We start from the raw sequence: 64,510 nt of genomic DNA, 5'->3' as shown, positions 1-64,510 counted from the left end.
CCACCTCATTATAGGTTAAATATATGGCTTATATTATTTATTCTCCATGAATTTTTGTTTTATTTGATTTCATTGATGTCAGTTGCTTTCTGTTAAAAATACATTTATTTTTTTACATCAGGCTTCTTCTTTTGTGAAAAAATTTGAACTGTTTTTCTTTTTACATGTTGTATAAAATGTAAAGGAATACCTGGCCCTTCATTTCACAGATTCAACTAAAAGTATTTGAGGCATCTTACATCAAAATTCATTTGACACATTTTAATGGTTTTTTTTTTTTAGATGACATAGGACACCATTAAAGTTTTGCATTTGCTTTTTTAAAAATTGTCTTAAAAAGTGCCAAGTTTAGAGAGTTATGTTAATATTTTTCTTGCTAATGAGTATAATTGTTTTTAAAATTCCTTCTGTTTAAAGTATTTTAGAGAGATTCTGAGCCAACCATGGGTATATTGTTGTTACAAATGATTTTTCTCAAATGGGCTTGTGGAAAACAAGTAGAACATATAATTTCTCTTTTTTTATTATTTCAAAACCAGAATATCACAAAACTAAGCATTAATATTGCTGATTGTACCTTAAGTAAATACAATCCCTGATGGAGTTTTGTTGATACCTGTTTAAAAATTTATTTGTCTTAATGAAATACATATTGTTTGTAGGACAGCAATGAGCAACTATGACTTGAGTTATTTTTTTTTTTTTTTTTCAATATTTTCTTTTTTCCAAATAATTTTTGTTCTCTGGTGACATTTGTGTTCCTTCCTAAGTGGCTGGTACTCTAGGTTGAGAATCTTTTATCCAAAGGGCACAGGTTTAATTTCTGGCATTAGCAGTTTATTTGGTTTGGGACGAAGGTCAGTGATTTAACTCTGTAAGTTCAGCCAGAATTGGCCCAAACTTAACAGGTTACCTAGAGAAATCTGGAGTCAGTAAGCAGGAAGGACATGCAAAAGCATAGGATGACTGGCCCCTAGCTTCCTATTGCACTTCCTGTCTAAAGGGATTACCTGGTCCTTTACTAGGCTTCTGACTTAGCCATAGGAGCTTTCTTTTAAACCCATTCAATATAAGTACAAAGGAAGAAATGCCAGTAAGGTGGTCCTTCCCTTTCAATGAATTTTTGATGTACAGACAACAGTATAGGTCATAAGAATTGGCTGGTGAATGTTTTGCAAGGTTTAAAAATTTAGGGCAATTGCTCAGGTTGGCAACTGAGCACAAAAGTAAAATTTTGTGAATGGTTTTTCTTTGTGAATGTTATATTTATGTCATGTCCAGAATTTTAAAGTTAATCTTCATTGTTTTTTTTTAATTTCCATGGCCCTAGGACTTTAGTGTATTAAAACCTACCTATGTCCATCCATTTTCTTTTAAACAGAGAGGAGTTCTATGTTTCCTAGCTTCAATAAATTTATATGCAATTTTGAGACCAGGGTTACAAAGTAGGTCAAAACTTGCAAGTGGAACTATGATATGACTAATTAATTTGTAAGAAATGTATATCAATTTAAAGATTAAAAAATTATGTAGAAAACAAACAAGACAAATAAATAAAAGTATCCCTTTACAACCATTTAATTAAGTGTAACAAATGTAGATTATCCCTAAGATTGAAATGAACAAAGCTTCAATTATGAATCTGTTTTCTTTAAACAGACTGAAGGGACAAACCTCCAAGCTATGACAAATTCAATCTCACTTTTGATCTCTTTCCTTTTCAATAGGAACTTTCTTTGGATTTTTTTTCAACCAAGTAAAAACAGTAGGGACATGATCAGGTATAAGTGACCTTCCACTAAGCCTACATACCCAGAGGAAAATTGTGCAGCTATACTAATAATTGGTAAATTTTTTGTTGTTCATATGTTTGATTTACAAATAAAGTGAACATACTCCTTGATGCCCTTTTTTATTTTTTACAAACATAATAAGTGCTTCAAGTACAAGTTTTTGAGCTCTTGAAAATGACCAAAGTATACTCAAATAGTTTTTGGGTATAAGAAAGCTTAAAACATTGGTCTCAAACTTACTGTTTCATTATTAATCCATTTTTTACATGTTGTATAATCTATGAGCACTGATTTTCCACAATTAAGTTGGATTAATAAATTTTACAATATTGTGCTGTATTTCTTCTTCTTTGATGCCAAATTTTCAATTAAGGTACGTGTTTTTGGTCATTTTTGACAAAATAATGTATGTTTTTCACTGCCAAAATTTGTTAGGTTAAGTAAGGTCAAAAAGTGCTTAAACTTGAACTAGCAAAATAAGCAATTATTATATTTGTAAAGAACATACAAAAAGGCATCAAGTGGTATATTCACTTTATTTGTAAATCAAAATATGAACAACAAGAAATTCACCTCTAACATGCCTAATTCAATTCTCAACTATAGATTTGCTTCTAGGTCCTTCTTCATATTATGATTTAGTTCAGATGGTAAAGGTGTCGTCTCTTCAATCTGATCATTGTGCAATCCTTACATCATTTCAAGATTTATTCTACACTCCCAAACCCTACGTCCCTACATTTATCAACTCCAAAGGTAATTGGTCCCTTTTTCGTGAGATATTAAATGAAGTAGATTTTTCCTTTGTTTCTCCTAATTATGATATTAATGCCATTGAGTTTAATTTGAGATCAATCCTGCTGGAGTCAGCAAAATCGGCAATTCCAATGACTAGGGTACGTTTTTACAATGGCTCCAAAAGACCCAAGAATTGGTGGAATGATGAGTGTAGGGTTGCAGTTCTGGCAAAAAGAAAGGCTCGTAAAATGTTTCAAAAGCACCCATCTCAGTCAACAGCAATCTTTTATAAGCAGTCATGTGCTAAGGTGAAAGTAATTTGTAGGAGAGCTAAACAGAGTACATGGCTGAATTTCAGCTCAAGTATCAGTTTTAGAACCCCAATTTCAAAGGTCCATAATTTCATTAGCCAACTAAATAGTGGAAAGCAGCCTAATGATGGCCGTAGATATGATATCATTCAGGATGGATATCCAATTGTATCAGATAAAAAGAAGGCAGATCTGTTTACCAATGTTTTTAAAAACGATTGCTCAGATTTTCATCCCAGCCGACCTCCTTTTTGTAATCTCCCTCTTACCTGTTCTTATAAGGGTACTCTGATGAAACCTTTTTCCCAAGATGAATTTTGTGTAGCACTTAATTCTCTTAACATCAAGTCTTCCCCAGGTTATGATGGTATTTATATGAAGTGGATTCTTGAGTCCCCAAAGGTGTTTCATACAGCCCTCTTAAGTCTTTATAATCTTATTTGGTCAAGTCAAAAGTTCCCAGATGCCTGGAAGATTGCTCAGGTATTCCCAGCTTTAAAACCTTCTTATTCATCTAATGATCTCAAGTCTTACCGTCCTATATCAGTATTACCTTCCTTTAGTAAAGTTCTGGAAAGGCTTGTCTTATCAAGAATTGAGTGGTTTTCTGAAGTCAACAATCTCTTTCCTAGTGAACAAACAGGTTTCAGAAAAGGACACAGCTCTTTAGATAACATTACCCGGCTAGAAATTGATGTTTGTAACTCTCTCAAAAAAAGACATGTCACAATGGCTGTTCTGTTTGACTGGTCGAATGCCTATGGAAATGTAGTCCACAATAAATTATTGGAAATCCTAATAAATCTTGACTTCCCGTATCCTTTTATAAGTTTTATAAAGTCTTTTCTAACTGATAGATATTTTTACGTTCAAGTAAATCAGTCTAGAAGTGAGCAATGCCCCATTACGAGAGGACTTCCTCAAGGTGCAATATTGAGTCCTCTTCTATTCAACTTGTATGTTTCTGAATTTCAAGTATCTCATGCATCATTTGGCCTTTATGCAGATGATTTGATCATTTGGAAGTCAGGAAGGGATATTAGCCTTCTTCAAAGCCTTATTCAACAGGATATAAGTCTAGTCCAGAGATTCTCTTTAGCATTTGGCTTCCCAATATCAATCAGTAAAACTAAAGCCATTATATTTACTAATGGTACTTTAGATCCTCCTAATCCACTGACAATTTTCTCAAGGGAGATCCCATATTGCAATTCAGTGAAGTTACTTGGTTTATTAATGGATTCTAAAATGCAGTGGTATGAACATATTAATTCTTTGAAATCTCTGATTATTCAGAGACTTTGTATTCTAAAAAGACTTGCTGGAAGTAAGTGGGGATGTCACCCAAAAATTATTTTGGGTTTTTACAAATTATATATTCGTTCAAATATAGAATATGGGATTCAAATATTTTCAGCTCGTCCCCCATCCTCATTCAAAATCCTTGAATCTTTACAAAATTCTGCTATTCGAATAGCTTTGGGTGTGCATAAGCATACTCCTCTGTCAAAGTTAAGAACACTGTCGGGATTGGTGTCCCTAAGTGAAAGAGCATCTAGTCTAAGGATAAAGTATTTCTCGTAAATCCAGGCTTATCGAGCCAAGCATGCTGTATATGCACATACCTTTGCTGAGAAGTCAGCCTGTCCCAATGCCCATTCATCATGGAATCAGTTTCAACTGGAGGTCCCAAACTGGAATCAACATTCGCTTTATGCATATCCCTTTACTGAGTCCCCCCCATGGGAAATGAGTCCTCCAAGCTGTCAAGTAGAACTTATCTCTATTAGTAAAGATTTGATTCCGAATTATGAGATCCAGACTATTTTGGCTGAACACGTCTCAAAGGCTTACCCCAACTATAGAAAAATATATACTGATGGATCCGTCCAGAGGGAAAGAGCTGGAGCAGGAGCATGTATCCCATCCCTGAATTTGAATATTTATTCTCCTCTCCCATTGGGATCTTCTATCTTGTCTGCTGAATTATGTGCCATCCGCCTGGCCTTGGATGCTCTTATAAATTATAACATTGAATCTGAAAATATACTCTGTCTCTCCGACACTAAATCAGCATTACTACTGATCCAAAATATTAATAGAATTGCTAATGACAAAGATTTATGTAATATTAGAAGACAGCTTCTTAATCTTAAGATCAAGGAAAATGAAGTTTATTTTCAACATGTTCCTAGTCATAAAGGTATAAAATATAATGATATGGCTGATTCTCTAGCAGCAAAGGCTTCCATGTTATCTCCTAGTCCTTCCTCTGACCTCAATTCACGAGATATTATCAGGCAAAGATCCAAAGTTAATCACAGTACATTAATGTTATCTCCATTTCATACAAGATTAAATACAGTGCTATATTACCGGCTGAAATCAGGTGCCCTACTTCTAAATAACTTGTTATTTAATTGGAAGCTACATCATTCCCCTTTATGCCGAATCTGCTTTTCAACGGAGGAAACAATCCAGCATATTTTATTTGATTGCCAGGCTCAGAGTGAGGAGACTGTTGCTCTTAAGCGTTTCTGCTCCTTGGCTAAGATTCCAAATACTTATACAGCTATCCTGGATTCTAACCTGTCATGGGAAATTGATCGTAAGATATTTAAGGCAGCAATTGATACCTTAAAGAAGAGAAATATTGTTTAATAAGGATTAAAGCTTGAAAGAGTCAATTTTTAAAGGGACGCGATTTATCCATAGTTTTTGATTGTGCAGAAGAGAGCGGGAATGAGTAGGAAGAGCCGTATTGGTACCGGCCAGCCTAGTGCCTTAAACTGCTGGGGACAGGTAGCTCAGGTACTCCCACTTCCTACAATTAATAACAGTGTATTATTGTTCATAATCGTATATATCTATTGTTCGCAGACTGGAGGAGAATAGCGCTTCCAGTAGCTAGTTTTTCTGAAGAAGAAGTCAAAGAGGTGAAAGGACTTGTTGTTAGTCCATATACCTCCCTACAATTTTTGGAACTGGAATACATAAATAAAATTTTGGCACAGGCCAAGGCAACACTTGAGATATCTTGGGAGAGGACGTTGTACAGAGTGTTCTTGCTTAAAACACTGGCACTAGTATGTATATCACACCTCTATTCTGCTAATATTGCTTAAAATATCTGTGAAAAGAAACATACACAGATTTAAATAAATCTAAAATGCAGGAATAAATAAGTAGATAAAAAAGTCAATACAATAAAAATAGAAGTTAATGCAGTTACTACAATTAAAACATCTATAAATGGAAACATTAATACGAAATAGAAAGGTCAATACAATGAATATAAAAGTCAATACATTATAACTTAAAAAAAAATCAGAGAATGTTATGCAGATTACAACTCTTTATATACTGAGTCAACAACAGCATAGTCTTTTTATGGACCCACTTAGAGGACTTAGTCTGACCTAGGATTGCTCTCATTGTAAAAGCACCAAAATACTTTATAATTTTGTTTCTGAACAAATTTCTTTGTGCTTCATATTTTGTGCACTTCATGAGAATATGCCTAACATCATCATACTCATTACAAATATCACAGAAGGGGGAGCTAACTCTCCCCCACTTCTGTAAAACTGAACGGGTTTTGGCATGACCTGTCCTCAATCTAAAAACAGTAACAGCAACATATCTAACATCATGCACAAGTTCATCAGGTGGTGCCTTATAATCATAAAGTTCTAAAATTGGATTTATGCAGCTTCTAATAAAATTATTGGTCTCTCTATCACATAACACCTTATTAATACATGCAAAATATTCATTTTGGGAGGGTTTTACACTTATAATCTGACCCTTTAAAATAACCCACTTTGCCATTATACCAGAAGATTCATTTCCCGCAATTCCCACATGTGCTGGGACACAGACTAGAAATATATTATTTCCCACAAGCTCTAACGGCCTAACTATTTAGTGGATATTACAAACTAATTCACGGCTAGGTTCATGCTCATTCAGAAACGGCTCATGTAATTGGAAACTGAAAGCTGAAGTTCACTTTAAAGAGTCAAAATTGATCGGAAGGGATCTAGCCACCGCCCCAAATTCTTTTTCCCACAAATGCATTAGATACAATTTTGAAATAGTCATTTTGTTAAAAATAGTTCAAAGGTCAGATAACAAAATTTCCAGTCATGACAAAGCCCCCCAGGGCCCAGTGGCAGGGGTTGTAAGTAATGCCTTTGGGGTATATATGGTTCTTGTGGAAGGAATGCTGGCATAAACTTTAGAGAGGGCTCATTTGTTTGTAAAGTGAAAGTTTCTAGTTCACTTTTTAAGAGTCAAAAGAGATCGGAGGGCAAATAGTGCCCCCCTCCACGCCCTTTTCCCCCTAATGCATCAGATAGAAATTTTGTGACAGGCATTTTCTTTAAATATAGTTAAAATGTTAGATAACAAACAATTCTGGCGTCGACAAAACATCCGGGGCCCAGGGACAGGCACTGTAAGTTATCACCTGGGGACATATATGGTTCATATGGAAGGGATGCTCGTAAAAACTTCAGAGAGGGCTCATTTGTTTGGAGAGTGAAAGGTCTTGTTCAATTTTTAGGAGTCAAAGAGGGTTGTCTAATCTTCGATGGTGGCTTATTTAATTGGGAAATGTAAGTTCTAGTTACCTTTCTAGGAATCAAAAGTTGACAGAGGGCATCTACCCCCCCCCCCCTGATACATACACCTTCTCCTAATGCATCAAATGAAAATTTTGAGATAACCGGTTTGTTTGAAATAGTCCAACGATAAGATAACAAAAACTTTGTTGTCAACATACCCCCCCCCACGCCGGAGTCAGGAGAAAGGTTGTAACTTATCCCGCGGGGCATATAAGGTTTTAGTGGAAAAGATGGTAGCATGAACTTTGGAGAGGACTCAAATGATTAGAAATTGAAAGTTCTAATTCACATTTTAAGAGTCAAATGTGATCTGATGGCGACTAGCCTCCCCTCCTCCCGAACTTCTTTTCCCAAATGCGTCCAATCGATTTTTTTTTATAGTCATTATATATAACAAAAGCTAGTATAATATAACAAAAGCTCCAGGGATAAAATAGCGCCAAAGAGCCCGGAGGAAAGTGTTGAAAAATGTCCTAGGGGCGCATAAGGTATTTATGGAATGGATGGTCGTATAAACTTCGAAGGTGGATTATTCGATTGTTAATCAGAATTTCTAGTACCCTTCTCAATAGTCAAAAATGATCGGAGGGAAACTAGCCCCCCCTCCTCCTGAGGCCTTTTTCCCAAAATACATCCAATCGAAAATTTCGAGACAGCTATTTTGTTCACAATAGTTTAAAGATTAAATAGCAGAAACTCAGGGGTTGACTCTTCCCCTAAAAGCCCGAGGGCAAGTGTTGTAAGTTAAGCCCAAGGGAATCTAAGGTTATATGAAAGGCGTGGTCGTATAAACTTCAGAGATGGCTCGTTTGATTGGAAGTTGAAAGTTCTAGTTGCGTTTTTTTAAGTCAAAAAAGGGTTTGGAAGCTATCTATCCCCCCACACCTTTTCTCCAAATACATCCAATAAAACTTTTGAGATTTCCATTTTGTTTAAAATACTCCAAAATTCAAATTACTGTAAAGAAGGGGTTGAAAAATCCTCTATAGTACCCGGACAAGAATTTTAACTTATGAAGATTGCATTTCTTAAGAATCGAAAGTGACCAAAAAGTAACAAGCCCCCCCCCCCCTTGTGCTTTTTTTCTTTAAATGCATCAAATCAATTTTTTAAATTACCATTTTGTTCACAATAGTCTTAAAAAATCAAATTGCTAAAACTTGGGGGTTAAAAAATCTTTCCTAGTCGCTGGGGAAAGGATTGCAACTTGTGGTAGTTGCCCATTAAAAGAATATAAGGTTCTCTGGAAGAGGTTTTCGTATTAGCTTTGGAGGAGGTTCATTTGATCGAAAATCGAAACTTCTAGCTCTTTTTAAGAGTAAAAAGTGATCAATAGCCAACTAGTCCACGTCCCACTTTTTCAAAAGGCATGCGGTCAAAGTTAGGATATAACAATTTTGTTCAAAATAGTTCAAAGACCAAATAAATATGCTTCAGGGGTTAGCCCCCCCCCCTGACCCCTGGGAAATGGCTCTGAGCTATGGAACTTAACTATTGTTGCTAAGAAAAATTGGGTTTACTTTGATACTTTGATCCTTTCTTTACTTTGATACTTGTTACTTACTTTAATGAACGTTTAAAGTTGAAAAAATCTTATTTTGAAATAAGGACTTTTTTAAAAGCTTGAAAATTTTGCTTTCAAAAACGAAAAAAAATTAACTAAAAAAACTTTCCGAAAGTTTTTTTTTCCCAATTCTTTTTGAAAGAATTGGGGTTATGTACTTCTAATGAAAGGTGTCTTCACTACAAAGAAGAGTATGGCTACCGCCCGTTTCCCAGTGGCTACAAAGTTCTGCAAAATTAGTCTACCTTTTTTATTATAATAATTGGGAGAACAAAATTCAGAGACAAGTGAGAATTGGATTAAGGATTGGTTGTTAGGCAACATCATTCTTTACTCAGGCAGCGCTATTGCTCTACCTATGATAGACGAGGGGTATTAACTTATTAAGCCAAGGAAAACCAAAATCTTTAACTATTGTCATTAACATCTGAAAAAAAGACAGGCAAATTTTTTTTTTACCAATTTTAACTTTTAACAATTTTAACCTTTTTTTTTATAACAATAGCGGGGAAGTTGTACATTTACGTCGCCATTTAAACTATTTCTCAAAAACTTTAGTTGCCACTAGCGATGAGGAAGGTGAAGGATATCACCAAGACATAAAGGCTATGGACGATTGCCGCCAAAAAAAGTGAGACCAAGGGGCTCTTTCGATTAGAAATTGGAAGTACAAGTAGTTCCTGTTTAAGGGGCAACAGCAAGGGGGGGGGGCAATCAACCCCGCCCATGGCTGTTTTCCATTAATTATTTCAATCTAAATTTATAGATAAATACTTCATTCAAAGTTAATTAAAAGTAGAATAAATATTTGCGTCCGAGGTTAACAGCTCCCCTTCATACCTCGTGGTAAAGGCTATAAGATATACAATTTAACTATTGCTAATATACAATTTTTATATGGAAGAGGCGTCATTCAGACTTTGGAAAAAACGTATTGAACTGGAAATTGGAAGTTAAAGAGCCCCTTTTAAGAGAAAAAAGCGTTAAGAGGGTAACCAGCTCTTCCTCCTCCCTTGCCACAACCCCTAATAATACATCCGTTCAAAATTTTAAGGCAAACTTTGTTCAGAGTTTTCCAAAGGTCGAATAACTCTAATTCATAAGCTGACAACGTTTCCCATAGCTTTCGGGCAAGGACTGTAATTTATGGAAGTTGCTTTTTATCAACATATAAGTTTTTAGTAAGAAAAGAGGGCATCCTAGGTATTCAACAAACTTAGATCATTAAGATAAAATTTCAAGGAAACGCTGAGGACGATTTTCAGAACAATCAGTTCATACTATGTGTTTGCTGTTTATGATAAGGAAATATTAGCTACGTCTAAGTAACGATTCCGTATATTAGGTTGTAGCTTTCGAGGTATGTTGAAGAGATATTGGAGGGAAAACAGCCACTCCCCTATCCTTTGTAGGTGGTCCTATCCTCTAAAATGGTTGACATTTGTAAGTCAATGTCCAACATCAAGCTTAATTAAAGTGAGTTGTTCCATTTCATTTGAGTTTTTCCATGGTCCACAAAAAGAGTCAGTACCGATGTTTGCCCATGACAATTTGCTTGTTTGTCCTGTAAGAACAGTTAAGGAACTGATTTTGTTACCTGATCAATAGATAAGTAGAGTTTCAACTCGGATGCATATAATCAAACTTTCAGACCACTCTGTTAAGATAATCATATTAATTCTCAAGAACAGCCAAGTTAACCATTTAAACAGCAATTAGAATTATTTTCCAAAATTTAAGGACATTAGTGAAGAGCAGGGTGAACGACTTTGCCAAGACATAAAGGCTATGGGGAATGGTGCCAAGAAAGGTCGAATGCTTATATGATGTCAGTTTACTGTTTGAGTTTTAAAAGAGAATGTTACAGCAAACCACATTTAAGAAAATCGCAACAGCTATCAGGAAAGAGGGGACTTTTTTTTTATCCACAACTCCTCCGAGGGTAATATACCGCTTAGACTCTTTCTGCAATAAAATTGTAAATTGTTTTTTGAGAAATCTAAGAATTTGTTCAAAAATACTCGCAGTACTTCTAGAGTCGGAAGGGTTTAAAGAAGTTCAGTTGCTGTTGGGCAATGTAGCTCTAATCTACATTTAATAATTAACCAGGTCAATAAATGTAGGTCAGCAATTGACCTACATTTAATTGACCAGATCAATCATGACCAGTAAATCAATCGCTCAATGGGCTGTAATCTACATTTAATAAAAGGTTTCTTATGCAACTCTTACAAACATTAAAACGTTAAAAATTAAAGAAACACGTTTCAATAAATTTAAGAAAATATTTTTGTTGCATAAAGTACATATCAATATTTTCTTCCGTCTTATGTTTCAACTTCACTCATCACTTGTATCAGAAAAACCCGACATTAATACATTCTAAGACAAGGCCGGTAATACATGACGAATGACAAAGAAGTAAGAAATAACATAATTAAATTACCGAGAAAAAGAGGGTAATATCTAAAATATTAATTATAGAAATTTCCACTTGTAATGTAACCGATATCTATACCATCAGATGTTACATACAAAAACTTGTTCATACCTTCACTATTGAAAAGAATTTCAAGGGGATAACATCATCATTATTGTAGAACAAAAGAAAAGAGAACTTCAAATTTTAAGACAATGGAGGACTGGCAAGTAACGTTTCATGGTTATGTTTTCGTCATATTTACGATGAGAAGTTGTTATCTTTAGCAATTTGGTAAGCCTATTACTTGCTAAGACTATACAAGTTGTACAAGGCTTGTACAAGGCCAAACGAGTTGTAATGTTAAAAAATTGCAACCCTGTCCCTGTTTTTCATATGTTTAAATTTGATTATGAAAAGCAACAGGATATGTTTAGAGCACCACAAATTACACAGTCTCACAATTGATTTGAAAAAGTAACAACAGTAAAAGAATTCTCGAAGTTAGGCACAGATGCATAGATGATGTAGGAAGTTCAAACCCAAGATACAAACAATTAATAAGGACAATTTTCAAGAGGATACAATTTCATAATATTTTTTACTAAGTCCGTTTTCAATATCTTCGGTACTAACGATTCAGTACCCGTCATATCCGAAATATTCCAACACAAATATTCTGAGAGGGAATCTGAGGGGAGGTATATGGGGGTAAATACCCCCTGAATATCTATAAAATTTTATACTTGAGTAGAACATGCCTTTCTTCTGTATTTTTAAAATCCATTGGGGCTCATAATGTTCTTTTAGATATATATCTAAAACAAATTGTTCAACAGGGCAAATCACTTAAACCCCTTAAATTAACATTTAAAACATATCGTTTACAGCAGTAAACCCCCCTAAAACGGACCTTTTAACTCTTTCCTGAATTATGTAGATGTAACTTCTATTCAAGTTAATTAGAATCCCTCATACACGAAAGTTCCAACGAGATGAACCTGGAAAACATGAGGTGGTATATGCCTCCTGAACACCCCTTTAATAGTATAACAGAGTCAAACTTGAGTTTCTTCGTGATTTGCGGAACCCGTTATATTCTTCCAGCTGTGTATTTAAGACAAATAATTCAACGGATAATCAAAGAAACTTGTAACTTGAAATGAAAATTATGGACTAGGTATTTTCGCTTGAAGGTATTTTTTTTAGTAAATTAATGTTAAACATTGCTTCAAATTCAGCTTGAAATGAAAATAATACACATTTATATCTTAATTTATAAAGAGATATATACAGTATAAAAGTGGATAGTAAAACTATAAGGAGATCTACAGCTTTAGAACTTATTGTGAAGCATTTTGAAAAACAACATTAACAAACTACTTTCAAATGAAAATTTGAAAAAATTCATGTAAGACTAAAAAATGGTTTGGCAAATATCTGCACATTAGAATAAAATAAAACAACTTCCATCTTAAGATCAAGTCCTTTTGTATTATTTTTGTCTATTAAAATATTATCCGATACGTTTAATTCTAACAAAACCAAATGTTTGAGATATACCTTCATTGTCAGGACATGTGGGTTCGGATTCCTGGGTTTCATATTCAAATTTACATGGTCCTGAAATGCTGGGTATAGTGGGACAAGGAATATCTTCATATTTCGGAGACAAAAATTGGTTTGGAATGTGGAAGGGCTTTTCATTTTCACCTGGTAAAGTATTATCAATTTCTGAAACAAAATTTAGATTGAACAGACATAGAAAACATTAAACAATAAAGCTTACTAAATATTCCCAACTGCTTTTTCTTTAGTTATGTTAAAATAAATACACAAAACTTACACCTATATTGAACATACATATATAGATCAAATTGTATACATTTGCAGGTTTTTTTTTTAATCCTTTTTAAAATCTACTTTTTATAAAGCAAACGAAAACTTGAAACGTTCAGCAAAATTCATGGAAATACACTGAATATAAGCTCCTGAATTAGAGTAAATGAACACTAATTAATTAATTAAGAGAAAGATTTGTCGGTCATCTGTCAATCCTAAATCGCAATAGTCTACCTGAGACTAAAAGAGCGCAAACCATTTAGCCTTAGGTTACTTGTTTACCTGTGAGTTCAACAAAAATTTTGCATACAAGTCCAGTTGATATTGTCCGTCATAAGTAACCCAAAAATCACGATCGTCCGTATTGCAATTCCAGTACGCCTTCCCAGTAGGCATAGCTCATATAATGAGAAGAATCTTAGTTGCCCAATTGTCTTCAAAGTCATATTGACATAGTCAGTCATAAATGTTTGAAAGCTTCTTTTTACTTCCCTAGAATACGCTAGATGGACGCATGACAAGACTATCTATCAACAAGCGAAATGACATCGATTTTATACAATTCTGAAAAAGGTGTATGCCAGATTTGCCTCTTGCTCAAACCATCAGACTAACTTTTTCTCCAATTAGCCATCACTCCCTGGAAATTTCAAGATTTTTTTAGGCTTAAAAAGATAATACCCCTCCTCAATTTTAAAAACCAGTAGGTAGAAATTATATTAACATAAATGAATTTAAGACTTAATAAAATACTGTTGAGTTTGGGGAACATTAATTTGATTAATAATCATTTGCTTATTTATAATAAATAGGCGTTGATTTGCTTGGGGTCGGAGGCAGGAGCCAGTTGGGGTCCAATCCCCTAGCTCTTCGAACTTCTTTGAATTTCGGGACACTTTCTAACCAAAATATCTAGCATTTAAAAAAAGTTCAGTAAAAACACCAATTTTGTCTTGGGCCATAACTCTAGAACACACGTAGCTTTTACTGGCAATCCTTTCAGCAGCTCAGTGGGCAAAGGATAGCAGTACAAAACAATGTCCTTTGCACCATGTTTTCAAAGCTAAAAATCATGGACACGGACACCATCTGTCAAATGATAAGTTTTTATATTATCAAAATTAACATTATTTTCAGATAATTATTTCATTGAAAAATTTAGATTAAATTTTGAATTCTTTCATTATTTAATACTTAACTATTATTATTCATATTATTTGATTTTCATGCTGAAGAGAAGAAAACTATTTAGGATTACCTTTTTTCATAATCTCAATGAAATTTGGTGTCGTTTTTTGCAAGTCAGCACCAAAACTAAAAAATTTTCAAGCTCAAATTGGCACCGTGTTCTTTGCAAATCGACACGGATTTACCAAATCAGGGCCGAAAAGAGCTACGTCTGTTTTCGGCTTTAAACTGGGTAATATTAATACACACCCACAGGCAAAATTATATTGCTTTCTGTAAATTTTACAGTGGAAAGATTACTTAGACTGTTCAGTAACAGAGAAAAAGCAAATGTGAATAAGGTGATATGTAGTAAGAGAAGGGCTAGTCAAATATCAATTTATCTCTCAATCATAAACGCTTCACAACAAAATTAATGAACGCAATTAACAATTATGTAACTTTTTATTCGACCTGCTGTGTCTCCAGTAAAACTCACAATAACAATACCATGTATAAACCTGTTTCACCCAGTCTTTGGGTAGTTTTGCATCATGATCACAACTAGGCGTCATAAAATATATAAAAAAGGGTAAATATTGGTAAAATACATAAAATACCGGTAAAACTGTTAAATAGGTAAAACAAACAAAATAACGATTTTACAAGGGTCCGTAAAATTACGGTAAACCTTTTTTTAACCAAATAATTACCTGTAATATATTTTATGAATCATGGTTGGGTCTAGTAGAGGAGGAGGAATTGTTGAGTAATTTTTTACCTACAGACCGTAACCCTGGTTCAAGCTTTTAACCTGATACTGATAATTATTCGCGAAATTTATTTTGTAAGTGGGTAGTATTAATGTTGGTAGCTAAACCACTATATTAAGGTCTTGATATACGCTTCCGGTAGTTAGAAAGGTCTTATTGTTGGCGGATATGGGCTTGATTTTCGAATATGCGATGGATATGGTTTTGTATGTCGTTATGGTGCTATTTTTTGATGTTTTAATGAATAAAAAGGATAATAGTAATATTCAAAGTTGTCCACCGGATATTGGTAAATGTACCTGTCGTTGTTTTCTTTGCCGAGATTATTTCACACCTCGGACTTTTGTTAAGAGCACTTGATGTTTTAATGAATAAAAAGGATAATAGTAATATTCAAAGTTGTCCACCGGATATTGGTAAATGTACCTGTCGTTGTTTTCTTTGCCGAGATTATTTCACACCTCGGACTTTTGTTAAGAGCACTTTATATAATAAAAAGTTTCAACGTTTACTTCTGCGGAATGTAAATTTTAATACAACTAATATTATTTATCTATTAGAATGTAAAATCATTTGTTTACAGTATCCGGGGGAAGTATTAACAACATGCATATAAAATTTTCGGGACGTAAAAGTACAATTAACAGGAAAAAACAAAAAATTATCAAGTGCAACTCTGTAATAATGGTATTTGCTCTTTAACTAATCTAACTATTACAATTCTAGAATATCTGGATTCAAATAATTTAACTAAGGAATGGAAAAATAATAAATTGCGTAAACGTGAAGATTATTGGACTCATGCTCTCGGTACAGCTTATCCTTTTAGGCTGAATGATCGAGTTGCTAAATATGAAGACAGGTCTAATGTTGTTGTTAATTATAGAAACGGATTAACGGATCACCCCTCTTTTAATCATCCCACGATCAAGGGGCATAGGAAAATAATAAAAAAAATCATATAAATTTAAATAGTTATTTGATGGATTTGTGCCAGCTATTTGAGTCCAATGGTATGGCTAGTATAATAGATGTTCAAATAAGTTATCAAGGAATAATTTAATAAAAAAATTTTTGATTCTGAATAATAAAACAAAATGTAATTCAAATTATAAAAAGTCCGATAAGACTGTTATTTAGGAAAAAAACTATATTTATGTGTAAAATTTAATAGTAAACAATTAGAGGATATAAATTTACCTGGAATTTTAAACCAGAGGGATGTGTAACACGCCCTTCCTAGTAATTCGAATTTTAGAATAACCCAACTATAACATAAAAGTTCTCGAAAACGTTAGGGCAAATGAATTTGAATTATAATTTAATTCTTAAGAAATTTTACAAAGATAGTAAATGGAAACCTGCTTGTAATTACAAGCAATTTTTATCATTTGTAAATCCAACGAAAATATTATAACAGGTGACTCGGCAATAATAAAGCAACTTAATCTTCAGAGAATAGTAAAAAGGGGGCTAAATTCTGTCTTTCTAATGATCTGAAACCCCCAAATTTCCTTAGCGGGTTAAATAATGATTTAGATTTATTTATTGGTAAGTGGTGCAAAAAAAGGAGAAAATTAATAAAGATAGTTTTCAGAACTGGAAAAAATTTGATTATAACTAGAATAAGAAATAAGATATATACTAATGCCAATAATCTTAATAGTGAGGCAATATTTTATAATGCTAAGATAAAACGGTCAATTGCTAATATACAGAATGAATTTGCAATTGTACCTGTTGATAAAGCTAATATTAATTTTGCTATAATTTGTAAGAGACTCTGTTATGATGTTTCATAAAAGAAGCTACGTACAACAAATACATATGAAAAGGTTCAGAAGAGAATAATAGTTTAATGAAAAAATAGAACATATATTTAAAAAAAATTTAATGTTAAGATTAATGATAATGATAAAAATGTCCCTTTCTTTATAAATACATTATAAATAGACGTTATAGCCTATATTTAATTTGTGTGGGTTTCAGAATAATACTCAGGCCATTTAGAATACCTCACTTAACCATATTATCAGAAAATTCATGTTCAACAATTTAAACATGTACTGGAACCGATACCAGCAGTAGCCTATATCATTCCCCATACACTCTAATGACCTAATAATTTGATGAATTGGCCTGCTATAAACTATCTCACAACTAGGGTCATGTTCATTCATCATGTATTTAAGGGACGATGCAGAGGGCTTGATGAGATACACACAAATCAGGCTAATCACAATTTACAGACTTTTGAGATTTGCTTTTTTCTTTACCGTTATTGTAGTTCAGTTGATGAGGCTTATCCACGTTTCACTCTAATTTTGAATTTAGCCCAATCACTGCCAGATTAAAAGGAGAGAAGTATGCTTTTTTGTAGCCCAAAGCTATGCTTTTTGGATTGAATGACGCTACGCCTTTTGTTTCCAAGATCCTCGACGAAGAGCGTGTCCGAAAGCTTATTTCACAAAGAATGCTGCATCCAGATGCAGGGTTAATTCTGAATACTCAGTTTGAAAGCTGTTGTCGTGATTTGTTCTTTGAACCTCAAATTCCTACTCAACAGCAGCTCAGTAGCAGGGGAAGAAACAGAAATCAACCATAAGATGGAAAACAGCTTCCATGTAGCTCCTGATCACTTTGCTACTACTGCAAATTAAAGTACTGGACATTCTTTTGCTTTGTCTGATGGAGGAGCAATTTTTTCTCTTGCAGATAATGCATGCACAATTGTCGAGACTTTGATTTTGGATAGCTTAGAGCAGACACTGGGTATATCTAGCTTTACTTTAGTCTTTGGTAGGCCTATGCCTAACAATAAGGAAGGCCCATGACTTTCTTATGATGACGATCAAGATCAAAGGTCATCACTAGATTCAAGGATCGAATTTTCTTTGGCCCTTGAAATCTAGTGGTCATGCAAATTGGGTGATCATTAGATTTGTAACATAGTGGATATCCACTTATGCACTAAATATATCTCTAGAGAAAATAAAATATAAATGTCTCCAGAACCATCTAGACTATATCTAGTAGGCTAATAGAACTGATATTTTCCATTACCAAGCTGCTGTTGAGAATCAGAAACACAAATAATTGAGATTAGAAGGCAGTTGTGTTTATAGGCCTTGATTATTTAGACCAATTAGATTTGTCAAATATTTTACCACCTTTTAGCTGAATTCTTTTGTTTTGCATTTGCTTTGCTAAAAAGTGGTCTTAAAAAGTGCCAAGTTTAGAGAGTAATGTTAATATTTTTCTTGCTGATCAGAACAATTGTCTTTACAATTCCTTCTGTTTTAAGTATTTTAGAGAGATTATAAGCACACCATGGGCATATTGCAGTCTCAAATGAGCTTGTGGAAAACAAATAGAACATATAATTTTTCCTATTTTGTATTATTTCAAGACTAGAATATCACAAAAATAAGCATTCATATTGCTTATTGTATTTTAAGTAAATACAATTCCTGATGGAGTTTTGTTGATACCTGTCTCAAATTTAATTTGTCTAAATAAAATGCATATTGTTTATGGGCAGCAACTATGACTTGAGTTTTTTTTAATATTTTCTTTTTTCAAACAATTGTTGTTCTGTGGTCACATTTGTGTTCCTTCCTAAGTGGCTGGCTCTCTAGCTTGAGAATCCTTTGTCCAAAGGGCACAGGTTTAATTCCTGGCATTACCAGTTTATTTGGTTTGGGACAGGGATCAGTGATGTGACTGTTAGCTCGGCTAGAATTGGCCAAACTTTAAAAGGTTACCTAAAGAGATGTGGGGACAGTAAGCAGGAAGGGCATGCAAAAGCATAGGGTGGCTGGTCCCTAGCTTCCTATTATACTTCCTGGCTAAAGGAACACCTGGTCCATTACTGGCCTACTGACTTAGCCATATAAGATTTCTTTTAAACTTATTAAACATAAGCACAAATGAAGAAATGCCAGTAGGGTAATAGTTCCTTTTCAATAAATTGTTGATGCATAGACAAGAGTGTGGGTCATGAGAGATGGCTGGTGAATGTTTTGCAAGGTTTAAAAATTTAAGGCAATTGCTCAGGTTGGCAACCGAGCACAGAAGTAAAATTTTGTGAATGGTTTTTCTTTGTGACTGTTATACTTATGTAATGTCAAGTATTTCATAGTTGATCTTTATTGTTTTGTTTTAATTGCTATGGCCCTAGGACTTTAGTGTAATTAAACCAACTTACATCCATCCAGGAGTTCTGACAGGACTCAGACAGGTAGGGAACAGACAGGAGTTCTATGTTCCCTAGCTTCAATAAATTTATATGCAATTTTGAGACCAGGGGTTACAAAGTAGGTCAAAACTTGCAAATGGAACTGTGGTGCAACTAATTAATTTGTAAGGAATGCATATCAATTTAAAGATAAAAAAAAATAATTTAGAATTCAAACAAGCAAACAAAAGCAAAAGCAAACTTTCGCATGCAAACCGATTAGGGTTCGCGTAGCGCAGGTGCCGATCTCCTGATTCTCTGCCCTCGGCCGGGGTGCAATGCGTGGTTGGGGGCAAGCCATCCGGCGCTTTCCCGTGCTTTTCCCTAGATTTCTCTAGGTACCCATTTGAAGCTGGGTGGACTTTTGGCTTGTCTTACGGGGAAACGCCACTAACCCTCGTCCTAAACCCAACGGTCGGCACCACCGAGATTCGAACCAGCGACCCTTCGCTCAAGAGTTCGGCGCGTTAACCACTCGGCCACGGACGGACAATTCAAACAAGACTGATAAATAAATAAAAGTATCCCTTTATAACCATTTAATGAATTGTAACAAATGTAGGTCACTCTTGAGATTGAAATGAACAAAGCTTCAATTATGAATCTGTTTTCTTTAAACAGACTGAAGGGGCAAAGCTCCAAGCTTTGACAAATACAATCTTACTTTTGGGCTCTTTTCAATGGGAACTTTCTTTGGATTTTTTATGACCAACTAAAAACAGTAGGGAAAGCATCAGGTATAAGTGACTTAAGAGACTTGACAACACTTAGAAAAAGCTACATGCAACCTGATCTAAATAAGTATGCTATTGTAGAGCATCAAAGAGAAGTCTATAGGTATATCCCAAATACAGTAAAGGCATATTACAAAGAACAAGAACAAGTTCATAGAATACCATTGAAGTGGTAAAGAAACAAGAAAATTGCAAAAATTGAGATTATAAGATTAACAAGAAACTATGAAAATTGCAAGTACTGTACTGGCCTCCTTCCAACAGGACAAATAAGGGGATTCACACCCCAAAGCTCTGACTATTTTCAATCACACCTTTAGGAGCAAAAAAAACAACATTTTTTCACATATGTCAAATATGACAGTTGACTCAGGAGTTCAGATTCAAGGATTCAATACTCTGTGGTGCCACCAATGGAAGGACCTTTGCTGTCATAAGCATTGTTAATCCTAGCACACACCCACACTCAAATATAACATTCTGTAAAATTATAAACATCTTAAACAGCAAAAATAAAAGACTTTTTTTATTTTTGATAAATATTATTTGAAAAAGGACTGTACAAGACAAATATCAGGTTCATCAGCATGCTAAACCTTTTCTGGGATCAAATGTGTTAGCTATAGATAATACAGACATTGCAATATCTATTTGTCCATCCATCTGTTTGATTGAAATTCTGAGACTATGACCCTAAGTCAAAACGGCTAAGGCTTTTAAATTTTTTTTCATTGACCTTAGGTCAAATAGGGAAAGCGGAGGGGGTTCTATACAAAAAAAGTAGAATTTTTTGTTGATTTGCTGAAGTTAGTGAAAGGAGTATCAAATTTAGATGAAAGTTGGAATAAATGTACATAGCAAAATATCACCAAATTGGATCCTACTAGAATTTATCAGATTTGTTTAGTATAATTTCAAGAATAGGTAAGGTGCTGTCTCTGATATTTGACCAAGTTTAAAAAAATCCTTTAGATCAAAAAGCTTAAAAATAAATTTGTGTCTGATACACAATACAGTTAAAGATATGTAGTTAAAGGAAAAGCTATCATATTTTTTATCCCTGGGAAATTAGTTCAAAGCCCTATCCTGATTAGAAGAGGTAGCTCACATCAGGTTACTCAAACATAATTTGAAAGGAGCTAGTCGATGGTTAAAATGCTAATACTGCACTGATACATATGTGATATATACTTATATGATATACCCAGTGCTTAATTTAGAAATCCGGGTTGATTCTGGATATATGAGGTAGACCAAAAGCTAGGAGTATTATTCAGTATTAAATCAGTCTTTATTCTGTACTCAGTCTTTGATGCGCATTTATACTGCTATCTCTCGTTGAAGTCATTTTACCTGAAGTTGTATATGAAGTAAGAAAATAAAATTATTGTCAATAATTGTGTTTGTCTTTGAGTCAAGGTACCAGGTACAATTCCTATTGTCTACTGGATCGTTCCCAAGGGAATCTGCCCAACTCAGGAGACCTGAACGTCATGATAATGATTTTGTCTCCATAGTTATAGAGACTTGTCAATAGAACCCTCTCAGTCTATGTCCCGTAACTATAAAGCTCCCAAGTTATAAATCAACTTAACTTTATAAGAAACCCTACAATTAAAATAACTTTAACCCCCCCCCCCCCGTAACAGTGGCGCGGTCATCAATAAAGACATTAAAGGAACTGTATATGCCTGGCAACATGACTACCTGCTACCCTAGACAAATATGATTATTTACAAATTATTTTTTAATTTTTAAGTGCATTTAATTTTACATTATTTAAGTGCAGTATAATTTTATTTCTACTTATGTGTTTTTTTGTGTTTACCCCATCTAAAAATACTTAGAATCTTCAGTAGTTAAAATGAAATACCAATAAATTTTTAATCAAAACTAAATTTTTATATACCGCATAGCTTCAATAATTCTTAAAAAAAACTGAACTAAAATAACGAATATGGCTCAGGAGCAAGATGAATTATTAAAAGCGCAACAAATTGTTGCAACTTCGGTAGAAATTGCCAAATCATTACCTGATTATGAAGGCGATACGGATGTAGATCAATTCAACATCCATTTAGGACAATTTGTGGAAATGACAAAAATTGACTTAAAAGTACTAAAAAACATGCTACTCTTAAGACTAAAAAGACAGGCATTGACGTTTTTAAAACAAATTGAAAATACCGTAGGAACAGAAGCCACCTCGACAATTAACTCAATAGAGTTATTGCAACAGGCTTTTCAAAAGAGATTTATCGATACCAGTTCATTGAACAAACTAAAACATGGATTAGTAACATTTGAACAGACCCAAAACGTCAGGGAATATTTAAATAAGATTAGAATCGCAACAGAAGCGCGATACGGTCCAGGTGAAGGGGAATTGTATGAAAAAATAATACTAAACGCATTTAAACAGGGACTCAACCCAAAACTATGTCGTCTCTTAATTTCCAAAAATATTGACGACTTCGAACTGGCAGTTCAGGAGATAGACAGAGCCGTGGAAATCGATTCCATAGTCCTGCAGCATCAAAAACTGTCAATAAATGCGGTAGAAAGTAAAACAGCTATAAAGTCAAGAGATCCCTCACCGCGATTTTTCTCCAGAGAATCATCGCAAAAACCGTTTCGAAATCAAATTCGAACCACCACACCTCCAAGACAAGTACGCTTTGCCCCCAATAATCAAATGAGGGCACAAACCAATAATGAACCACTAAGGTGCTACGCCTGTACCCAGTCAGGTCATATTGCAAGAAATTGTTTTACAAACAATAATTATCACCCGAATTTTAGGGGATCAAGCAACCGTTTGTCCAGGGGGACAAACTATACTGGGTACGCCTCTAAAGGCAATCGAGGGAACACCTTTTTAACAAGAGGTAATTACCAAACCCAAAATTTCCAACGCAGTATGTATCAGTATCGCGGAGGATATCGCGGGAGGATAAACCAACCTAACAATGGTTGGAATAGAAACACAAGAGGTAACTATATCAGCCGACAGAACCAATATAACAACTCAATTTCAATTAATGATCAAGAAAACCAAAGTAGAACTAATGAAAACTCCACACCCAAAACCTGGGAACCCCAGGGAAACGACTCAAGCCTCCAAAATTCATAGGATCAAAATTTGGTGGCAAAATAATTTATAGGTCCCCACAAGTGATTATACCATTTTTAAGTACAAATAATAATAATATGTTACCAGTATTTGAAAATTTTAATGCAGGACATATTTATTTCTCATCCCTTATAGATTCAGGGGCAACCGTAAATGTGATAAATACATCCGTATTTAACAAATTACCAAATTATATTAAACAACGAATGAGCAATATCTGTCCCAATTTATCAAGCGTAACCGGACATGACCTGGATGTAAAAGGCACTGTGTACCTAACCTTGCGGAAAGATAACAGAAATTTCTATACTCGATTTATAGTTTGTAAGAATTTTCCATACGAGGCGATAATAGGCGCTAATTTTTTAAAAACCAATAAAATATTATTAGATGTAGCAAATTCAAAATTTATCCATCCGACAAGAACCAAATCAGAAATAAATAACATACAAGCAAACAAGGTAAAGGAAAACATAGGCAACATGAAGGAGTATAGAGAGAAACAAATTCAAGAAATTTTATATTTATGGAAAAAACTAGCGAATATAGAAACTCCCAGGAAAAAAATAGAAGATAATATCCTAAACTCAATAAAAGAAAGTCATAACGAAAAATATTATGGATTTGTAGTGCGAAAAATTAAAATTCCCCCTAAATCAATCAAGAGGGTCCAAATATCACAAATATTAGAACCAGTTAATGATAAAAATGAAATTTGGGTAGCATCGCCATCGGAAGATCTCCCGAAAAATTTAGTTTGTGAAGAACAAATTATAAATTACGAAAAGGGTAAAGGTTACATTTGGGTAACGAACACCCACGAAAATGACCTGATTACCCTAAGCAAAGGAACATGCTTAGTAAAAATACAAATAGTATCGGAATTCGATATTGATAATTGGAAAAATTCGGAAAAAAACTTAGTGAATAATATCAATGTTCACGTTGACAAGGAATATCCACTGACAAGATCTCAATTTCTTGAAAAATTCGAACTAAGTCACATAACCGATGTTTCATTAAAACAAAAATTATGCGACTTATTATGGGAATATAGAGATGTCTTTTCGACATCTGAAGACGACATAGGACCTATCCCATTTTATGAACATGCAATACAAACTACAGGGCCGCCAGTTGCAAAACAACCATACCGGATTCCTTATAAACATAAAGAATGGCTAATAAACAAAATGCATGAACTCGAAAAAAATCGAATCATAAAACCGAGCATAAGCCCATACTCTGCCCCAGTTATTTTAGTCCCGAAAAAAAAATAATGACCTTAGATTAGTAGTAGATTATAGAGCCTTAAATAAACAGGTAGTAAGTGACAAATTTCCCCTACCTAGAATAGACGAAATTCTAGATTCCACATCAAATAAAAATAAAATATTTACTTCCCTAGATTTGACACAAGGTTATCATCAAGTAAAAATAGCTGAGGGCGATGTTTTTAAAACAGCTTTTTCAACAGCAGAATGTGGCTCTTATGAATACTTAAGAGTACCGTTTGGACTAAAAGCCAGTTCAAGTGCATTGTGTAGACCCCTCCTTCATTTACTAAGAGGCCTAAATAACATAATTCATTTTGTTGATGACGTCATAGCTATGGACAAAGATACGGAAGACCATTTAGTAACCCTAGCAGAAGTATTTGAGAAATTCAGAGAAGGCAATTTAAAATGTAGACCAGAAAAAGTAAATCTTTTTCAAACCAGACTAAAATTTTTAGGAGTAGTCGTAACACAAGGACAAATTTTCCCAGACCCTGAAAAGATAAAAACTGTTAAAAATATAAAACCTCCACAAACAATTAAACAATTACGAGGAATCTTAGGATTAATGAGTTATTTTCGAAAATTTATAATAAATTACGCACAAGTAGCAAAACCTCTCACGGACCTCACTAGAGGGAACCCCCAAAAAATTACGTGGTCTAAAATAGCTCAAAATTCATTAGATCATTTGAAAAAGGCTTTGACTTCAGAACCTATCTTATCTTTACCCGACTTCCAAACAGGACAATTCGTTGTTACAACGGATGCCTCAACAAAGGGGATTGGGGCGAATCTCTCCCAAATAATAAACGGGGAAGAAAAAGTTATAGCATATGCTTCCCGTACCCTTACACCTGGAGAAAGTAATTACTCTGTGACACAACTTGAAATATTATCGATTATCCACCATTTAGAAAAATTTAAACATTACTTGGTAGGAAGAAAATTTAAACTACGTTCCGATCATAAAAGTCTTCAATACCTACAGACTTTCAAAAAGCCAACGGGAATACTCGCGAGATGGATTCTGAAAATTCAGGATTTAGATTATGAATTTGAACATCTTAAGGGAAAACAAAACGCCCCATGTGATTATCTAAGTAGATTTCCAGATAATACCCCAGTAGAGAATGAAAATGAAGAAGTCAACACAATAAAAGCAAAATATGTTCCAAAAAATAAGGGTTTAAAAATAAAATCGGTTGAGAATAATTCAGTTGAGAAGGAACAGAAAAACAGCCCGCTTTCCTTAAATTCTATAAAAATATATAAAAAAAAGACAATACTTGTGCCGCTCTAATAGAATATTTCTTATATGATAAAGAGATATCTGATGAAATGAAATCTTTTAAAAAAGAAATTGATAATTATTATTATGATATAGATGAAAAAATACTATGTAGAATAATGACAGATAATAACAGAAGTCAAACTTCCATCGTACCAGTTTTAACCCAAATTTTAGAAGAACCCGCTTTTGAATTTATTCATTCTGAAGTAGGAGGTCATCTGCGAATAGATAAGACTTTCCATAGATTAAAACAATATTTTTTCGTTACTTCAGCCTTAACGAAGTTAAAGAATTATGTCAATAATTGTGAAACATGTAATTTAAGAAAAAATCCTCAAGTCTATTCTAATCCAGCGATAGGAAGAACGCCCACGGCCCGGTTTCCATTCGATATAGTTTCTTTTGATTTATTTGGTACTAGCGGAGGATTACCCACGTCTAACGAAGGACACACCTGCGTACTGTCAGTAATCGATCATTTTTCCGGTTTCACGTTTGCTAAACCATTAAAAAATCAAAGCGCGTAGGCGACTTCAAAAGCCCTTGCTAAAATATTTCTTAGTTTTGGTATTCCTAATACAGTATTAAGCGATAATGGCCCTAATTTCGTATCAAAAGTAACGAAGGATTTAATGTCTTTTCTTCAAATAAATAGATTGTTAATCACCACCAGGCCAATGGGAAAATCGAGAACAGACACAAACTATTCTCTAATATTCTAAGCATTTATACGAAAGAAAATCGCAGGGATTGGCACGAAACCTTACCTTATTTAACAAATGTAATTAATACAGCTTATTCCCATGTTATACGGGATAACCCATTGTATATATTATTCGGACAAGACTTTAGAATCCCTTATAATGAAATTATAGAGTCGAGACAATACTATAATGATTCTGAAGATTATAAACAGGAATTTATCAATAGGATGAAGAAAACTTATAAACTTGTAAAACAAGAAATAGAAAAATCAAAAAGACAGCAAGACGCCAAAAATATTCCAAATGTTAAAGGTGAAATCGATTTCAAAGTAGGAGATTGTGTTTACTTAAAAAATGAAAACAAATCGGACGGCAAGAAGCTTTCTGATCGATACCTAGGACCCTTAAGAATAATTAAGAGATATGATAATAATGTTACATTTAAACTATTAAAACCAAAAACGGGAAAAACCTACAAAACGCATGTTAGTCGTATAAAAAGGGCAAAATTCACAGAAACATGGACCCCCCAACCTTAAACATCAAATACCTCAGAGGACGAAAATGAACCACCTCGCTCTAGACTAAGTGAGCTTAAACCTTTTAATTTTAAACAAGGATATTTTGAGAATAGTAGTGACGAGGAAAAATTTTATGAATTTCTAACAATGACAAATATGGTTACCCCCCAAAAAAGTACCCCCGTCACGCGGAGACGGAAAAAAAGCGACTCATCTTCCAGTGAGGAGTCAGAAGCATTGGACTATACGATTTCTCCAAAATCACAATTTTTTCCAGATAAAATTTCAACCCCTTATCCTCCAAAACGTTTCCCCGACAATTTGGTAAACCCTGTTTCACCGATAGACAGACCTTTATCGTTACACGATGAATTAAATAAGGCTATACAAACTCCTGGGGACATAGAGTCACAAAGGGACAGACAGCCCCAAAAACAAACATTACGAAAAGCAATGGATAATTACCCAATTAAGACTAGACAGAGTACATTTAATACTAATCCAGTTATTGATGAACACCAGCATCACGATATAACCGTTTCAAAGGCAAAACCAAAGGACTGGGTATCTTGGAAGGAAACCTTAATGCAATCAGTCCCCCATCCCCCGGAAGATATGGCTTTCAAGCAATGGAGGCACCCCAAGAAGACATTTGAATCCTCCCAAAGCTCCCAAAAATCCTTCAATTCTCCCGAGCCCAGAAATCAACAGGACGAATCAATTAGTAAACCCTCTACTTCGCGAGGAGAAGAAATTTACGAAGTACACAAGTACTAATTCCTCAGATACGGACAGTGAATCAGACGCAGATAAGTTCAAGGACTCGGAAGAAATAAGACCACCCAGTGCAGCAACCCATGCAAAAAAAGCACAACTGAAGGGTCAAAAATTTCTTAAGAAGCAGTATAAGAAATTTGACTTAATATCACTAGCAGAACCAAAAAAGAAAACCGAGCCTAAAGAAGAACAGATAACAACAAGATCCGGCCGGGTTGTCAAAAAACCAGATAAATTAGATTTTTAATAAGCAATCTATCTGCTTGGGGTAAAATAAAAAAAAGTCATTTTTTTTCTCGCTAATTGTTAATTGGTTCTGCTAAGAAACCACCCCGTAATAAGATATTCCTAAAGAAGATACTTTTCAGGAAGTCTACCCAATTGAAAATTGAAAAATTGGCCTGCTTATTCAAAAAAAAGCGCTCAATATTGTGAGTAGGTCCCAAATTATTTTTTTTAGAATAATCAAAAAAATACTACTAACTTGTTAACATAGTCTACCGCAAAATAATTTCTAAACGCAAAAGCTTATTAATACCACTATAACTAACACTTGCCCTACAGGAATCGCTGTCTTCTTATCTAACGTAAAAAATTAAATTATTACAAACCGTAAAGGCTTATAGAGATAACCATCAAATGATAGGTCAATTAAAACTCATTAATAGCCTTTAACAAAAAAATTATTATTAATAAATTACAAATATTAAAGTAACAACAAACGTCCTCGTGAATAGTAGTCAAATCCAAATTTGTACCAATTTACCTTGCAATACCTTTTAATTATCATTCACACACTCCTTTTTGGCACATTCTTGATTCGCTTCTTACTCTTGAATAAATTTAGTGGCACCCGACAAATTAACTTTTAACAAAAAATGTCTTTAATGCAACTATGACTTGCGTACCTAACAGACATTTACATTTGGCATCGAGACCAATGTGTTCAAGTAAAATTAGGACTCGTAATTCTACTCGAATAATAAACCTTTTGAATATTTGTCGGAGAATTTAGCCGACAGAGTAAAAGCAACTTATTATTCACACTAAAAATTCCCTAAAAACCCTATCCAATCCTCCCCATAATATTAAGGTCGCGCTTATATAAATTTTCAATATCAATTTTCTTAGTTACGAATTCCAGCTTTATTGATTAATTATCTAATTTCCTCCGTAATTATCGCCAAAGCAATTATAGACACAGAATTTATTTCAATTATTCATGCCAAAAAAAATAATATATTCGGTCGCAATGTTAGTCCAAGACGAAAATGGTAAAGAAATATACGCAGAAAGCTGGTACCTAAATTATGATTTGACAAAATTTAAACCTCACACGTATAAATTTGGGGTAAAATTAGCAAACAGCCCAAAATATCGACCCGCAAGAGGGGAAGTAAAAAACGAATATTCGAACAATAGCAAAAAAGGGAAGAACTTAACAAGTTTACAATTAACAATAAGAAAATTACAGAAAAAATTTAATATCTGCTACTGGTTTTGCAAAAGCCCAACCCAAAGAGACCTCCTTTTGATTGATAAATGTAAAAACCCAAAAATATGCTATAAGATCGAAGAAAATATAAATTTACTAAGTACGAAGGGGTACATCATCCATTAGAGGAAAACAGGCACTACGCAAAGTTTTTATATGACCCAAGCGCACAAAAATATGCCTTAAAGGGCAATAAAATTTTCTTGAAACGAAAAAATCTAAACAATCGAAAAAGGACGCATACAGAAACGTGTTGCCTTCCAAAAAGTTTTAAATTCTAAAGTACAAAATATTATTTTTAGATCCGTAAGCAGAAGGAAACCAAATCAGGTAAAAATCCACTCAACTAACCGCTTATACTAACCGGGGAAATGTCGTATAAAAGAACCTTATATAATACACGTCCTTATGTTCTAAGACCCCTAGAATTCGTCCAAAACCACATACCCTCAAGACGAGACTTTTGGCTTCCAAATAAAACCCTCTAACGAACTTTAAATAACAACGAAGCGTCAAAAAAAAACATGTAAAAAAGCCTTTTGTTCTGTGTGATGTGGGCTTATCAATACTTCAAGTTATCTAGTACTTTTTTGAAAATGCACAATACCAAAAAAGCTGGCTTTTAAGACAACTTTTGTTCCAGGCTGAAAAATTATACAACCTAACGAATCTAATAATTATTATGTTTAAACATAATGATTAATACTCATTTATAAGAAAGACTTAAATAATCTATATTTTGAAAACTTCTACTGAACCTTATCTGTTACGGCTAAATCAAGGGTCCCAGATTAAATCTTACTGCATTGACCGTCCAGTTAAAGCTTTGGATATGCCTACAAGCGCGTCAATTGGGGAGTAAAAGAGGGAAGACTTGCTTCCATATACTCCCTTTGAAAAATACCTTCTTCGGTATTTTCACTGACCCCCTCCCCAATGTTTTAAAAGAGTTGACCCACCTGTATGGCTGTTCGTCATCTTGACGGGGAGGAAGGCGTAGACCCGTGATAACAAAAAACAGATTGATGCATTAGTCTTCAATAGCTAATAGTCTTGAAAGGTACTTGAATAGTGAGAAATGCGAGAAAAAATCTCATCAGAATGAAGACCGAAAATTGATTAAAACTTATTATAGGAGTAAAATAAAAATATTAACAAAAAACTAAAAAAAGGGAATAGTTGTGGGAAAAGTCAAAGTCATGGCCAATTGTAGAAAAAAGCCATGACAGATTGTCCAGGTTAATTTTACCCCTTTGATGGCCGTTGTTACTGTCTCCCATTTATGCTCCGTGCAAACGTGTCCCTTCACGATGCCGAACTAGAGTCGTACCGGTTGGAGGTTCTCGCTGGGGAACAATCGCAGGTTGACTAAAAGTTGACTTGCATTAAAATTTTCCTCTCATGCATATCACTCCACAATGCTGAACTAGAGTCCACCTTTCATGCTAATTCACGGTGGGTTGGGTTCAACCTGTTGGAGGTTCTTATCTTAAACCTAGGCTCGATTATTTTTTTTGCGGTTCAAATCACAAGTCCCCAGATAAAGAGCAAGGTCTCAATTTTATGGAACAATATAATTAAAAAGGACGCAAGTTTGTCAAAAACAATAATTAAACAAACTTCCTTCCGTATTACATAGAAAATGATTCATCTAAAAAATAACAACGAAGTTGAATCCAATATCTAAGCAAGCTTGGCAAAAGCACAAAACAATATAAGCAAAAATTATAAATATGATCAAAGTTAATCCTTTTTAACTTTAACTATATTTCACGTGCATAATCTTAAGCAAATAAATTAACCATAGTTCCTGCATACCCTAAATAAAAAAAAAATAGATAAATAAATAAATTTAACAATTCTTGCGATAAACAGTACAATAAAATATTCCTAATTATTTCAGAATCCAAAAAGACCTATAAATATGAGCAAAATAGCCACTTTTAGAACAAGCTGGAATGTCATGACGTAAGTAAATATAACCTTCCACAAACCCCCCCCCCACGAGATAATTCAACTTACCTTAAAGAACTAAATTCTACTTTATGGCGAGATAATAAAGGATAAAATTAAAAACCAAAAATTTAAATTAGAATAAGGATAAAAACTTACGCTAAGTCTTATCTAAGATTTCTTTAGATTCATCTAAAGAATCTAAGATTCATATCTAAGACTTACATCTGATAATTAAACGTGACCATCCAAAATATTTATATATACAGTCAAGGATTAAAATCCACTTTTCTTATATAAGTCATTGCCAACGAGAGAAAAAAACCCGGAAGACTAGTCACATCCATACTTATCTGTAACATGGCATCCGCGTACTTAACAAAAAAGAAACAAACTTGAATAATGTTCAACAGACTAGGTAATTGCGTTAGGAAAGTGTTTCTACCTAATGGAAAAATGCATTTTTTTTTCTTTGTTCAATCAAATCGAAAATGACACGCTTACCTATTTCTTGACTAACCTAAAAAATTTTATAGGGGAAAACTTAATGAGAACAAGTATTTTATGTGCCCTGTAAAAGACAAGCTTAAGGGAGAAATACTTAATGCGCCGCTACGCGCTACGCTATGTGCCGCATAAGACTAAAATTAGGTGCGCTGCAAAAAAAGAAAAAAGAAGAAGATTTTTTTAATAAATTTGTGTTTACAAAACTACACTATGCGCTGAAAAACTGTGCATACAGTAATAAAGTAATTTAATTTCCTTTTAACCTAAACAAATTAGTACCACAATGTTTCTCAATAATCTTCGACGGAGTAGATATTACCCCGTGATAGCTGACCTCATTAGCAAGTCTTATTAAAGAAAACAAAAATTCTCCTTAAAATTATAGGCCAAAAATTATTTTTAAGAAACCTAAATGAAACAAAAATTCTATTATTTTAAACTATAGGCTATAATGAACAACATGCTTAATATACATCTATGTATGCTTATTGGTATATATATATAATTTTTCTTCGCCTACAAAATTTTAAAAGCCAGAATAGTTTATATAACTCTTCGTCTAAAACTCGGTTTGGAAAGTGTGATTTATAACAAATGTTTTTTTGAAAGCAAAAGGAAAAGAAGTGAAAGTTGTAAAAAAAAAAAATTGAAATTTTTTCTAATGATTTAACTCTTCTTAAATGATTATGATATAGTCACTCCTCAATTATGAGACAATGTAAGACCTTAAATATAAAGAAACTAATAACCTACGACTTATCATTTAAACTATGCTAAAATTCGAACGAATTTAAATTAGTGGTTAAATTTTTGTTTTATTTTTACCAATTAGGCTACTTAATTTTGAGCTGGAAGGAGTTAAAAATACAAAAGAACGCTAACTTATCGGAGGTAACATTATACCTCAATATGACACGCTCAGCCAATAGTGCTAATTATTTCCCAAAGTGCATACCAAGAAAGCTGTGATCTTTGAGATAAAGTTACTAGGCCTTATAATCCTATTGTGTAATAACAAACCCTCGTTTTAAGCTTTAGACTATATTAAGCCATCTGTAATTGGATTTAAACTGAATTCAAATTTAAACCATAAATCAAAATTTTGGTACCAAAATAGGGCAATAAATTTCTACTCCATAAGAAATTAGTAACTTAAGCTTTAGGCCAGATGCAACTATGCATTTGAAAATATTGCCTACCGCCCTGTAACCAACAAGGCTATATATATGAAAATAATAAAGGTTTGGCACAAACTACGGATCTTATTTATACAAATCACTGAAATAACTTTTCTAGAAATAGGTTGATAACAATGTTGATGACCCTGTGTATCCATTCCAACACACTTAACTTTTGGCCTCCATTTACCAGTAGAACCAGAAGTTGCTAACCTATTCTTATATTATACTAAGCTTAAAGTACATATTACCGAAATTAATGAACAACTATTTGCTGTCGTTACAATCCCACTAATTAATCAACAGTCCATATATGATCTATACAAAATATCTACTTTTCCCATTAATATTAAAACCAACTCCTTCATGAGCATTACGCCTGAAGCAGAATATATATTAATTGATCAAGACAGAAGCAAATATGCACTAGCTAATGCACAGGATTTAAAAGAATGCGTCTCATTTAAAAATTTAGTCTGCCAACTAACGCTACCTATATATAATGTAAAATCGGATCATGCATGTTAGATCTCTTCCTAAAGGAATCACAACAACAAGATATTCCTAACTCATGTGATCCTTTAGTAGGAAATACAAAAAGAGAAATCTTCATTAATTTACGAAATGACTTATGGCTGTTTACAGTACCCAAAAAGACAGTAGGAACTCTATCCTGCCACAACAATACAGAAAAGATTGACCCCAGTTATCGAAATGAAATACTATTACAGGACGTTGGAACAATAACAATAAAACAAGGTTGCCGACTCGAGACAAAGAAAATAACTGTACAAACACCTTTGATCACAACTAGCACAAATGTTATGAGCCCAAAAATAATAAATTTCCAAGGAATAAATTTGTCTTATACAATACCGAACATGAACAACGAAGATTCAAAAATATCAATATGGCCCAAGATAGAAAAAATTAGGGTACTATGCAGTTAGCAAAAATAAAAGAGGCATTAGACCTACAAATACCGTTGTTCACGACCGAAGACCAAAGATTAAAGTACGTGGAAAGTCAATATGGATTATTCTCACCAAATTCGTGGTACAATATAATAATCACAATATTTATGGTATTTCTTATATCGCTAACAATAAGAGCACTACTCACAGTAAACTATGGAAAGCTCTTGAGACGAAAAAAGATACAAAACGATGCAATTGATGCACAAGAAATGCATCAATTGAACCCTACAGCTCCTGATGATATTTAAGCCATTATAAAGGGATGATATAACACTACAGGAAAATCGAGGTTTTTTCCCGTATATTCATATATCCCGTCGCTTCCTTAATAAATATTGTTGGTGTAATCCAGCTAAAAAGCTAAGATACCATTTAATTGTATTTCTTTTTGGCACAATTACATGAAAAATATAAATATTTGGCAGAAAATTTTTATGTAAAATTTAGACCTCTGACAAGTATAAGTCACTTGTTCCTTTTTAATATAAACAAGAGAATGGAGGTTGTCTCTTGTAATTTTCGATACTGTGTTCCTAAACTGAATATTCCTAATACATGGCAATAGAAAGGCTATGACGCTATAAAAAGACGTTACTTTTCTACAAAGTCTTGCGTTGGGAGTATAAAGAATTAGAAATATAAAAAAACAAACCTCCAAATTAATCATGTGCATAATTGTCGCTTTTAAACAGTATTACTTGTTTAATCATATAATCATATACTTATCATATACTCAATCATCCTTGAAACAAGTGCAATTAAATGTCACAATAATTAATGTTATTTACAAGGTTCTATACCATCGCTTTCATAATTATATACTATCATTGTTATTCTGTTTAATAACCATATGATTCTGCCTAGAAATTTTTTATTACAGAATTTGGCATACCCTTGACATTGGCCGACGATACGTCACGGTCAAAAACTGGAAAACACCTATCATGATTCATCAACCGCCGAAGAATGCCCGAAAACACCTGATTCAACCAGAGAGCTTTCACCCACATGACGCCTCAAATAGCGCCATCTATCGTACTACAATCATTTTCATCTTTCTGACTGAACACCGTAGACTAGAGAAGACGTAACATCCAGCCAGCGGGTACAACTACAAAATACCCACGAAGACACCATAGATGATAACCTAATTCAACAAGGAGACCCAATATCAGCAACGTCACAGACCTAGATGAAGATTTAGAACAAAACATTCTAATTCCTAATTTTATACACTTTGGAATCAACTACAAAGTAAGGCTTTAAATACTACTTCAGTTGAATGAATTAAAGACAATAAGAATAACGCTTAAAATGCAGAAGAGAGCGAGAACGGGACGGAAGAGCCGTAGTACCGGCGGTACTTTTGTACTTAAACTGCTGGGGATAGGTGTTCGAAGTCCTGCGCTTCCCATTTTGTAAAAGCGTAAAAACAAGACAGACCTTACCATTGCTAAATTTTTAAGCAACAAAAACATTTAAGGGTGATAAATTAAAGAAGCCAATGGAACATTATATTAGTTCAATTAGTAAATAGGGCAAGGACACGAGAATTGTGATTGGTGTGAAAATAATATTCCAAAATAATAAGTGAACAATTAAAAGTGCCAAATAGTGAATCAATAGTTTAAATTGAATAAAAGTACAAGTAGTAATTTTCTTTATATAATGTTGCATATTTTACACTTTATTGTAAGAATACCTGGGATCAATTGAAAACTAAATAAATGCAAAAAATTCAAATAAAAGACAAACAATTGGAATCGGGTATTCACGTATAAACCTTATTCATGTCAAGTGATGTATTAATGTAATTCAAGTGTAAGGTGTAGGTTCAATACAAGGTATAGGAATATATACGTTTTCTTTCAATAATCAGTTTTTTGAGGTGAGAGAATTAAAATAAAAATATTTTGACAATAAGAAACTTTAAGAAAGATAAAATTTAAGGACAGGGAATGTTCTGATTGACGAGGGCGTCAATCTACAGCGGGATAGGGAATATGTGATATATGGACCAGCAGCCCCCCCTGCCCCTTACAGAACTCAAAACCAAATCTCTCATTCGTTCACTTTAGAAGATTTTAAAATAAAATCTCTTATACATCTAAAGATTTTAAAAGTGTAAATTCATCATCTCATAGGATTTGTGCTTTTTGACACAAGTTATACAGCAAGCAAAAAAATGATACTTTTTACCTCTGGTACAAGTCTTACAGCAAGCAAAAAATGATACTTTTTAGACTACCAAAATTGGATTCAAACTTTTGATTAAAGCCAATTAGAAACCAGATTTCTATTTCTGGTCTGGTCAACAAACTGGAGGTGAAAACCCTCGTTGTAATAAATCTTTGCAAGGAGGTTAGGCCATATGTTGTATAATTAAATGAAGAGTTGTATTGCAACATTTCTGAGGTCAGTCTACCCAGTGCTTAATTTAGAAATCCGGGTTGATTCTGGATATATAAGGTAGACCAAAAGCTAGGATTATTATTCAGTATTATTTCAGTCTTTATTCTGTACTCAGTCTTTGATGCGCATTTATACTGCTATCTCTCATTGAAGTCATTTTACCTGAAGTTGTATATGAAGTAAAAAAATAAAATTATTGTCAATAATTGTGTTTGTCTTTGAGTCAAGGTACCAGGTACAGTTCCTATTGTCTACTGGATCGTTCCCAAGGGAATTGCCCAACTCGGGAGACCTGAACATCATGATAATGATTTTGTCTCCATAGTTATAGAGACTTGTCAATAGAACCCTCTCAGTCTATGTCCCTTAACTATAAAGCTCCCATGTTATAAATCAACTTAACTTTATAAGAAACCCTACAATTAAAATAACTTTACCCCCCCCCTCCCCCGTAATACTTAGTCAATTATACTGCTATTTCAGCTTATTTGCATTGTGATGTTAACAATGGGTTTGTAGCTTTAATGTGATGATTGCTTGAAAACAGGTTTATCACCCTATTTAGGGTAGATCAATTTTACTTGAAAGAAAATTACATGGTAAAATTCTAGTTGATTGACTTCTTGCTATCTCAGAAACAGGTTATATTAGGAAAATGAAACTTTCAGGGATGCATCTACAGGCTAAAGTATGTCCTGGGAAGGTATTTTGAAGTATCTACATCTACTCCTTTTCTCTCTAGAGGGTCCTGACCTTTGATGACCTTCAAAATATGTGTTATAAAAGTGAAATCTTGCAAAATAGATCTTCTGCTTGAATTAAGTACAACAAAATTGTTTTCAGCTTCAAAACTTTGCTCAATCCAAATTTATACGGTTTTAAAGATATGCCAATACATTTCCTAAACTTTGAAAAAAAAACACTGATATGGCTCAGAATTCTACTCATAACAGGAATTGCATTTTCAGAACTAAAGGCAGAGAAAAAGCAACGGGTAACTAAAAATTAAGATCATATGTTGTTTTGTCAATATTTCAATTTTGACAAACCTGTTAAAATTGTCAAGCCTGTCATGTAGGCAAATTTCAGGGCTCTCTAGAGGGAAGAGTGGAGGTGGGTACTCTAGAATTCCTTCCCAGGATATACTTTAGTCTGTAGAGCCACCCCTGAAAGTTTGATTTTCCTAACCTTACCCCTCTCTGAGATATCAAGAAGTCACTCAACTAGAATATTAACAATCACTTTATTAAACAACTATCAAAAAACCGCTGATCAGCTATCACTCTGCTTAGAGATAATCCTTTAGCAGGGCATGAGAAATTTTATATTTTCTCTTTGTTTAAAACAGCTTAATTCTTTTGCTTCAAGAATAACAAAACAAGAAGTCAATGATCATTGTATTTAGCAGTTATCATAAAATTAAAGCTCTATGATCACTGAGCAAGGTGAAGATCTACATCCTTAATGATAACAATCTAAAAGCTGCTGATCACAAATGATTATTTTTTTAACTGAGATATTCTTAGCCACTTACATTGGAAGTTTTTTTATCACACATTTCTGGAATTTGAAATCTCTCTGGAAACAGATCTTTCTTCCTTATGCTTTGGATATGGATCGCCACTATCTTTCTTTAGTTTCTTCTGATAAACCTCAGATAAATCCTGCAATTTCGTAAAATTTTTCCGTGGGGTTTTTACGTCATAACCCTGCGATAATTACATATGAAATTCTAGACCGGACTGAGAATTCTTCGAAGAATTCCAGACGGATGCAAAATTCATTCTGCATACTTGAGCTTTCGGACACACACATAAAATGCTTGGATTAGTCAGATAAGTAATCGGACAAGTAAAAGAACACGGGGTTGGTTTACTTTTGGCAACACTGCTGTGACCTTGACAGACGGGTACAGAAGCAGCTGAGGCATTTAAATTCAAGAGGCGTAGGCTAGTACAGAAAGCACAATTGCTGTAGGAATATGATGTTAATCTTTTCATCATCTAAATATATTTAGAAACCTGAGACCATTCTCTTTAGCATTTGGCTAGTAGGTCTTGTATGGACAATAGGCCTGAAAATCATTCCTGGATATGGTAACACCAGAGGAGAGGGGCTCTCCTGAAGGAAACACTATTAGACAAAAAGGAGAAGCTTCAATTTTGTCACAACCTGTCTAAACTGGAAACTGTGCTGCAAAGCAGCATAGTTTCCATACTAGGCCTATGGCACTTAGAAATGCTAATTCTAAAAGCACATTCATTTCTGGTTGACCCTCCTCCATTGGGTAAACTAAAAATGTGTAAAGTGGGCAGGGTTTTGAAGCCAAGGGAAAAGTTGGGGCTGTACAGATTATAGGGAAAATTCTAGTTGATTAACTTTTTGCTATCTTAGAAAGGGGTTAGGTTAGGAAAATGAAACTTTCAAGGATAGGTCTAAAGGCCTAAGTATGTCACAGGAAGGTACTTTGAAGTATCCACCTCCACTCCTTCTCTCTCTAGAGGGCCCTGAAGTTCACCTACATGACAGGTCTATTACCTATTGAAATTTTGACAAAGCAACATTTTACCTTAATTTTCAGTTACCATTTGCCTTTTCTCTGTATTTAGTTCTCAAAATGCAATTCCTGTTATTTGAGTAGAATTCTGAGCCATATCAATAATTTAGGAAATGTATTTGCATATCTTAAAAACCTTATAAATTGGGATTGAGCAAAGTTGTGAGGCTTAAAACAATTTTGTTGTACTTCATTCAAGCAGAAGATCAATTTTGCAAGGTTTTACTTTTATAACACACATATTTTTAAAGGTCAGGGCCCTCTAGAGGGAGAAGGAGTAGAGGTGGGTACTTCAAAATACCTCCCCTGGACACACTTTAGCCTTTAGACTCATCCCTGAAAGTTTTGTTTTCCTAACCTAACCCCTTTCCAAGAGAGCCAAAGTGAATCAACTAGAATTTTACCCAAATTATATTTTAAATAGCCTACTCATTCCATTTATAACTGGTAATTTCTGTAAGGTAGGAAGTTGAAAGATAAGTAAAAGACTCACATATCCATTAATGTTAATATTCAAGATTGTTCACTTTCAAGTTTAAACTAGTTAGCTGTATCTGCACAAATCAAACATTTGATTTTGCTTACAGATTCCTACTATAGAGCAAAGTGTATTAGTCCTTTAGTGGTTTGGGCAGCAGGGCAAGGTCTGTATTCTGATTGGTTGAATTGTTAGTTGATCAGAACACAGACCTTGCCCTGCTGCCTGCAGGGCTCATGGACTAATACACTTTGCTCATAGTAATGTTATCTGTAAGCAAAATCAGATTTTTTTTTTGTGCAGATACAGCTGGCTAGTTTAAACTCAAAAGTGAAAGTAAACAATCTTGGATATTAACATTAATGGATGTGTGAGTTTTTTACTTATTTTTTGACTTCCTACTATACAGAAATTACCAGTAATAACTAGAGTTAGTATTTAAAATATAATTTCATTCCTATTGTACAACCCTAACATTTCCCTCAACTTCAAAACCCTGCCAACTTTATGCATTTTTAGTTTGTTGAAGAGAGATCTTAGAAAGCTAAAAAATGGATGTGTTTCTAGAATTAGCATTTCTAAATGCTATAGTATAGAAACTATGCTACTTTGCATAATAGTTCCCTGTTTAGATAGCTTTTGACAAAACTAAAGCTTTACCAACAAAAAGAGTTGCTCCTTTAAATTTTTATGCTCTACAATGTCTAAAGTCATATCTATGACAATTGACAGTCACCCCCTTCCCTATTAGGCCTATAGCCCTAGTCTAGCCTAGGCTATATACAAAACTTAAGATTAAAAGTGATGATAGGCTAAATTTGGAGGAGTTTAATTTTAAGCCCTTTTTGGACCCTTGAAGATGAAACTTTTTCTATAATTTTTTAATTTTAAAGAAAGCTTAAAACATTGTTTTCAAACTTTCTAATTGATTATAAATCTTTTTTTGGAAGTCATTTAGTCCACAAGCATTTATTTGCCTCAATTCAGTTGGACATAAAATGTTTTGCTACCACAGTGATCATACTCTTACTTTTTAATGTTTCTGTTCATACCCAACTTTGTTGATAGGGTAGGCTAAGATACCCTGTAGTCAGACAGTTAGGGTGTAAAACTGTATGTAATTAAGCAAAATTATATAAAACTCAAACCCTTGCATTTTGTTACCAAATAGGAATTAAGACAAATTATATAGGCTATAGACTGTCAGTGAATAGCTAAAAACTTAATGCATCAATATGGTTGTTATTAGAATTATTTAAGATCAAACACTTGGCCTTATTAGCTTATAGACCTATGCCACCTAACACAAACTCTTTTTGGAAAAACCAAGTATCCTATTTTGATGTATATAATATTTCACTGTTTCAGTTTTATTCATATATTAACTGAAGTCTGATTGTCTTCTGATTTTAAAAATGTAGCTTTTATTGCTTGATATTTATTCTATAAATCAGAAATATTGAATATATTTTTTATGTTTAATTGCTTATCAAAATAGAGACCACATTATGAATTTTCAATGACAAATTATTAACCTAGTGAAAATTTCACCAAAAAGGCAGATAAAAAGCAGGGTCTTGGTGCTACATTCACATTGTGTCATACTGTAGTAAAATGGGACAATCAAAAAACCAATCTCTATTTTTCTAAAATGCCAAAAAAAGCAGCCTAATCACCACTTCAATAATTAAATGACTATAGAAAGTTGATTGCTTCCCCATCAAATTTTCTTAACAAGTATATGATTAGCTTTAATATTTTAACCACATACAGCACTCATAATTTTAAGTGCACTGATAGTCAACAGCAGATCTAAACTTTGGGTGCATGCTTTAAGCTAGAGTCTAAACCTAGAAAATACTGCCTTACCTTTCACATAGCCTTGGAATCTAAAAGTTGGAATTAAGGTTCTTGGTACAAACATTTTGACTATTTGACAAACATTTTCAACTAGGTACAAACCCAAAGTACAATTTTTATTTTGGGGTGGGGTAGGGGAACAAACCCCATAAATCTCCTCCTGAATGTTTGCCATGACTAAGAAGGCACCTGTTGTGTCAATCCATCTGGTTAGGGGACAACCTCTTGGGCGTTTCCTGCCATGCAGCATGGGATCAAAGTCAAAATTGTTCATAAGGGAGTGTTGGGGTGCATGTGAAGGAGATGTCCATACCAATGTAGTGTTCATTGGGCAAGTTGGACTGAGAAGGGCGTTTGAGCAGTTAATGCCAGGAGGTTCTTGTTGTTAACAAAATTGTGCCAGCATAGTCCTTCAATGTGGCAAAGATGTTTTGTTTGGGCTATATTTATGGTGCTAAGCACAGACTGAGTAGCTGGCCAAAGTTTGGCCCCATAAAGAATCACAGATCCCACCAAAGCATTGTATATGTGCATCTTGGTCCTATGGCTGATAGAAGGTTTCCTCCAAAGGGTACTTAGTCTCCCCACTACTGCTGAGGCTTTGGCAATTTGGCAACATTAGATCTTTAAGGATTGATCTGTTATTTGAGAGGATAGAGCCAAGGTATGTAAATTCCTCAACAATCTCAGCTGGTTTGTCACCAACCATTAGGACTGGCGGGGGATGCTGCAAGTTACAGGGTTCAACAAACATCACTTCTGTCTTCTACCAATTAATTGACAGACCTATCTTTAAGGCTTCATCAGCAAGAATTTGTAGGGCTTCTGTGAGCTTCAACGGTGAATCAGAGACAACAGCAAGGTCATCAGCATAGTCAGCATCTGAAAGTACTCTCACCATAATGCAACCCCAAACTGGAGACATTTTATGGTCCGAGTCATAATGTAGTTGATGACACAAATAAATAGTTCTGGGGCAGCAGCACAACCCTGACAGACTCCAGTATTGATTTTAAAAGATGAGCTGTGTGTCATTGACTTGCATGCAGCTCTAAGTCCCTTTGTGGAGCAGCTCAAAAAGGTTGCAGTACTTCACTGGTAGTCCCATTGTTTTCAGTATGAGCCAGAGTGATTGCTGGTCAACAGAATCAAAAGCAGTCTTGAAATCCACAAAGGCAACATATGCTTTTTGTTGAAATTCTTGAGTCTTTTCTATCAGCTGCCACATTGCAAATATTTGCTCCATGGTGGACCTTCCTGGCATGAAACCTGCCTGTTGGATTCTTTGTTGGCTTCTGAGGAAAGTGGTACAGTGGTCCAGGAGGGTCATAACAAAGAGCTTCCTGGGCACAGAGAGGAGTGTGATGCCATGATAGTTGGAGCAAATTCTGCGACTGCCTTTCCGTTTCCAGAGAGGCAGAATGATGCCCACTCGCCAGTCATTTGGAATCTATTCTGTACAAAATACTATGGAAAACAGTACTTGAAGCCAAAGAAGGGTTGCTGCCTCACCATATTTCAGCAGTTCTGCAGGGATACTACAGACTCCTGGGGCTCAGTTGTTTTTCATCCATTTCAGAGATTTCAAGATTTCTGTAGAGGTGAAAGGGTGGTGCACACTTGTACATGGGGCCTCAGGGGTGTTGGATGCAACTTGAAGAAGGTCAAGGGTTGGGTTGGCTAACACAGTCCAGGGTTAGAAGTGAAGAGAAGTGCTCCTTCCAGGCAGACAGTTGAGCGCTCTCGTCAGTTATAATATTTCCATCATTGGATATGATAGAGCCTAGGGAGGATGGCTTTCCATCTGAAAGATCCCAAAGGTGATTGTATAGAGCACATGTGTCACCCTTTCTGGCAGCCTCCTTGAGATCAGCGGCCTTTTTCTGGGTGAACAGCTTTCTGTCTCTGTAGAGGAATTTATTTCTTATGCTGTTTAGATGTCTGTAAGTAACCATGTCCTTTGCTAGGCGTGCTTTATGACACTGTTCAATAATATGTTGAGTTTTCTGCAATATCCAGGACTTTTTTCTGGGCTTCAGACGACCAATAGTACTTTTGGCAGAAAGCAATATGCTGTCCTTGAATAGTTGCCATGCTTCTTCAGATCCCAAAACTTGACCAAGACAGTCAAAATGGTTTGAGATGGGATACAGCATAGACCTGGCGCATGTTGGAGTTTGCAATATTGTTCAGGTCTAATTTGGGAGGATGGTGGTCACTTTTCTGGGCTTTCAAGCATAGTCTAAGGCTAGAGATGATAAGCCTGTGGCTGGTGTTTCCCAATTCTGCACTTCTGTAAGTTTGGCAATTAGTTATAGAGGAACGCCAGCATCAGGACACAATTATATAGTCTAACATCTTTTTTGTTTGTCTGTCATTGCTATACCAGGTATATTTGTGAACTTCTTTCCTTTGAAAAAGGGTATTGGTGATCACGAGATCATGCATGTTGCACAGCTGAAGGAGCCTTAGCCCATTGTTGTTCAAGTAGTCAGGTGTTACAGGTCCTAGAACATTATTCCAAACACTGTCTGTATCTCTGACAGTGCTGTTGAAGTTGCCAAGATGGGTTAAAACATCATGAGGGGATACTTTTGCTAGGATGCTAGACAGCTGGGTGTAAAAACAATCTTTCATCTCAACTGAGGCTTGGTTTATTGGGGCCTAGCAGACAATGATGGTCCATTTTCCATGTTTGTGCTGTTAGTATCCTGTCTGATATTTGCTTGTAAGAAAGGAGGCACCTCCTGGTCCGAGAGTCTAGCGCAAGTGCGACTCCATTAGTTTTGGTTCTCTGATCACCTGACCAGAAGAGGTGATAGCCTTCAACAATGTCTTCAGAGTCGTTTCCTATAAGGCGAGCTTCAGTTACACCTGCTACAGCCACACCAAAACGCTTGAGTTCTACTGCAAGCATTGATTTTGCTCCAGGGAAGTTAAGGGTCAGAACATTCCAGGTGGCCAGGCAAAGACCACCTTGGTCAATAAGGTTCAAACAATGGTCAAATTTCGGTCCAGGGACATGCTGAAGTCTTGAAGGGTAAAAAGAAGATCAATCATCCAAGGCTATTTGTTGCAATTAGGTTTGGGTGGAGGGTCGCAAGCCCAACCAACCCTAGGCCTGGGACCTGATTAGCTAGAGGAGTCTAACTATTGAAGGTCCCTGGGGTGGACTCCACCCACCTTGTGAGGTCAAGGCCACCCTTTACGTGGAGCGTTTAGTTAGGGGATTCCCCCATATCCAGTGGCACGTGGTCAGCAGACCAAGGTCTGCTTTATTCTGGACGGATTCAATAGTGATTAAAATTAGCAATAAAAATTAATTTGCCTCTTTTTTAATCTTATCTGCCTCTCCTTTATCATAGTGATAAATCTCTTTTTGGTGGTTGATTTCCTTTCTGTTTTAACTCCAAATAAGTGGATGACCACTAGAGCTCTGTCATTTGCTTTAAACTTTGTAAGTCTGTCATTCCACTATGTCTACACTATGAGCAGTGATACCTTTCTTGCTCTTGTTGCTACAATTTCACAGCTGTATAAGGAAAAATGGTTAATACGTATAATTGTCCGCAAACATCTTCTGGGGGATCGCTCAGCAAGGATGGAATTGTTTGGAGTGGCGTTTCCATGGGGGGGGGGGTATTTTACTTGGGAGGCATTTTTCAACTAAGGAAGAGTTTCCAAGGAGGGGAGTAGTAACTAATCAATGATAATGATTGGTGTATTTTCCTTTGCTCCTTTGAATTGACAACCATGGGATATTCCCTCAGATAGCTGTGATGTTGAGGTAATATGGGTTAGGACCACGCCCATTCATATATTGTTGGATGGACAATGAACTTTACAAGTTACCTTGATCCACAACTTTTAGCTCCCCTGGTATTACTATTTTAAGATTTTGACAAATAGGGATCCCCCAAATGCCATTCCGTGTATCTTTCGATTAAAAGGACCCATAGAAATGAAACTTTTCAACAAAGCTAGCCCTTTGGACAAATCTCAATTATTTTCATTTTTGAACATTGTTTTTATCTATTACAAATGGGGATTCTCAGCTAATCATATTTGCATCTTAAGATTGGAAGGGTCTATTTGCTGAAACCTTTATTGAAGCTAGCTCTTGAGACAAATCTTATTTGTTTTTAGTTTTAAACAGCGTTTTGAGTTTTTACAATTTGGGGTTCCCCTTTCACCCTTTTTATAGTTTAGGATTGGAATGAAACTATAAATGAAGCTAGCTGTTGAGGTAAATTTATTTTCAATTCTGAATATCTCTTTGTTTTTTTACAAACAGAGATTCCCCACCCAGCCCTTTTATGTCTTAGAATTGGGATGAAACTTTCAACACAGCTAGCTCTTGTGGAAATATAATTTAGTTTCATTTCTTAATATCGTATTTAGCTTTTACAAACAGGGATTTCCTCTTCGCCATTTTTATATCAGGATTTAAGGATCTATCTGGATGAAATTTTCAACAAAGCTTGCTATTTAGGTAAATCTCATCTGTTTTTAATTCTGAGCATAGTTTTTAGTTTCTTCTTCTCCAAAAATATCCCCCCCTCCTCTCTGCCAAAAAAAATCACGTTACAAATATCATCTTTGGAATTGAAACAGGACTATCAATTTTTAGAACTATCATATTTTCAATTCTGAACATCTCTTTCGTTTTTTACAAACAGGGATTCCCCACCTAGCCCTTTTATGTTTTATGATTGGGATGAAGCTTTCAACAGAGCTTGCTCTTGTGGAAATATCATTTAGTTTCATTTCTTTATATCGTTTTTAGTTTTTACAAACAGAGTCCTTGCTATTTTAACATCAGCATTTAAATATATATTGGGATGCAATTTTCAACAAAACTTGCTATTTTGGTAAATCCCATCTGTTTTTAATTCTGAACATAGTTTTTAGTTTCCCCTGCTCCAAAAAATACCCCCCCTCTCTTCCAAAAAAAATCAAGTTAGAAATATGATATTTGGAATTGAAACAGAACTATCAATTTTTATGGCATTTTTTTACATCATGACTTAAATTTTATCATGACTGAACTGACCTACATTTTTTTTATTACATGGCTAGAAATAATTATAATAATCTAACTGATTTTCATAATGAACGAAATAAACATTAACAGGAACATACTTTTCTTTTTTTTAAATGCCATTGCATTTACATGTCACTGACATACATTTTATTGCATAGTTAGAAATTACTACAATCAAATAATTGGTTTTTATAATCAAAGGGTTAAGTTTAGTCATTCATGATCAGACATGGTGAGTCCTAATTGAGAACTGTTAGCCATACTTGGATGCACCAAAAAAAAGAAGATTTCACGAATTTTATACAATAAGAGAATATTTATTATTTAAAAAAATGTCATTGCACTTGCATGCCTCTGACCTACATTTTTTTATTACATGGTCAGAACTAATTATAGTCAAGTAAACATTTTTCATTCCCAATGAGTTAAATATAGGTCTAGTCAAGAATGTTTAGACATGATGAACCATAATTAAGAACAATCTTCTTTAAGAAGAATATCTTTGCACTTACATGTCACTAACTTACATTTTTTTTTATTGCTTGGCCAGAAATAATTCTAGTCAATTAGCCGTTTTTCATAATTATAGTTTAATCAAACATGATCAGACGCGATGAATCATAATCAAACCATCTTAAAAATAATAAATTATTAAGAACAATTAACAACACTTTGGTGAACTAAAAAGTCATAAGAAGATTTCACAAAATACATTAAACAAATCATAGCTGTTGTAAATCCCTTTTTAGTATATCTAATGAGATTTTATATGAATCGTTTAACTGATCTGACACTTTTGTTGCAGACATTTCCGTGTTCAAATTGTCCAGTAATAAAAATGAAGGAAGTCAGAGCTACAATAAAACCAATATCTAAATTAATAAAATGTTTTCTGCTCTCATTAGTACTCTATTAAAGTGTTGAAAAAACTTAGATCTAAATCTTGGGAAATAAGGTAACTCTATATCACAATACACATTCTTTAGATCATATTCATAGCCATCATTTTATCAAATCCGACTTGTCAATAACAGTTTTAGATATTTCACATGGCACATCTGTCACATTATTGTGGCTTAGATACAATCATAAAACATCTTGTGCTAATATATATAATTCACATCCTTTAACTCGAGGCTGTAGCAAAATATTTGAATTTCATTTATTTTCTGAGTGAAAGGAATTAAAGATCTTGCTACTCCTTTTGTTTGAGAAGTATTCTTTTGCTTTTTCATATAAGTTTATTGCGTGGTTAGAGTTTCTGGAATTTCCCTCTCCTGAACTCAATGTTTCCTAGCTCTTCTAGCCCCCTCAGGGAATGGGGGCCAATCATCTAATTGGTTATCAGAAGCGGATATTCCTGTTGTTGTATCTCCAATATCCAATGATGATAGCCTGAATGAAACCATGATTACTGTCTCTGAGTCCCCAATCCCTGAAACTGATAACCTGCCAAATGAGGATTTTCATACAGTGGGCTGAAAACAGAAACGAAAAAAGCCTTCTATGAGTCCTCCTGAAATAATTGGACTCTCAAACTCAGTCCCAGCTGTGGAGATAAAGGACAAACCCATTATCCTTTTTACTCCAACAGTAAAAGATCAATCTTTCTCTATCAAAAATATTGCTAATATTAGATTGAATCTTTTCAAAGCTTTTAGATGCAGCTTCACTGTGAATGTGAACAGAGATGGTTCACTAACAGTTATGTTTCTAGACAAAAATGAAGCCTGAATTCAGAAATGAAAGGCTGGACTTTCTGGATGTTCATCGTATGGGCAAGCTAGATTCTAAGGGAACAAGAAGTAGTAAGAGTGTCCTCTTTATCTTACCTGCTAGTTCCCAATTTGACTCGGTTTTCCTTTTTGGTCAGCAAAAAGCTCATAAAATATACCAAGAAATACCTCTCCAATGCTCAAAATGTTTTAAGCTTGGTCACTCATCTAAGTATTGTTCTTCTTCTGAACCAGGGTGCCCTAGTTGCCTTGGTAATCACTCCTTGTCTACAGAAATTAGATGTGCTGAAGTGCCTAAATGTACAAACTGTGATGGTAGACATCAATCAACAGATCACAATTCATGTCCTAAATATGTTCAACGAACTAAAGTTTTAAGGATTGCTCTTCAAGAAAATGTCCCTTTCCCTATAGCTGCAATGGAGCTGGCCAAGCTCTCCAAAGTACCATCAGGTCCAAGAATTAATGAGCCCAAGGAAGTGAATTTGGCCCTTCCTCAAAAACCCTGGCTACAGGTCCATAAGAATGACCAAAATCAGGCACTCATACCTCCTACTGAGACTTCTTACCCTCTGTTGGCTAAGGAGCATCCCAAGGTGGCTGAAGCTAGTCCATCCCTCAACAATCCTAGAGCTAATCTTAAATCTTGGTCTGAAAGAGTGACAGCTTTCCCTAATATTTCTACTCAAGCCATCACTATGCAAGATAGAGTTGGACCTCATATTACTAATTTAATTAAATATGTTGCATCAGTGGACCTAATCTTACAATCAAATATGGCTAAAGATAAAAAAGCCAGTATAACAAAAGAAATTGCAGAACACTACTTTTCCAATTCTATTTTCAATGAAATAGGAACAGAATTATCATCCATTCTCTCAAAGTATAATGCATGTCACCTATTCAACTCTTCCTATGTTAGCTAAGCTGCAGATCCTACAATGGAATTGCGTCTCTTTAAATTCAAATTAACTTGCTGATTGTATCCAATTTGCAAATGATCATAGAATTGGGATTATTTGTCTACAAGAGACTAATCTTCATCAGTACAAGAAAATCAAAATGCCTGGGTACAAGTGCTACAGGAAAGATAGATCAACTAACAGAAAGGGAGAGGGTGTTGCAATCTTTGTTTATGTTTCAATCCAACACTCCCCTCAATCCTTAACTATCTACAGGGATGAAATAGATGTTGTAGGTATAATAATTACCTTAGCCAATGGTAACCATTTTGCCATAAAATCCTTTTATAATCCATGTGGGAGTAAGGACATCGAAAGTATCTTGGAAGCAGAATTATCAGGTAATAATACCTTTATTTTTGGTGATTTTTAATGTCCATAGTCCTCTCTGGGAACAATCAGCTGGTACCAACAAAGCAGGAAGAGGAATAGAGTACATATTGTCCAATTTTCCAGACACCTTGATTTTCACTGCATTTGACTTTCAGACCAGATATAATATTTCTTCTAACTCTTTCTCAACTATAGATTTGCTTCTAGGTCCTTCTTCATATTATGATCTAGTTCAGATGGTAAAGGTGTTGTCTCTTCAATCTGATCATTGTGCAATTCTTACATCATTTCAAGATTTATACTACACTCCAAAACTCTACGTCCCTACATTTATTAACTCCAAAGGTAATTGGTCCCCTTTTCATGAGATATTAAATGAAGTACAATTTTCCTTTGTTTCTTCTAATTCTGATATTAATGCCATTGAGTCTAATTTGAGATCCATCCTGCTAGAGTCAGCTAAATTGGCAATTCCAATGACTAGGGTGCATTTTTAAAATGGCTCCAAAAGACCCGAGAAGTGGTGGAACGATGAGTGTAGGGTTGCAGTTCTGGCAAAAAGAAAGGCTTGTAAAATGTTTCAAAAGCACCCATCTCAGTCAAGAGCAATCTCTTATAAGCAGTCATGTGCTAAGGTGAAACTACTTTGTAGGAGAGCTAAACAGAGTACATGGCTGAATTTCAGCTCAAGTATCAGTTTTAGAACCCCAATTTCAAAGGTCCACAATTTCATTAGCCAACTAAATAGTGGAAAGCAGCCTAATGATGACCGTAGATATGATATCATTCAGGATGGTTATCCAATTGTCTCAGATAAAAAGAAGGCAGATCTGTTTACTGATATTTTTAAAAATGATTGCTTAGATTTTCATCCCATCCGACCTCCTTTTTGTAATCTCCCTATTACCTGTTCTTATAAGGGTACTCTGATGAAACCTTTTTCCCAAGATGAATTTTGTGTAGCACTTAATTCTCTTAACATCAAGTCTTCCCCAGGTTATGATGGTATTTATATGAAGTGGATTTTCGAGTCCCCAAAGGTGGTTCATACAGCCCTCTTAAGTCTTTATAATCTTATTTGGTCAAGTCAAAAGTTCCCAGATGCTTGGAAGATTGCTCAGGTATTTCCAGCTCTAAAACTTTCTTGTTCATGTAGTGATCTTACGTCTCACCATCCTACATCGGTATTACCTTCCTTTAGTAAAGTTCTGGAAAGGCTTGTCTTATCAAGAATTGAGTGGTTTGCTGAAGTCAACAATCTCTTTCCTAGTGAACAAACAGTTCAGAAAAGGACATAGCTCTTTAGACAACATTAACCGGCTAGAAATTGATGTTTGTAACTGTTAAAATAAGACATGTCACAATGGCTGTTCTGTTTGACTGGTCGGATGCCTATGGAAACGTAGTTCACAATAAATTATTGGAAATCCTAATAAATCTTGACTTCCCGTATTCTTTTATAAGTTTTATAAAGTCTTTTCTAACTGATAGATATTTTTGCGTTCAAGTAAATCAGTCTAGAGGTGAGCACTGTTCCATTACAAGAGGACTTCCCCAAGGTGCAATATTGAGCCCTCTTCTATTCAACTTGTATGTTTCTGAATTTCAAGTATCTCATGCATCATTTGGCCTTTATGCAGATGATTTGATTATTTGGAAGTTGGGAAAGGATATTGGCCTTCTTCAAAGCCTTATTCAACAGGATATAAGTTTAGTCTAGAGATTCTCTTGAGCATTTGGCTTTCCAATCTCAATCAGCAAAACTAAAGCCATTATATTTACTAATGGTACTGCAGATCCTCCTAATCCACTGACAATTTTCTCAAGGGAGATCCCATATTGCAATTCAGTGAAGTTACTTGGTTTATTAATGGATTCTAAAATGCAGTGGCATGAACATATTAATTCTTTGAAATCTCTGATTATTCAGAGACTGTATTCTAAAGAGACTTGCTGGAAGTAAGTGGGGATTTCACCCAAAAATTATTTTGGATTTTCACAAATTATATATTCGTTCAAATATAGAATATGGGATTCAAATTTTTTCAGCTCGTCCTCCATCCTCATTCAAAATCCTTGAATCTTTACAAAATTCTGCTATTCGAATAGCTTTGGGTGTGCATAAGCATACTCCTCTGTCAAAGTTAAGAATACTGTCGGGATTGGTGTCCCTAAGTGAAAGAGCATCCAGTCTAAGGATAAAATATTTCTCGCAAATCCAGGCTTATGGAGCCAAGCATGCTGTATATGCACGTACCTTTGCTGAAAAGTCAGCCTGTCCCATTGCCCATTCATCATGGAATCAGTTTCAACTGGAGGTCCCAAACTGGAATCAACATTCGCTTTATGCATATCCCTTTACTGAGTCCCCCCCCATGGGAAATGAGTCCTCCAAGCTGTCAAGTAGAACTTATGTCTATTAGTAAAGATTTGATTCCTAATTATGAGAGCCAGACTATTTTGGCTGAACACATCTCAAAGGCTTACCCCAACTACAGAATAATATATACAGATGGATCTGTCCAGAGGGAAAGAGCTGGAGCAGGAGGATGTATCCCATCCCTGAATTTGAACATCTATTCTCCTCTCCCATTGGGATCTTCTATCTTGTCTGCTGAACTATGTGCCATTCGCCTGGCCTTGGATGCACTTATAAATTATAACATTGAATCTGAAAATATACTCTGTCTCTCCGACTCTAAATCAGCATTACTATTGATCCAAAATATTAATAGAATTGCCAATGACAAGGATTTATATAATATTAGAAGACAGCTTTTTAATCTTGAGATCAAAGAAAATGAAGTTTATTTTCAACATATTCCTAGTCATAAAGGCATCAAATATAATGATATGGCTGATTCTCTAGCAGCAAAGGCTTCCATGTTATTTCCTAGTCCTTCCTTTGACCTCAATTCACGAGATATTATCAGGCGAAGATCCAAAGGTAATCACAGTAAATTAATGTTATCTCCATTTCATACAAGATTAAATACAGTACTATATTACCGGCTGAAATCAGGTGCCCTACTTCTAAATAGCTTGTTATTTAATTGGAAGCTACATCATTTCCCTTTATGCCGAATCTGCTTTTCAGCAGAGGAAACAATCCAGCATATATTATTTGATTGCCAGGCTCAGAGTGAGGAGACTGTTGCTCTTAAGCGTTTCTGCTCCTTGGCTAAGATTCCAAATACTTATACAGCTATCCTGGATTCTAACCTGCCATGGGAAATTGATCGTGAGATATTCAAGGCAGCAATTGATACCTTAAAGAAGAGAAATATTGTTTTAATAAAGATTAAAGATTGAAGAAGTCAATTTTCAAAAGGACGTGATTTATCCAGGTTTTGATTGTGCAGAAGAGAGCAGGAATGAGCAGGAAGAGCCGTATTGGTACCGGCCGGCCTAGTGGCCTTAAACTGCTGGGGACAGGTAGCTCAGGTACTCGCACTTCCCACAATCAATAACAGTGTATTATTGTTCATAATTCCATATATTCATTGTTTGCAGACTGGAGGAGAATAGCGCTTCCAGTGGCTAGTTTTTCTGAAGAAGAAGTCAAAGAGGTGAAAGGACTTCTTATTAGTCCATATACCTCCCTACAATTTTTGGAACTGGAACTGGGTCAAATTAGAATAAACCGTAAGAAATCTTACGCTAATATATGCAGTTTACTAAATTTAACTGGCTAAATTAACAATTAAGCTTAAGCTTACACGTCCAGTTATCAGACATCTATCTATCATAGCCATCAACAACAAATCAAATATAATAGCAATAGTTTTTAGAATTCCAGATAAATTATCTGTCATACTATAGTGATCTAGATACAATGGTCTGACATCTTATACTAGTATAGGCCTGCAAAGTACTTCATTTAACTAACTAGATTCATATATTTTTAGATTGTCCATACACGCTTGAACACATTTATAATAAAACCAGTTATTTTCTTGGTGAAATCAAGCCTATTCCACTTCCTAGCAGTATTCGATCTAACGACGACCTTTGAAGATACATATGAGGCAATGTATGAATATTGCAACATCTCAAACGCGGGTAACAGCCTGTCAAATTAAAGAATAGAACTGTTTAATACCAAATTTCAAAACATTTTAAATGGAGATATCTTTTCTCAAAGATTCAGAAGAATGAAGTTGAAGCCAATGCACTAACGACCTCTATAATTTTTTTTAGCAGTCTAAATGGCATATCTAAAACAATGCAAATCAAAGACTCAGGATGAACAATCCTGAACAAAGGCTCATGGAGGAGAAAATCCATTCCACTATAATATATGTAACAACAGTTCTCTCAAAATCCAAATTTAACTATACTTATGAGAGTTTGTACTGGGGGAAAACCATATAAATTTCAGGTGTGTACTATAGCAATTTTTTGGAAAGCCATGTTTATCCAAGCATAGGAAGATTCAAACAAGGAGGAACACCAGTTTACCCCCCCCCCCCCCAAAAAAAAAAAGAAAAAGAAAAATGAAAGAGTTTAAGTCCTTTGTTCAAGCTATAATGATTGCTCTAAATTTATTGAGTAGGAGTGAAATGATGTTCTATTTTGTAATGTAATATTAAAATATACTATTTCTTTCTTAAACATTGTTATTAATTTACCTTGAAAGGTATACGAGTGATTTTATTTTACCTACTGTAATAATTACTCAATTTTCATAGATGTCTGACGGGAATAATAAGATAAATAATTGGCGATCCTCAAATAAGATTATATAAGAAAACAGATGGGATAAAAATTCAGCAAACGAAACTTAATGTAACGACAATAAAATGACGATTAACAGCAATCAAAGGACCGAATTAAAAGTATTCTTGAACTGTGTCTTTAATATATGGAAAGAATATTAGGAATGTTTTACAAGTTCTTTGAATAATCAAGATGAACTGAAATGAAAGAAAAAAAAGTGGGAATTCTGAGGATAGAATACGAGCTGCAATAGAAAAGTAGCAAAGCTGGCGATAATGCAAACGATTTGGAAGCCCTTTGCTGTAGTCCTTGAGAGAGCACGTGCAGAAGAACCCTCTCATTGCTCAGTTCAAGTGTGTAGCCTACTCCCTCTGTTATCTATGTGATTTTTGAGACTGTAATTAGTGAAGTTGTGTTTTTGTTGTGTGTCATGCAACATGGAAAATCGGACTTTCAAGCAACGTTGTGTTGTAAATTTTGTGTTAAGCTTGAGAATCGGCAGTTGTAACGTTTGGAAAGTTAAAATGGGCCTAAGGACAGGATATTTTTATCCCTAACTAAAGTTGTTTCTGGTGCAAAGCGTTTTTGGAAGGTAGAGAAACTGTTGAAGGTAAACAACGTTCAGGGCGGCCTTCGACATTTAAAATTGATGAAGACAATGAACGTGCGAAAACTCTTGTGAGATCAGACCATCGTTTAACACTACAAATGACGAGTGAACAATTAAATTATATTTACCGTCCATCAAATTTTGAGTGAACGTTTGTACATGCAACAGGTCTGTGCCAAATGTTACCGAAAAGCCTCGGAATTCGACTTTAGGACATGCGAAAAAAAGTGTCTTGATCTTCTGGACCAGATCGCTAATGAGAAAGATTTCCTTAGCTATGTAAGCATAGGTGATGAATCACCTCTAACCCTTTGAAGACAGGTTGGATCTTGTGCAGGCCATATTTGTGGCTAAGGTTGAGAGTGTAGGCCATGTTCCTGGGTACTGGTGTCCTGCCCTGTCTCTATCTTCCAACAGGGATGTTCCTAAGTGCACCTCAAAGTCGTGGAAGGGTGGACCTTCCCACGAACTGCCTACCTCTAGTTCATCGGGTGCTAATGCAATAGAGTGACCAAAGGCCTGGAGAACCGTCGGTCAACCAAATTGCCAGGAAACATCAGGAAAAAGTTGGACCAAAAGAGATCAAACTGCTACGGCGTTCCTGGTAGGCGACGCACCAAGGAAACCGGTGACCTTGGTGGAAAATCAGCTAGCCGGTCCTGCATCAGTGACATTACTCAAAGAAATGAAAAAAAAAACAGATGGCGAGATGAAATCTTGGCATAACGTCGATAGAAAGGATGACAAACCGCTTCGGGGATTCCAGAAGCATGGTCTCAATTGGGACAAGGCGAGGCTAGAGTTTATTATACCACTCACAGAAGACAGAACCCAATGGAAACATTTGGTCCAGCAGCTTTTTGATGCTGAGTTGGGCTGAATAGCCTGTGTCTTGTCTTAAGTAAGTTACGGTGACGAATCGTGGATTTTTTTTAATCCAGCCCTGATACTAAGAGCCAAAGTATGGAGTGGCACACTCCAGACTTTCGTCGATTAAAGAAAGCTCAAATGAGTAAATTGAAGATCAAACAAATGCTGATTTCCCCTACTTTTTTTCTTTTTTTTTGTTAACAGAATGGGAATTATCCACAAAGAATTGGTTCCTTTAGGATAAACTGTCCGCCAATTGTTTTATAAAGCCGTTCTTTAAAGGATCCGAAAAAGGGTCATTCTTGTGAGACTAGACATTGCAGAGAAATGATTGCTCCATCACCACAACGCCCGATTGTCACACTGCTCTCTCCATAGCGTAACTTTAACCTCAAAAGGCATTCCCGTACTTCCCTATCCCCTTTATTTCCAAGATCTCAGTCACTGTGACTTCCTCTTTTTTCTCCTGTTTTAGGAATTCGGCCTTTAGGACAAACTGTTAACCAATTGTTTTATAGAGCGATTCTTTAAAGGATCTAAAAAAGGGTCTTTCGCGTGAGACTAGACATTGCAGATATATTGCTCTTTCCATAACGTAATTTTTAATCTCAAAAAGCATTCCCATAGTTCCCCATGCCCTTTACTCCCTTGGCCTAGGTCACTGTGTCTTCTTCCTTTTTCCTAAACTGGAAATCGCCCTCAAAAGACCTTCATTTGAGGACTTTAGAAACCATCCAAAACACTGTAACAGACATGCTGAAGACCAAAACCAGTAGAAGACTTCCAGCACTTCTACGAAGAGCTGGGACAACGTCTTCATCGGTGTATAGTTGCCCAAGGGAACTAGTTTGAAGAGGATAACATTGATGTTTGAACTCAATAAAAACTTACTTTTCTACCACACCTCGTACATTCAACAGAAAATACAAGAAATGTAAACACTCGTGATTCATATAAAATGAGAATAAACTTTATAGCTTATACAATAGAAGAGAATGATTATCATTACAGCAGGCTCAAAGTAGAAAAAAGTACCCACATCACTGCCAGAAAATTCATGAAACCATCGTCAATCAAGAGATTAAATGTTCAATATGAAGGAAAACAAATAGGAAGATTGAAAGAGGAGACAGAGGAAAAAAAGGTGTCCATATGATGATGATTATTATAGTTCACGCTCTTGATTTCGTAAGATAGAAAGGCGTTATAAGAGCCCTAGAATGCTCAAGGCTGCCTTTTTGTTACTTTAAGGAGAACTATTCATAGCATGACCTGGATCATAGCACTATCATGATCATGAAAACTATATTTGATATGTAATAGCAATGACCGGATTCAGAATTGAAGAACAATTAAGGTATGGTCCCAAAGTAAATATAATGAACACAACCACCACGTAGGATGGATTAAAAGTAATAGTCAACCACATAGAGGAAATTGGACTGGGTTAAATGTTGGATATCAGTAATAAGTAGGAACAGTTCTGTTTTTTTCTGTATAAAGGTTTGAATAAAAGGATAAAACCATAGAAAGTATCCAACAGCAGAATGTAAAACTATTCTCTGAGAGTTATCCTTCAAATTTGGGTCAGTTCTCTTTTTTAAAACATACTTGGCTACAAATTTATGGCCATTTGCTCCATTTTAGGCAACCTTATAAATAAAAGCTTCATTTCCGTTTTGTCCACTGTGCCTCTTTATGATTATATAGAAGGAAAAAGTATTTTCAACTGAAAGTAAGGAGCAACACTGGAAGTTCAAACGAACAGAAATTATTTCATATGCGAAGGAGGCTGCCCCCTACTCAATCCCTTGGTCTATACGGTAAACCTGGAGTTTTTGTCCCAATTCTTTGAGGTCGGCTCGTGAAACTCAAAGGTCATTTCATTTTGAATAAGAAGCTTTTTTTTAAAAAGGTCATAAAAAGCTTTAGCGTAAATAGCAAAGGACTGAGGAGTGGGTATCCCCCTTCATAGACAGAATAATTTCTGTTCGTTTTTAGTTTTAATGTTGCCTCCCACTTTCAGTTGAAAAAACTTGTTTTTTTTTTATTTAGTCCCAAAACGGCTCATTGTATAGCTCGAAAATCAACCACCTTTCCATGATATTGCCAAAGATGGAACAAATGGAACAGAGGAGAAGTATGGAAAAAAATGTATCAATGGAGCAATGGAACAAATGTACCAAACATGGAACAGATAGAATGACCCCAAAAAAACTAATATTTCTTACAAGAGAAAAAAAATAAAAGATTTTGAATTATTGATATTTTTTGCATGCGTTGTTGAAACAAACACAATAATTGCATAAATAGTCGATATAATTCGAAGCTAATTTTTTTTCTAGGCATAGGTGACCTTAAAGGACTCTAGGAGCCTCTACGGTCGCATACTACTTCAACACGAAGAAAAAATCTGCTTTTTGTGATTACATCCATTTCATAAATACTAACAATGTCGTGGATTGGAAAGATCATGTCATGGCAAATTTCCAGGGAAAGTGAAGACACCTCCAACTTGGTTGATAGTGAAAATTTGGGATGCCTCGAAAGCCAAGATTATGTCATAGAGTCGAACAGCGTAGTCATGAAAGAGAAGAAGATCTCAGATATTACATTATCACAGGTTTACTGTTTTTTAGTTTCTGAGCATAATTTTCCTCATTTCTAACCTTTCTCTTTCTGTGCTTTCCCTTATTTTCTGTTTTCTTTGTCGGTGTATTTTTTTTTTCTTTAGGCCATTTGTGCTTCAAATTGTAACAAAGCCAAATTTTATTTTGTTACTTGCTCACGATTGAACTGAACTTTTTTTCCTAAATTAGATAAGACTCCCATAAAAGTTTAACTTATTTTTACATGTATCATGTCCAAGCCTTTTATGCCAGAACTTTAAGAAGCTGTCAAGAATATAAAATCAGCGCCTGGATTTGATGAACTACTCCTGTGACCCCAATTATTTGGAAAGTTGGGAAAAAAATATGTAGATTATTTCTGTGATCTAATTTCTCTGTTCTCTTTTAGACTCCCTGCAGCAATAACTACAACTATTGCACTTTTTTTTTTTTAAAGAAATGTGATTATGAACTTCTTCTACAACTTTGTGTATAGGAAACTCCTATTCCGTCTGTGGGTAATGTTAAGTTTCTTGAATTTATTTTACATTTAAGAAGAAAGCAGCAGAAATATATTTGCTCTTTAAGAATGAGTGGATTTAGGGGGAATTACCCTATTAAAAGAAATAGTGGCTTCAAAATAGGGATCCCCCTTAAAAAATTTTACTAAGTTCTTGATTTTCATGAAGTTTGTATTAGACCCAAAATGGAATGTGATTTTTTTTTCGTTTTTTGTGAATTCTACTTCTTTCCTTTTCAAATCTCTTGAAACATTGCAAAATTCCGCTATCCGTCGTGAAACTGCATAAACGTACTCCCTGTGTCAAACTAAGAACATTTTCTGGTCTTTGATCTCTGAATGAAAGAGCCTCAAAACATAGTAAGCGATATTTTTTAAAGTCTGAAGATCATGATTGACGGCATATTGTTTTCGTACATATCTTTTGCCAAAATTTTGTCTCTCATAATACAGCTTCTGTTTGGACCAGCTTCCTTTCAGTATCCCTTTATTGTAACCCTCCACTTCAAGCCAAAAATCGCTTTTGTCAAATAAGGAGGTGCAATAAACTTCAATTAAGAACAAGTCTAATAATTTCCGTGAACATCGGTGATGGTTGGTGATCGGTCTATTGATGGATCAAGTAAAATACATGGTACAGATGCTTCCTCTTATATTCGGTCTTTAACCATAATATTACCATGTCTCTGTGCAAATAAACATATACTTGTTTTGACTGAAACCCAGTCAGATGTGTCTCTGCTGAGCCAATCTACTTTTCTTAATACAAATCGGAAGATAATTAGCACACCAGATTTTAATCTGAGGAGCAATGGTAATGAGCTCAAGGTCCAGCATATCCCTGTCTTAAGGGAATCAACTTAGATTGAACAACGCACTTAGTAGAAAATAATGCAACAGGTTACCACTGAAAGATTGTCTTTGAAAGTGGAATAGCATGCTTTAATTAAAGTATAAAGCCAAGGTCTGTCATTCTCCATGTTATCTTGTCTGTTTTGGTCAAGGGGACTGACCATAATCTGTAATCGGTTGAAAGCCAGATATTTTTCTTCAAAATTTAGTCCTTTTTCAGTTTTGTAAATCATATATATGCTGAAATTTCTATCAGTCCGAAGAAATACTCAGTATCTTTTTTTTGGATGTCCACCTGCTCTACGAGATTCCAGTACTTGAAAATACTATACCCAGGATACGAAAATTCAAGGAACTTTTTGGTTCTTAATATTACCCATCTAATTGAATCATCTTTAAACAATTGATGACGTCGTAATGAAGAGGATGGCCTGCTAAATCTTAGATAGTTTTTAACATTCACAGTAGCTGTTGAACAGACCAGTCAAGGGACTTCATTGTTGTTCCTTCATCTTTGAGAACTTTCAAGGACCTCCTAGCATCAGAAAAAGAAGAAGTTTTCTGAGTATAAAAAAAAAAAACTAAATGTTGCTGCTAGTTTATCCGTTGAACAAAAAGAACCCTCCAAAAAGGCGAAGAAAAAAAGTTCCATGTGAATAGGATCATTTATTTTTGAAATGGTTCTTTTTTTTTACGAGTTATAGGCTTTTCTATTTATTTGTTCTAGTTACATTTTCAATATTTAAAGACCAATAGGTCTTTAAATAAAGAACGGTCTTATGGTCTTTAAATACCCAACCTAATCTTCATGGTGTGTTTAAGAGTGTTATAAAAGTTAACTTATTAAAAGGTATATGTCCAGGGCATTTGTTACTCCTTAAGCAACTTTTGTTTGAAAAAGGATTATGTGGGTGCCCTTTGATGCATCAACTCTTTGATCATATGCTGTTATTACAATGAAGTCACTTTGATTTATTTTTGGGGAACATTCTTTGAAAAAAAATATGAATTGTTTAGTAAAAAAAACAAAAAAAACAAATTACCTTGTAAAAATACTATTACATTACTATGAAAGGTGCTAAGAAAAATCGAATAAAAGTCGAATTCTTCTTACACAGCAGGATGTTTCAGGAAAGCTCTATTCGATATAAAAAAGGGGGAAACTCATATTAGGCCTAAATAACTTGAACACACTTCATTGTACACATAACTAGGTATGTATAGATCTGACCTTTAAGGAAATTAGGACCAAAAAACAAAACGGGAATTTATAGGCCTTTACTTCTTTATTTTTCCAGCTAGTTCTTACCTACTTGTCTGATATCGACTAATCCCAAAAAAAGGTACATTACCTAGTGGCTTCTTTAAGCCATTCTTCAAAGGATTTCAGTTTTGCAGTTTTCCCTCATTTAATATCTCATTTCCGGTGAGATGCATCCCCTACTGGACCTTTTTTTTTCTGCTTTTGTATCAAAGCTAATATTAGTTTATTAAAGGTCATAAATATCCCCACTTGCATACAGAGGTGGTCTTTTGGCTTGTAGAATGATAGTCTGCTTAGGGATTACGTCTGTAATTTGTCTCAAACCTATTTACACACAGCAGGATGGAGGACTGGGGAAGTTGCATGTTTCCTTTAAATTAGAAGAGTTAACAGGGACTTTTTGAGAGGAATTCAGACCGTCCATGTCTTTCTACAAGTCCTCGAATTTCCTGAAGTTAGAATTTTGGTTGTTTATGCCCTTTGTAAATGTAAGCCCTTTGAAATATGTTTATGCCCTTTGTAATATGCTTTGTTTGTAAAGAGATAAAACATGTTTTCAAGGGTTTGATTAGAATTTTGAATATTTAGACAATTAAGTTTCCTGTGCAACTCTTTTGGAAATAAGTCACAATTTAGATATCCAAATGCCCATAATTTGTTTTGGATTCACCAACAGCAATGAGAGCTCAACCTCCAAACCTCAAGTTTTTTGCGCTGTTAAACCTCTCTACTACTACTACTACTGTTAACAACAGTCTTGCTTTGCTTATTCTCCCTGTTTTTAGGTTCTAACAGCAGTTGTTGTATCCATTGGCACTTTTATGATGTCATACGGTCTGGCATATACATCTCCTGCTTTGATATCAATGTCTGAAAATTCAACGTACTTTCCTGTTACATCAGAAGAAGTGAGTTTTCTATGCTTTTTTTTCTTGCAAAATTCAATGAGATATGTCTAAATGAGTCTGAAGAGAGTTGGGCTAATGGAAAATAGTCGGGCTAATGGCTAATGGTATAATTTAATGATTCATGTGAATGTGTAAACTTTACCATTCTCTATCGACAGGATTTTTAGACGGAATTTGTGTTATTTGCTCTTGCAGAATCCCTTGAATACTTTAAAAGGGCATCAGTTGGTTAAGCATGCATGTCGGTATTACACAACAGAACGTTTTACCTTCTTTTGAAGAATCTATATATATATATATATATATATATATATATATATATATATATATATATATATATATATATATATATATATATATATATATATATATATATATATACTAGCTGTTGGGGTGGCGCTTCGCGCCACCCCAACACCTAGTTGGTGGGGGCGCTTCGCCCCCCCCCCAAGCCCCCCCGCGCGCGTAAGTCGTTACGCGCCATAATAGTTACGCGCCATTGTAGTTGTGTCCCTATGTCCCACCTGTGAATATAGATAGATATATATATATATATATATATATATATATATATATATATATTATATATATATATATATATATATATATATATATATATATGGTTTTAACTACGTAAAACTTGCGAATATACAACATTCTTTGCTGTCCCATTGTCTTTGCATATAAATAGATTGTCAGGTTTACCGACTCTTGAACATGCAACATATAATGGTCCATGGGAAAACAGTCTGTATTCAGATCTATACCTCATGATTCTAATGATTGCCCTTGAGCTTTGTTGATGGTGATTGCTAATCGACCATTCCCTGTCCCGGTCGTCATTTATATCCCCCTGTTTCCCCCGGTGTCCCCGTTGTTGTTGTGTCCCTGTGTCCCGGTCGTCATTTATATTCCCTGTGTCCCGGTCGTCATTTGTATCCCGGTGTCCCGGTCTGTATATACATTCGTTTTTTAGTTTTGTTTTTCTCCTTTATTTTTTTCCTTTTTTTTCTTTTTTAGTTTATTAGATTTTTAGATTTTTTAGTTTTTTTTTCTTAGTTTTTAGTTTTTTTCTTTTTAGTTTTTTTGTAGTTTTTACCTTCTTTTTAGTTTTGTTAGTTTTTTTTTTTACTTATGTCCCTGGTCGTCATTTATACTTTCTGTGTCCCGGTGCTTTGTTGATTGCTAATCGAACATTCCTTTTGTCCTGGTCGCTTTCTCTTTGAGTGTCGTCATTTATTTTTTTCTTTTTTAGTTCTTTTAGTTTTTACCTTTTTTAGTTTTTTTTAGTTTTTTAGATGAAAATTTTTTTTAGTTTTTTCCTTTTTTTCTTTTTAGTTTTTTATTGGTTTTTACCTTTATTTTAGCTTATTTTTCAGTTTTTTTCCTTTTTTTTATTTTTTTTTTATTTTTTATTTTTTTTAGTTTTTTACCTTTTTTTAGTTTTTTTAGTTTTTTTAGTTTCTTAGCTTTTTTACTTTTTTTATTAGTTTTTAGTTTTTTTGTAGTTTTTGCCTTTTTTAGTTTTTTCAGTTTTTTTTTTAGTTTTTTATTGGTTTTTACCTTTATTTTAGCTTATTTTTCAGTTTTTTCCTTTTTTTTAGTTTTTTTTAGTTTTTAGGTTTTTTTAGTTCTTTACTTTTTTTTAGTTTTTTTAGTTTTTTAGCTTTTTATTTTTTTTATTAGTTTTTAGTTTTTTTTTGTAGTTTTTGCCTTTTTTTAGTTTATTTAGTTTTTTAGCTTTTTTATTAGTTTTTAGTTTTTTTTGTAGTTTTTTGCCTTTTTTTAGTTTTTTTAGTTTTTTAGCTTTTTATTTTTTTTATTAGTTTTTAGTTTTTTTTGTAGTTTTTGCCTTTTTTAGTTTTTTCAGTTTTGACGTCACCTGATCCACAGATCCATTAGTTTTTTCAGTTTTTTTTTTAGTTTTTTATTGGTTTTTACCTTTATTTTAGCTTATTTTCAGGTTTTTCCTTTTTTTTAGTTTTTTTTAGTTTTTAGTTTTTTTAGTTTTTTTAGTTTTTTTAGTTTTTTTAGTTTTTTAGCTTTTTTATTTTTTTTATTAGTTTTTAGTTTTTTTTGTAGTTTTTGCCTTTTTTTAGTTTTTTTAGTTTTTTAGCTTTTTTATTAGTTTTTAGTTTTTTTTTGTAGTTTTTGCCTTTTTTTAGTTTTTTTTAGTTTTTTAGCTTTTTTATTTTTTTTATTAGTTTTTAGTTTTTTTTGTAGTTTTTGCCTTTTTTTAGTTTTTTCAGTTTTGACGTCACCTGATCCAGTTTTTTCAGGTGACGTCACCTGATCCACAGAACCACACACAGACACTTATTTTTATATATCTTCTATCTATATATATAAAAATAAGTTGTCTGTCTGTCTGTGGATGGATGGATCAGGTGACGTCACCTGAAAAAAACTGGATCAGGTGACGTCAAAACTGAAAAAACTAAAAAAAGGCAAAAAACTACAAAAAAAAACTAAAAACTAATTAAAAAAAATAAAAAAGCTAAAAAACTAAAAAAACTAAAAAAAGGCAAAAAACTACAAAAAAAACTAAAAACTAATAAAAAAGCTAAAAAACTAAAAAAACTAAAAAAAGGCAAAAACTACAAAAAAAAACTAAAAACTAATAAAAAAAATAAAAAAGCTAAAAAACTAAAAAAACTAAAAAAAAGGTAAAAAACTAAAAAAACTAAAAACTTAAAAAAACTAAAAAAAAGGAAAAAAACTGAAAAATAAGCTAAAATAAAGGTAAAAACCAAT

General features: G+C 34.4%; 1 long non-coding RNA gene across 1 annotated transcript; it reads left to right on the top strand.

Moving 5' to 3' along the window:
- Nucleotides 1-38,330: 38,330 nt before the first annotated feature.
- Nucleotides 38,331-61,786, top strand: LOC136043755 (uncharacterized). The gene is made up of 3 exons (XR_010621706.1): nt 38,331-38,407; nt 57,949-58,226; nt 61,634-61,786. It is a non-coding gene; the product is annotated as an uncharacterized LOC136043755 (long non-coding RNA).
- The last annotated feature ends 2,724 nt before the right edge of the window (nt 61,787-64,510 follow it).

Source organism: Artemia franciscana, unplaced genomic scaffold (genome assembly GCF_032884065.1).
Source record: "Artemia franciscana unplaced genomic scaffold, ASM3288406v1 Scaffold_933, whole genome shotgun sequence".
Taxonomy (NCBI): Eukaryota; Metazoa; Arthropoda; class Branchiopoda; order Anostraca; family Artemiidae; genus Artemia; species Artemia franciscana.
Note: the sequence above shows the minus strand (reverse complement) of the source record. Positions and strands in the feature narration are given on the sequence as shown.